This window comes from Phaseolus vulgaris, chromosome 2, assembly GCF_000499845.2.
Source record: "Phaseolus vulgaris cultivar G19833 chromosome 2, P. vulgaris v2.0, whole genome shotgun sequence".
In the NCBI taxonomy this organism is placed as follows: domain Eukaryota; kingdom Viridiplantae; phylum Streptophyta; class Magnoliopsida; order Fabales; family Fabaceae; genus Phaseolus; species Phaseolus vulgaris.
Window position 1 is genome coordinate 11,490,808 of NC_023758.2, and position 60,948 is coordinate 11,551,755.

The window sequence follows — 60,948 nt, forward strand, 5'->3', positions numbered from 1 at the left end:
ACAAGAATAATCAAATCAAATATATTGTTTGGGTTCCTTTTCAAATGTCATTCTTAATTTCTTTTACTTGTTTATTTATCAATTTTTAAGTTGAAGATAATATTTTTCTTTTACTAATCATACCTTTACTCTGTAGCTATTTTTTAGTTAATTTAACCTTAAGAAGTAAAAATATGATAGTACTTAAAAACATTAAAAAGAATGAGAGAACAAAGGGAATGCCCCGTTCTTGTATAGATTCCATTAATTTTTTAATACTTGTAATTATATTCATACATAGTAGCATGCATAAGTTACACTATTTATAAATGAAGAAAACAATTCAAACAACTTAAAAAACGTTTAACGGGCCCCTTTTTAAATTTGAAACAACAGATGGAAAAAATTAAGAAAAGCTTGGCCAGCTAGTGAGCTGGCTCTTAGTAGCAGTGACAGTAGTATTACCACTCTTATAGTTGTCGCATCCACTTTGGATGCACTTTTATTTATCTATTAAATGACGTGTCCAATAACAGAACACCTCTTCAATTGTTGTTGCATTGCATCCGATTAGGTTGATTCTACACCTCATTGGGTCATTATTAAGAACAGTTGGTTGCAATAGGATTTTTTAAATAATGCACCATTGTCAATATCCTCTGAAGCCAAGTTTAAACTAGAAAGTTTAGTTAGACAACATCTCTCTGCTTGTTTTTGTCGCCATTTTACCAACTGAAGCATTGCTGCTATTCACATCGTGTAAATTGTCTTCTAGAGACATCATTAGGACATTAAATAATTAAAGGCCATCAATAAATAAAATACGCAATCCCTGCTGCCAATTATTGCACTAGTAATAATAATTTCCAACTAAAATCAAGGTTCTAAGAAAGAGTCCAAAGTCTATCTTAAATATGCGAGATGAATCATTATGCGAATTGACTGGGCAGGGGCAAAAAATAAAGTAAAATAAAAAGCTAAAGGTATGCTGAAATAACTAAACTCAGCTCAATTCTAGAAATTAAAAATTACAAAATTAAAAATACCATTAAACAAGAAAATACCTGACCCTATCCTCCAATGATTTGCCATTACTTGTAAACAAAAATTACAACCCGCGCAGAGAGTTAATCATGCTTCATCAATAAATCAAACAATTTACAAGTACGAATTCTTAAGATGAGCTACATAGAGACAAATAAAAGGAAAGGGGAAAGGGATTATACATAAACAATGAGTTGTTGTCATCCCTGACAAGCTTTGAGTGACCGACAGAAAACCTTCCAACAACATTTGCTGTTGCTTTGTCAAGAGCTTCTTCTTAACTTGCACGAGTGCTAAACAATCAAAAGGGTGCAGATCAACTGATTATAGTTTTAGAGTGGAATTCTTAATTTTCCAATTCTCACCTTAGCAAGCCTTTCTCTTATCGACTCTTAAGTGGAGATTATACCATTTCTTCTTCTTTGGCCGATCTCTTGTACTCCTCTTCTCTCTTGTTTGGCCATCTTCTTTGTTCTCCTTGGAAGAACTTTTACTTCTGCTCTTACTTGTACTCCGTTTAAAGGGAGTAATAGTGTATGATGCATGTATTTCATTTCTATGCTTCAGTAGCTCGTCAATCTGCACAGGAATAAATAACAAAAGTTCAGTGGTTTCCATTTTGATGAATTTTTGCCCCCAAAGAGGGAGAGGGTATCGGGGGGGATGCTACACAGAAACCGTTGTAAAATAAGAACTCACTGATTGAATTTCATGTGCATATCTACTTGTCATCTCTGAGAATTGAGCCAGAACCTACAAAGACCCAGCATGAGATTTGACGAAAAGTAATGTAATTATAGCCATACAGATCAAGTGCCCACCTCTCGATATTCTGCCTCAAACTTTGATATTTCGGCCCTTTTAGACAAGATTTGAGCTTCTATACTTCTTAAATTTTCTTTTTCTTCACTAAGAGGTGCAGCACAGAGAGCTTCTATTGTATAATTTGCACTTTTGAAAAAGTTGTCACCTAGAAGAAATTTGACAGTCAATTCATGTGGCAAAAATTACAGCAACCAACATAACAAGCAGCACTGGCTTACTGGGCATAAAAGTAGGCATTTACCATAGACAGCAAATACATGGGTACCAGCCTTTAATTCATTTAATTCACAAGGCTGAAACCCATCCAACTTTCTGAAAAAAGATGTATCTGGATCCTTAGCAGCTATCTGTAGAGAAATAATTCAACAGCCAATTTTTTTAAATGAAAATGGATAGACAAAATTTAAATTAAATACTATCTTGTTACAGTAGCTACTCACAGAGTTCATTGTTTGGTCCAATCGATAAACAGGAAACCCAAGAAAATACATCCCAGCAGTGGTAATCTTCCCTGTTTTTGCACTGTCTTCCTACAACAATTAGTAATGTACTATTGTCACGGAATGCTCAAAAGTCAAAATACGAAAGAGATAAAAAAAAGTATGACTATGAAATAACTACCCGAGAGCCATTAAAATTCAACTTAACCATTACATCAGAAATAATTAATTCCTCTAGGAAAAATACAAGCATTGTGTTTCACAAACATACAGAAGAAAGTGTATAATACCTGGAGTGCAAGACTTAAACCACCATTGTCTTCCTGATCAAAATATAATAACTGTGGAAAGAAAATCAAAGTATCAAACACCATAAAAAAAGGGATCATTTATCAATTGAACACATTGATGTTTTTAAATATTAAAATTATATGAAAATCATCCAGAACATTAGTATAAACTCACATAATTGTTTTACAGTATAAGAGGAAAAGAGAATACTTTTTGAAACTGTAAAAACAGAGCACAAAAATAAGTTACACAGCCATGGGATAATTCAATGTTTTGCAATGAAGAAACTGAATAAATTTGCAAAGAGATCAAGTTCAAATTTCCCTAAGAACAAATCATTACTGTGAAATAGAATCAATCACCTAGCTAATTGAGAGCATTTAGAATCTTAAGTAAACCTAAGCTCCCAAATATGCACTAAATTAGAAACAGCTTCAACAACCAATTAGTCTTGCAGTTGCATTGGGAAAAAATTGAAATTCTTGAATAGTGTTATGATTCAACTTCCAATTTTTCTTTTATTTTCTCATGAAATTGTTGATGTATTGAGAACATCCAATCCCAAAAGCTAATCTTAAAAGAAAGAGATAGAGAATTCTGTGTAAAAATCAGTTTCCATAAGGCACAAATAAAGATCTTAATATTGTCTGGTTGAGCATTACTCTTGCTCAATCTTTCTTGAATGACAGAGATGAAATTCCAACCTTGAACTTGCTTTTGTCTGATGATAGTACTCGACAAACAAATCCAGCTCGTGCTTCCTCTTCTGTTATTGTAACTGAGTAGAAGTGTGCACATTGCTTCTCAACCTGTAAGATGAAGGCACCAAAACAAGAACAAATGTAAGAAAACTATGACTAAAAAGGGATCAATTAATTAAAAAAAGAGGCAGCTCACCCTTTTAGATACATAATGTCCTAACGGAAGTGGACGAATGGTCACTAAACCATTCAGTGCCTCTTCCAAAACAGATGCGGATACAGTTGTCTTAATTGGCACACCAAGTTTACTGTCATTCATGGAGAAAGTAAATCATGAATAGGAGAGAAAAGTTAAAAAACAAAAAATGTAGCAATGTTCTAAGCATTCATTAAAGAAAAAAACTTGAGAGTGAAGAGGAAGAAAAGCACATTCAATCTTGCTACCTAAAAAGTGCTGCAAACATTGTATTGACAGCCCCCAAACTTGAAAGATCTAACTCCAATTCTTGGTTGTCTGATTCAACGGCCTATACATGGACATGACATAGATCATATCAGACAATCAGAGGTTCAAAACTATTTTTTCAGCAATGAAGTTTGGAGACAAATTTGGGACAGAAATGGAATCTTCAAAAAGCAATGATAAAATGCAAATCAGAAGGAACAATGACCATCCTAAAGTCTTAATGATTCGAAATAGTAAGAAATCTTATATGACCTCAAAACCAGCCGAGTCATATTGACGCCGTTTGTCAGGATCTGAGAGGATATTGTAAGAAAAGGTAACCTCTTTAAACATATCAGCTGCTTTAGGATCATTTGCATTCTTGTCCGGATGATATCTGAAATGAAATTGATTTAGCTAATTAATATATTAACCCTCCCTGCTCAGAGCTTTAGATGAAAAGAAGACAGGAAGGAAGAACAGTCAATTGACAATGTACACCAGAAAGAATACTTTATTTGGACAAATTTTTCCATACTTCTAAGAGAGAAAAATAAGAAGAAAAAGTGAGGTTGAGTTTCTCCAAAAGTCAAAATTAGTTTTTTCATAAGCTAGTTTGTTGAAGTTCTCTCATATGACTTCTCTAAATTCATAATTTTTATACATAAGCGAATTTTAATGTATAGAAAATTTCATTTTTTTCTCTTATTTTTCTCTTCTAGAAGTCCAATAGCAAGAACGAAAAACAAAAACATTCAGGTTCTCTGCCTAGAATCAAATGAATATTTTCCAAAGTTCTACTCTTTCCTTTCCACAACTAATATAAACTATAAAATCTAAAATTGATTCTAACACCAAAATAATTTCCGCTACAAATAAAAGTATAAAAAGATCTTTTATGTACCTTCCATACAATTAAGCATAAACAGTATCAACAACAACAAGAAAGCTCAGAAGACTACTTTCACCAATCATCTACTCTACAATCAAGGTTATAAACTGGGTGGTCACTGTTTCATCACAATCCTTGATATGGTAGGAAATTGCAGAAAATGAAACCGATGCGGTAACGGTGATCACACATCTTTCCATAAAACCATGACAAGAATAGATTATACACACTCATACACAGATATTAAAAAAGGGAAGACCGAGATTTAGTAAGGGGTTGTCAAAGTCTAGACCAAAGTGGCTGCAGCGGCGTCTTCAATCAAGAGACTCTGAGAATTAAAATAAGAAGTATTCTTTTCGGAAGTAACCTTAGCATCAACTAGATGAACGATTTAACAAAGAAATGCTTCAAACACGGTTCAAACACTTAAATAACAATCCAAAAACCATAATCAAATATATAATAACAGCATCGACTCCACTACTATCTCCGTTCTCAGCACACTCAAAAGAAACAACACCACAAATTCAAAAAAACAACAGTACAACACCGCGAGAGGGGGATTGGAAACGCACTTGAGCGCCATTTTGCGGTACGCGGTTTTGATTTCCTGATCCATGGAGTTGCGCGAGACTCCAAGGACCTCGTAGGGGTCCCGCCGGAGCTGCTTCTCGCCGTCGTCGTGCTTCTCCGACTTCGAGCGGTGCCCCGGCATCCTGCGTCGCGTTCAAACGAAACGACGTTGTGCACGCGTGTTATCCGCTGTTCGGCAAAACCCTAAAACTCGGGACCAGAGAGAGAGAAAAGAATCTCAGGTAGAATCGAGATCGAAACGGGAAGGTTGGAGAGGGAGTGGTATATTCCCCGCGGGTGAGTCACGGGGAAGGGGAGAGGTTGAAGGAGCATTGGGAAGGTGTGGCGGTGGCGATGACGGTGAGATCCAGAAAGTGGACCATGGACCCTCCTAGCTGGAGCTGAGCTTCGGCGTAAGAGAGAGAAAAAAAATACGGAAGAGACAACAAGAGGACCAGAAATTGGAGGGGAATTAAGAAATTTGGTTATTTTATTTTTTAATTTAAAATTTTAAAATACTTCTTTATTCCATTTAAATTTGGATGCGATTTTGAAAACAAGTAACGTTACTGGTAAACTACGCTCAGTGCGTAGTGCGCATGGGGAAGTTGACGTTTGAAAACTCCGTTTCAACTGATACTTGGTAATTGTGCATTTGGAGGGAGAGAGAGATTTGTGACATTAAATTATGGTAAATGCGTTTTAATAAGATGGTGTTAAGTTAATTATTGCTGAAAACAAAAATTGATACCGTCATTAGTGCCTTTCTATTTTGGAATCACCTGTTTGTTAATCTACTTTTGTTTTTACAATTCATTGGGAAACAACATTTTGGAATTTTTTTTTTATTATACATAAATTATTTTTATTATAATATAATAGTGGAAACTCATCTACTCTCCCGTGCGACTATATGTTTAACTTTTAAATATTTTTAAAAGTTTGTTGTGTGTTTTTTTATTATAAATATTATATTATAATTTTATAATAATTTCAGTTTTATATAAAGTAATATATAATAATATAACATAAATTTATAAATATGTAAAAAAAATTCCTTTTTTGATAAAAAATTATTTTATTATAATATCTATTAAAATAAAATTATATTATTAAGTTATAAAAGTATTTTAATTAAAAGTAAATATAAAAGATAGTATTTCATTAGGAAGAATTATTTGAATTTTTAAAAAAAAAAGTACTTATTTAAAGGATAAAATTGTAAGAATTTAGATTTTTTTCTAATTCCATTTTTTCAAAATAAATTTCAAAATTTATTTTGAAATTGATAATTTTTAAATTTATTATATTTTAATATTATAAATTATAAAATTGAAAAACAATTATGTATAAAAAATATTTAAATATTGTTATAGACTTGCGGAATATTCATTTTAAATTAAGATATAAATAAATAAATTGTGAATTCTTGTGTTTTTAATGAAATTTATTACAAATTTAAAATAAAAAAGTTATTAAATGAGTATTGAGGTTTGTTTTCTTTTCAATAAACTTTTTTTTGAATTAGACAATGTAATTCATTCCCACTTTATTTACCCAGTACAACCTTTTCTTTCTGTCAATGCTATGTGAAAATAGAATTTACAATTTTTTTTTTATGGTGGTCAGAGGAGGAGGTTGGTATTAGATTGACTCAGCAGAATTCTAATATGTTTTTTTAAATTAAAATAATAATAAAATATATTAATATAACTAAAGAAAATTAATATATAGTAATAAAGTAACATTAATAATTTTAAATATTAATGAAATAATATAAATTAATAATAACAACTTCAGTTGTTTTAAAATTAATATATTGGTCAAAACAAATTAAATAAATTTTTTAATATTTTAAATTTATTACTATTATCATTTATTTATTTTTGGTAAATTTATGATAGTGTTATTATTAATAATTATTTCCTTACAAATTAATTTATATATCATGTATATTAATAGTTTAGTTAGTAAAGTTATTATTATTAATTTCAGACATATCTTTAGATTATGTATATTAATAGTTTTAATTGCCTATTATTATTAATACATTTATAAATTTATTATTGAGTTCGAATTTAATTTATGGTCCTTAATTTATTAACCTTAGTTATAAAATTGTTCTGAAGGTGAAATTTAGTTTATGGACGTTGAATTTAATCTTTGATAATAGTTTTTTAAACTTAAAGTTGAAATTTAGTTGATGTTGACTGATTTTTAATCTTTAGTAATAGTTTGTTAAACTTAGTTCAAATTCAATATTAAGTGGAAAAATAATTATTTTGAAGTTAAAGCTAAATTTTGAAATTTAATTTATAGTAATAAAGTAGTAAATATTGAATATAAGTAAATAATTCTTTTAAATAAAAAAAATATTTCACTATTAAATAAATGGATAAATTATGCATGACATAATATAAATATAAAAATGTTAACACGATTGCTGAAATGGAAAATAATTTAAAATATAATACAATATTAGTGAAATGAAATAATAATTAATGATTTAATATTTTTTTTAAATATGAAATTCATTTATATATTAATTTTTATTTTTTTTCAAACAGTCACAAAAACATGTGTAGTTGCATTTTCTAAACATTTTTCAACAAACAATTCAATTTTAGTGCATAATTTTTTAAGAAACATAACTATTGTAAAAATTATTTTGTCTTAGTTCAAGATTTGATCATTTGGATAATATATTGTGATTAATTTTACATTTAATTAATTGCGGACAATTTTGAAATAAACAACTCTTATGGGATGGTGGTCCAAAATAACGTATGTAAAGCATTCTCCAAGACTTCATTTAAGGTTCAAGTATGTTAAATAATTTTTCTTATATGAAAACAATTGAAAGTGGTATTAGAACCACAAAAAATGACAAAGATTATTGCTCTTTGAACATAGTTATCAAAGTAAATAATGTTTTTGGTTGAATTGATGAGTTTTGTAACGAGCTAGGACATGTTATTGTCAAGATTAATGTTATTTGTAGAGAGGATCATTGCTAGGAAAATGCAAATAGTTTAGTGTTTGTAAGAAAATGCTATAAGTATATGTTTATATGCATATTGAAACAATTTGAGTTGTTGAAATTGTTGATGCAACATGGTTGTTTGTTTGGCCTATTAGTTAAGTTGTGTGAATCAATACTATTGTATAGTGAATCAATGTAAGGATCTAAGGATGCAAATAAACAATATGCAATTTCTAATGTGTGAAGAATAATGTCTTGTGAATGCCTATAAGACTCCTAACAAATGCTCGTTAACGTCAATTAACTGCAACAATATTTCTCACATGTGAACAATAAACTCACTCTATAATAAACATTGTGAGCTTCACATTGCAACATTGCTAATCACCTTCCTCTTTCTCCCAAGGCCTCTATTATTCTATTATTGGAAATGAATCGTCATTGAAATAATGTAGAGGCACGACAAGGTCATCATTTATAACTGATCAAGGGAGATAAGGTGGTGATAGAAATATGATTGAGGAAAAACTTGTTGAAGATGGAGATAAAGAAAAAAAAGAACTTCAGGAATAAATACAATAAGTATGGCAAATAAAAGAATAAAAAGAAGTTTCAAAAGAGATTTTCAAGAAGGAAGAGGTTGAAGAAGAAGCAAGAGAGCTAGTAAATTGTATAGAGTTTAAAATATTCTAAAGAGTATCAAAGAATATTATATAATACTATAGAATTAAAAGAGTGAATGGTTAAAAACATGAAAAGGCTAAAGAAAAATCATTTTCAAACACATATGTTGATTGTAACTAACTTAACATGTTACTTTTAATGACATGTGATGGTTGCAACCCCTCCACATGTGCTTCCAAGTGCCTTAAACAAATTAAGGAGAGGAAAGAGCACATGAAGAGTTTCTACCTTCAATATGTCACCTCTAAGTGCAAGTGAAAGTTGTAACTACTTTACATGTTTTTTTCTTAAATTAAGAAACTTCATATGTGTCTCTCCATAATTTAAGGAAACAACCATGTGATAATCAAGATTATAAATTAACTATGTATTAAATATAGGATTTGTGAGACACAAGTGTAATTGTTAACTTGATTAGGCTATTGTTTGCTCTAGGTGTCATCATTATTTTGTATTCACACTTCAAATTTATTTTCTTGTGTTCATATTGATTGTAACCAACTCATAATCATCTTTTGTTTCTTCTTGGATGAAATTGTATGGCTATAAACAAGGCCAAACTCTTTTGTGAATCCACTTTTAAATATTGAATATACTTACACTTTGTGAAAAAACTTTAAGAGCCTTGAGAATGTCAAATCTTTTTCTTGATTCTTATCTCACAAAACATTTTCAAGTGGTGAATTCTCCTCGTTGCACTTATCCTTTGAGATTCATCAGAAAGATAACATGTTCTTTATCACTTCATTTCCTTAATCCATTTTGTATTTCCTTTTACAACTCTTTCTTATTTATATTTTTTTTTTGTGCTTGTGGAATTGAAACAACACCATGGGACATGCTTCCACAACTTTGTTTTGTTCTTCCATACAATTTGTCTTCTTTAACATCTCTTAAGTTGATTAATATTTATTCATCCTTTTAAGAAATCCATAAGGTGGCCATTCACACAATTAGTTAGAAGAGACAAAATCATTGTTTGCAAAGCTAGTCGAGGGAGATAAAATTGAACTACTTCAAGGAGATAGAGATTCAAAAGTTTCAAACTCCATTTAAATACAATACTCTTTGAGAACATGAATTTGAATGTGATTTTGAGGATGATTGGGGGAGGTGAAGTGATTTTGTTTATGTGTGACTTGATTTCGAAGGTAAAGTGAAGGAGTTGAAAAAAATAGTTGTTGAAATTCACATGAGATAAATAAAAAGAAAAAACTTATGTCAAACATGTGTAATTTGTGAAATAGAACTTGATTGTAACATAGACCCAAAAAACTCGGTTGTTAATTGTTAATTAAACCAGTATAGTAACTACTTACCTTATATTAAACTAGAATCATCATAATAAATTTTTATTAAATATATTTTTTATAGTTATATTGTTTTAATCAATGTACATAATAATCAAATCAAGTAAAATATCTTCAAATCATTTTACTTATTTAAGTATTATGTATTCCTTCTAAAAACAACTAAACAAAAATAATGACATTATCATTAAAGGTTGCAAGAAAATCTTAACATGACTATTTCCTTTTTATCTTTGACAACAAGGAGGAAATGAAAGAATTAACTCGTACCATTTAAGAAAATTGAGGATTTTACACTTAATTTACAAATAAAAGAGAGATCAAATTTTAAATGAACAAGCTAACAAAAAGATAATAAATAGATTCTAAAAGAAATGTGATATATATATATATATATATATATATTACCATCACGAGAATTTTTAAAATAAAATTTAGTGATTATTAATAAATTACTTTTATACTATATAAAAAAAAATAGTAACATTACGTATCATTTCTAAATGTCAATAATATTAATAACAACAACTAAAGTAATCAATAGTTAAAAACATACCATAAAATTGTATATGATAGTATGAATTACTGTTCAAATTTTATTTTTAAAATCATTTGACATAATGCAATATGTTGAGCTTTAAACAAATAAATTACCACTAAAAAAATCGTGAATAAAATGACAGTTTTAATATGACGGTTATTAATAACTATCACAAGTTTTCTTATAATACGATATCTTAGTAATCACCACAATTATCCTTCAGAATGTGTCATTTTGAACTGTCACAATTATCCTTCAAAATAAATAGTCCGCATTTTCCTTCCCTCCATACACCATTCCTCGTTATTTAATATGGAAAATGTCACTTTAATAATAACATGTTTAAAGACACACCAATTTATAAATAAATGTAATTTCACCATTAGAATTTTAAAATAGTTACATTTCATAATCTTTTTTAATAGAATCATAAAAAAAAAATTACGGTGGGAAAGGAAAGGAAGGAGGAAAAGAGAAAGCAAGTTTGACCCAAGCGCGAAAGTAAACCGCGGTTGAAATTTCCCCACTCTCATTAAAATTCAAATCCTAAAAGGGCAAGGCAAGAGGTTCAATAAACACTTCTAAAATTGCTTCAAATTTTAGAAAAAACCCTTTCCGTCCCAAATTAGGTTTTGGGTTTTAGTAGAATGAAACGTTTGCGTAGAGGCAATGCTGATGTCGATGCCAATGTCGTTGTCGTATCCAAGGGAGGTGCCAAGGATAAAGCGACGAGCGAGCAGAACCTCGCCACTCGCAGGGTCATACGCTCTTAGTTCCTCAAACTGAAGACTCTCATCAACAGTACATAACATTACCACTCACTCTTTAATTTATTTATAGTGTTAAGTTCAATTTGTATCCCTAATTAGCTAACCCTAAATAAACCTAGCAGAGAAAATAGATGATTTGTTGAACATGGAGTTCGACAACTTCGACACCATTTTGGACGAGTTCGACAAGTTACACGACCAAGGTAGGTAGTTGTACTTGTTCCTTTGCTTTTGTTCTCTTTCTCATTGTTATAATCTTAAGTTCTTCGTTGGACATGTGATTTAACTTTCTAGTGATTGGTCTGGTTGGATGGAATTTTGCAGTTGAGAAGCCTAGAGAGCAAGTTGTAGATGCAGAGGCGTTGTTGGATCTGACGTGCACTCTGTTTTTTTATAAATAGTATACTTCATCTTAACATATATTTGATCGCAAAACAAGTATTTGAAGCCTCCTATTTGATTGCATCTAATACAGGTCACTCGTTGCTAACTTATCAGCTGCAAATTGCTATAAGTCGGAGCATTCGATCAAACTAGAAAATCGGGCATTGGGTACCTTACTGATGTAGTGTCCTTTTCTATCTCATATACCTGAATAATCCAGATGACCGACATTTGTTATCATGTGTTTTGTTTTGTGAATAGTTGAAAAGGCCAAGTACTTTTATATTTCTGGTTTTTTCCTCACTATATCCCCTTATTCCATTTAATTAGTTGTTGAACACGCAACTGCAAATAGCAAGGTTATATATGATTCAAACTTGGCATTCTCATTTTACTAGAAGTTTTTAAGAATAAGTATTCCATTCATGTATGCAGACCTTCATGATGAACCTTTCCACTCCCTTTATCTGTGAGTTCTTCAAGGATGCACTGATGAAAGTGCTACCGTAGGGATCCTTCTCTCTTTAATTTTAATAAAGACAAATTTGAATATTGATTGGTGAAACTTGGCCTTACAGTTTCCCCAATCTTCCTCTCCGTTCATGGCTCTTCTACCATGTCAATTCCTCTCCTCTATTCCTTTCACAATTCTATAATACTTCCTTCTTGTTCTTATCATGTTTTTTTATAGGCTTGGGCCCATAGATAATGAGTTCAAAAAATGAAGAACCGGAGTGCGCAAACACTGTGATTCTCTCCCAATCGTAACTACTAGACCTGAACCTATCACTCCCCTTTTCATATTCCTAGGCCATTCCTATAAAACTATGTTTGACAATGTCGTTACTACTTGTTTTAAGTTCACAGTGCATGGATGAAAATCGTTTGCACTATGTTTGTAAGATGTGTTTCCACCTCAATCAATTGAATACTTGTTTTATTTTTCTTTTTATCTAATCTCAATATTAAATATCTTTTTTATCTTCTTAACAAGGCTAAGTGGTATGAACTATGCTTCATCTAGTTCAACTTCATCAAATGTGAAGGACAGATAATTCAAAATGGAAACTGAGCTTGCAACTGTGAAAAATCAACTGAACACTTTGCTTGCATATAATGCTTTTAGAAAAGATGTTCCAGAACATTTTGCTGCAATGACAGTGAATTTGGTTCATGCATTCATCAATGAAGTATTAATATATTTAAATATTTATTGGTGTCTTTCATTTTATAATTATAAACATTCAAAATCATTAACATAAAATTATTTATTTCAAGCATCAAGTACTAGAAGTGGTGCTCCATCACCTAATCAAGTAATATGATCAAGTGCTTAAAGCAAAACTGATTAGGGATTAACAATGTGTGTTTAATTATGTGTGTTTTAATTTTAAATGATGTATCAACTTTTTAACAATTATTTATGTTTTAATTTTCAATTATGTATCAACTTCTGAGCAATATTTTGTGTGTTTTGATTTTCAATGCAATGAATGGATGCTAATAAATTTATATATTATTTCATTTTATTAGTATTTTATTTTTTTATTATGAAAGTATATTATATTAAGTTTAATTGTGCAAACCAGATTATAAAAAAAGTGGTGGCTAAATTTTGTTTATTTAGAATTAAAATTACGTCAGTTGAAATTGACGTATTATTTTTACAATTTTATTACAATACTAACAGTTAAAAATGTCACATTATACTCTATATAATGACGCTAAAATCCTTTTCAATGAATCAGTTATGACTGACACTACTTACATATAAAAATCGTCACTTTAAACAAAGTATTAAAGTGACGGGTGTTGCAGCGAGTAGCGGAAGACCGCCACATTAAACTTTGTGGCGGTCAGTTGTATGGCGGTTTGGGAAACCACCACACGCGTATATTGTGGTGTTTATAAACACCAATTTATACGAAAATAACTGACACTTTATACACGATTTTTTGTAGAGTACTTGTGTAAGAAAATAATTATATATTAGTTGTAATCAATAATTTAACATGGTTGAATAGTAACTAATTTAAATATTTAATTTAATAAATGACTTTTATTCAAATATTCATGTAAATTTTGATTACAAAGTTACCATTGTATAACTTTTATTCAAAGGAATCATGGATAACGTAGAAATCATCATGAACTTCATCAATATGCATTTCACTGAATAACCAATTACTAAGTTAAGTATGATAAATAAATAAATAAGAAATAAACATATTACAATTACAAAGACATTTATACTTAACATGTATAATATAATTTTATGTTTTTGGTTTCAAAGATTTCTAAATACTTCTTTGTACACCATGTTTTTAGTTGTACTGATTACTTTTCCTTCTTCATCCAAAATAAGTATTTTTAATCCTTTCTTTATTTTTACTCTAGAAATAACAACATATAACTGATCATGTGTTAAAGTAAAGTCCAAACTTTCGGAAGTGATTGACCTTTGTTCTTATTGATTTTCATTCCAAAAAATAGAGATATTGGAAATTGTTTTCTTTGAAACCAAATCCATTTTTGAGATAAATATCTTCTCACCAATGTTTTTCCTATGATGATAGTAGCAGAAATAATATTTTTTCCAAAATTAGTAACTGACATCATTGTTCCATTACAAAGACAATTTGCTTGATTACTACTTCTTAAAAACATGATAGGTACACCAACTATCAACTTAAGTCGATGATTTGGTATACATGAACAATTAATCATTCAAGAATTATGATGTAAACCATTTACCTTGAATTTCTTGGTTGTCATGCTATTAACAAGGTGTGTCTGATCTTTAATAAGTTTTTCTTGGCCACTTATTAAAGATAACATGCAACAATTAATTTGGTATACAAAGTGTTGCTCCATAATAAAAAAAATCCAAGAGATATCATATTATGTAAAAATTAAGGGTACACAAACTCAAGCAATGATAGTAAAGGTGATTCATTTTTCAAGTAAAAGATCTTGTGGTATATCAATAATGCCCTTATCATTTTCATTTAACTTCATTTCTCCATCTCCAACTTTTAGAATTTAATCAGTAAATTCTTTGATATTTGTTGTACTTTCATTACATGTGACAATACTTAATCTCATTCTATGAAAGTTTTAAAACTTTGCAATTTTTCCATAAATAAGAAAAGTTTATTGTTGACTTCATAACATTATATTTGAATCCTTTTTTACAATAGAAAAAATTGTTTGAAATCTCCTACCAAAGCAACAACTTTACCACCACATGGTTTTTGACAATTGACTTCATTTTCATATTTCATAATATCTCTCAATATTCTATAAAAAGCTTCAAAGCATAATTAATTCATCATTGGTGCTTCATCCCATATAATCAATTTTGTTTCAATGAAAGCCTAGCAAAAAGACTTATTTGAGCTATGTTACAAGTTGATTCCTCATTTATTAATAATCATATGCAAAATATAGAATAGGTTGTCTTACCTCCAAGAAGTAACAAAGAAGCAATTTCATTTGAAACTACATTCAAAACAATCATTCCCGTAGATATAATAGCAGTTGACAATGTTCTCCACAAAATAATCGTTCTACTTGTGAAAGCAATGTTATCATGTTGTCTTCAAACATATGTAATTACTCATTCCTGAGCAATTGCAACAGTGATTTATGTTCTTTCACCATGCCTTGCTTATTATAGTTCAACTAATCAATAATATACCTATTTAAAAATAGTAATGAATATGAGAAATTGCAATATCTTTGTTCTTTCACCATGTTCTTTCTCTTTTGTTGATTGCAATATCTTTGTGAAGCTTTAATTTCCTCGCGCAAATCTCGCTCAGCAATAACTTTGTTTTAGTGCTAGACACTATGAAAGGAAACTTTGTGTTTGTTATCTTTTGTGTTTGATTGTTCCTAAAACACATTTACAAACCTTTCGTGAATATTAGTGATCATTATAATTAATATAATAAAGTATTGATATCACTGAAAAACAATATCTTTGAATTATCAAGTCGTTCTATTCTCATATATTAATTCACAAATTATATTATCAAGACTTTTCAGATTAACTAAAATTAAAAACATTTAAGCACAATTAGTTTTAATTTGGTTTATATTCTTTTGAATATAATTTAAAATAATATTTTTAATACATAATAAATCATATATTATGTTTTCCGAAACCTTTCAAAGATCTCACGAAATGGCTTGCTTAACATTAATATTCTTTAAGTGTTACTAAAAAATAATAAACAATGCACTAATCGAAGGTTCAAGTCTTTGAAGATGCTTATGAAACTTGTCCAATGACAATGATTTGCAGAAGATAGTAATGTGAAAGAAATAATCACCTACGTATTGAAATAAAATAAAAAAAACGTTATTCTCTTCAAGGTTATAGAAGGTTCTTAATGGAGACCAACCTTCTACGACCATTAGCTTCTTTAGGTCCATGTTGTAGGCAACAAAAAAAAGTGTTACCTTTATGACCAACCCAATACTATTAGGGTCCAATTTCTAAACAAGAAGCAGTGGCAAACCAAAAATAGACATAGCCAAAAGTATTAAAAATATTTTAGAAAAGTAAAATGTCAAATCTTATTAACCAAAAAACAACATTCACAACACAATACATAAAAAGGAAAATAGTATATAACTTTAAAAAAATAAGACGTGACATATCATAAAAAAAAACTTTCTATATTGACATTTTCAGAAAACAAAATACTTTATTTTCAGAAATAGGACAAGTAAAAAAAAAAGAAAAAAAAATTGTAAAGTGAAATTAAAAAAAATATAAATATATGCAACAAAATAAGACATTAGAGATATATAGAAGAAATTAAAAGGTTTTGATACATAAGACACAAGTACTTCTATGTACAAATAAAAAGTATAAAAAATTCCTCAAGATATTTTTAAAGAATACAACCATGGTAGAAAGAAAGAAAACATTATAAAAAAAAAAATTAGGAGTTCCTATGAAGTGGTTTAGTTTTTGCAATATAGACACATTGAAGTCACAAATGTGGCACAACAATTGAATATAAGAATGAGATAAGTCAAGACACGAAGACATATAAATAGTAAAATATTAAATAAATTTAAAAATTAAATAAATAGAAAAATAAATAATTTTTTCAAAAAGATAAAGTTGAAATCGTAAATCTTAATATGGTAAAAGTTTAGACATTTAAAAAAAAACATAATAAGAAGAACCTGAACAAAGTTAAAGTCGTAAAAAGGTAAAACAATAGAGTAATATGTTGAAAGTTTAACAATTGAGTAATGTATTTTGTAGAGATCAATTGTAAACCCCAATATGGTAAAAGTTCATACTTTTGCCAAAAAAACCATAATAAAAAGAACAAAATAGCCATAAACCACTTCAGATTGTGACAAAATATCATTTCACAATTTAAATTTCAAATTTTAAATTGGCATGAATGTGAGGTTCAAATCTTATATATTTGCTTCCTAAACGGTTTAGACCTTATCGTAAGTACATGTTCTAACCTTGGAAGAAAATTTGGTATAATTACCTTATTCATCCCTACATTTTGGACCAATAGTCAATTTAGTGTATTGGTTTTTAAAAAAAATCAATTTGGTCCCTATGTTTTTTAAAATGTATCCAAATTGGTCCTTTCCGTTAAGTCTCAGCTTACGGCGTCAAGTGATGTTTATATGGCAGAGAGAGTGGTGCTTATGTGGCAGAGAGAGATGAAGAAATGAGATTGAGAGAGGTGTTTTTGGTCAGAAGCTTCAGTAGCGGGTCCACTCCGCCCTCCTCGATTATCAACTTCCCGTACCACTGACTGTCGCTCGCTGCAAAGGGCCTTACACCGACGTGTTCCGATTGACGGTGGTGCTGGCTCAACTTTTCCTTCATTTCCTCACACATGGCTGGATGGTCTTCCACTTTCCTTCTAATTGCTTCTTCAACTCTCTTGGCAGTCTCTTCTTCTATTAATTTCAACTCTTCTTCAAGTTGACGCCTATGAAAACATAAAAAATGTTAAGCGGGAAAATGACCTCTGGAACAGGCGGAAATGCCACATAAGTGGACTCAAATCTTATTCATAATAGGAACTAACATAGATACTATTGGACAATAAACATGTCTACTTCATTTTTTCTCCCCTTTTTCTTTTTACCCTTTCCTAAAAATACTTAATAGAAAACCACAATCAACGACAAACTACCCTCCATAATGACAACGACACTAATAAATGGTTATGCTTCAATATAACACAGGGATAAAGAAATGCATAATCAGATGACATAGCTATGGTTCAATATAACACAACGATGAAGAAACTTGCTCAACAATTAGGATATAGAATTTCAGTTTCATATGACTACAAGAAAATGTGACTAATAAGAAGAAAGTAAAAATTATTAAAGTTTAGTTTCTTTATCTTTTTTAACTTTTTAAGGAGGCCATAATAGATTCAAGGGAACTCCCCCACCCAACAACAAATTTTTGGTAAAGACCAAGGCAAATAACAATAATTGAAGTAATTAAGTAGACAAAGATGAGTTTTGCCTTAAAGGAAATGAAATGGAAGAAAAAGATGTAATGTTCTAGTAAAGAAAATATTGGCCAAACCCATCCAGCTGGCAGACCAAGTCACCAAAGCCGCCGACAAGGACACTTCCTTCAAACAAGAATGTGGTGAGCTCAAGTCCAAGACGAAGAAGCTGGTGGTGTTGCTGCGTCAGGCGGCGCGTTACAGTTTCGAACTTTACGAGCGTCCCACTCGCTGCATCATCCAGGAGACCGAACAGGTCCTCGAGAAGGCTCTGGCCATGGTTCTCAAGTGTCGCGACAACGTTGTAATGAAGCGCATGTTCACCTTCAACCCGAGCGCCTCCTTTCGCAAGGTCTCCTCCCACCTTGAAAACTCCGTCGGCGACATCTCCTGGCTCCTCCGCGTCTCGACTGGTGAAGCCAACGGCGAGTACCTCGACGAACTCCCTCCTTTGGCCGCAAACGAGTTGATCCCCTGCTTCATCTGGGAGCAGATCGTCGTTCTCCACACTGAGTCCCCGGAGGTGCGGTCAGACGTGGCGGTGTCGTTGGTCTCCTTGGCGAGCGGCAGCCACCGGTACGAGAAGCTGGGCGAAGAGGGCCCACTGCTGAAGCTTCTGACCAAAAACACCTCTTTCTGCCACATAAGCATCTCTCTCTGCCACATAAGCATCACTTGACGTCGTAAGCTGAAACTTAACGAAAATGACCAATTTGGATACATTTTAAAAAACATAGGGACAAAATTGATTTTTTTTAAAAATCACTACAATAAATTGACTATTGACCCAAAATGTAGGGACAAATAAGGTAATTAAATCAAGAAATTTTTTTCTTATTTGTGAAGTCAAACCACAAGCTTAGGGTTTGGGGGATTTTGGAAAGTGAGAAAAGCAACATATATAGGGTTTGGAGGAGTGAGAGAGATAGAGTGAGTGGGAAATGAGAGAGAATGCTTTTTCATTTTTTGTTGAGTTTCCTTAGAAATGGTATTTTAAAAATAACACACTAAAAGTACTATTTTAAAAACAAATTGAAAGACTACATGTAAATTTTTTTAATATTTTCAAAACTAAAAATATGTACAATTAAGTTACAAGACAAATTCGTTCTCATATTACGAGAACATACACATTGTGAAAGTAACTTGACGTTCTGACAACAAAAGCACCTTTCATAATTGGTGGGTGTATTATAGGTTTCTTGCTCCATAAAAGAAGGTGTGTAGTGCGCACCCGGTGCATGGAAAGATTGCTTCTGTGCTGTTAAAACTATTTTGCTCTAGCATGGAACTTTCAATTTTAAGCCCGTGGTGGAAGATGAGGCATAATTAATGTTATAGCTGAGAAAATGATTATCAAAAGCCATAATTAATGTTACAAAGCTAAGCAATTGAGATAACAATCAATGTAGTTGCCTCAATGATATTATTTTCACTACGATTCTTATTTAATTAATTGATTCATTTACTTGGCCATTCAAGGTAGAAATGAATGAGAAACTTTTAGCATCTGATAGATTTGAAAGACCTTAAATTCTGAGAACATTTATCTTGGTGGACACCATAAGTTACATATTATTGGAAAGTCACTTTGGTAAGGTAAAATGAGAAAATATGATTGGGATGATGCTAAAGAAGACAACATAGTTTTGAAAAGGTGAAACTTTAAAGTTAACTTTTTTGGGTTCAATAAATGACAACTTAAAAGCTATGTTTGAAAGTTTATGCATTGTTGTTGGTGTTGCCAAGTAAGTCTAGGCATTTTGATCTACCATTGTGCAAATTATTATATCTAATTACTCTGTTAGATAAATTCTTAAATGATTCTTACGTAGTGTTCTAAATTTTGAAAGGGTATCATAATCCCCTTTCATTTGACCCAATGAACTATGGCTTTTTTTACATTAAGATTACATTGTGAATTAAGTTATAATTTGTTTCTAATAATATTTCAACTTTATATAATTACAAAAATTGTCATCAAGGTTTATTTTATTTTTTAAAATTTAACGTTGGAGATGAAAAATATGCAAATGTAAATGGAATGTGCAGCAAAATTAACCATACATATAATTTAACTAGTGAAAGAGTAGTAAGATTTTAAATAATGATCTCAGTGTTTTTTTAGTTTCAATAGGCTCAATTTATTGTTAATCTGATCTCTCGTTATTTTCTGCATTTTATTAATAATGTAGAACAGCTTTTCAAATCTGATTCGCAATCAAGTTTGTAATTTAATATATACAATAATCATATGTACTGATTAAATGATAATTAAGTTACTTAATTATATTACATTTCAGTTTTACTATTCTATTGTATATTATTAATTGCATTAAAACATATAAAATATAATTAATTAAAAATATTAAAAATTGAATAATTAACCTAATTATTTTATAAAAAAAACTATCTATATCTATGTACTACAAAAATCACATGTAGTAATGCTTAAAAATGATTATTTTCTTAAATCAATATTATTTTTAAAAAATCATCCGACTGACTATTTATTTATCCATGCATTCATTTGATATCTAATATTTAATAAAAATATTTGATCATTTTAGTTCATTTTTATTGACACTATACATTATTTAGAGAAGAAAATGGATATTCCAAGTTATTTTGTCGGGCTCCACTGTAATCCACAAAATATATACTGGGGTGAGTTTGAAAATTACGTCCAACCTGAAAAAAAAAGAGAAAAATATATATTTCTATTATATAAAGTAATCTAAATTAACAAGTACAGTTAAAGGATTTAAAATATATTAATTAACAATTTGTCTTAAATTTAATTTGAATATAAAATTTACAATTTAGTATTAAAGAATTTTAGCTTATAAAGATCACCAACCATAATAATGTGTGTTATGCATCATGTGCGTGAATATGAGAAAATTTATGATCATGTAAGTTGGGAGCTTTTATACTACAGGTTAGGAATACTAGATTTTTGTTTAAAATGGGTGAAATAGATAAAGGAATGCTTGGAATCATCAACATTTTATGTTATCGTGAACGATAGTCCAACGAATAAATTTAAATATTTAAATCATTGAGAGGTACAAGATACTACAACCCTTATGCACTCTATTTGTATTGATAGCATTATAAAAAATTGTGTATGAAGTGACAATTTTAATATGGTGGTTATTAATAATGTCACAAGATACTAGGATCCTTATGCACTTTATTTATATTGATAGTATTATAAAAAATTATGTATGAAGTGACAGTTTTAATATGGCGGTTAATAATATTGATAGTATTATAAAAAATTATGTATGAAGTGACAGTTTTAATATGGCGGTTAATAATAATCGTCACAATTGTCTGTATAATATGACATCTTAATAATCGTCACAATTATCGTTCAGAATGTGTCATTTTGAACGGTTCCAATTCTCCTTCGAAATATACATTCTCCTGCATTTTCCTTCTTTCCATACCATTTCTCATTCCCATTTTTTTTAAAACCTCATCTTTGACTCTTAGGAAACCGAAATTGGAAACTTTTTTCACTCACAAAACCTCACACTCTTCAAAAATCCTCAAACCCTTCACTTTTCACTCACGACACCCTTAAAACCATCACTCTTCCCTCTTCTCTGCAAACTCTTCTCACGAAACACTCTCGCCCTTCACTCTTTTCGCGAAACCCTCACCCTCACGCCTTCTCACTCTCATGCAAACACCCAGTCTCTGCAAACCCTCTTACCGCAAAACCTAACCCTCACTCTCGTACCTTTCACTCTTCACTCACGAAACCATTGCCACCGTTTCTTTTGTCTGCCATCGCCGCCTCCTCGCAAGGATTTCAAACGTTTGTCGTCACAACAGCTGCCGACTTGCACGATATCAATTCAGGTTTATGCTTTATAACCTTATATTTGAAATCTATTGTTGGATTGCCTTTGCCCTGTTCTGGTTTTTAATTTGTGAAATCTATTGTGAACATATATGGTGTATGGCTATGTTGCAGAGAAGACTTGTGTCCTTTAAACTTAATTTGTGGTTGTGTTAACGACTGATTGCCTTTTCCCTGTACTGGTTCTTAATTTGGCTTACTGGAATTTGAATGATTGTTAAATAATCTTTTATCCTTCACTTGCTAAAAGAATACTCAGCTTTTTTTATCTAATGCTAAATTTTGATCTATCACTTGAGTGTTGCTACTATTTTCTGAACCATGTGAACTGTGAGTTTGTGTCTTCTAGTATAAACAATATTTGTTAGGATTTGGATAATAGAAGAACTAATTAGGATTTGTAAAATGTATTGCAAAACAGTTTTATGTTTGGAAGCAATTAAAATGGTGAATTAGAGTAGTGTAAAATTGAGTTGACTAGGTCTAAGCAATATCCAATTTATGCTCTTTGTTTGATTACCTCTGTAATGTGTATGAATATGTATATGTAGCTTATGTTTTGTTGATTATTTGGTTGAATAATTTATTTGGAAGAATTTAACTACCATGTAGAATTCAACATTGTCTAGATAGGGTTGTATGGACAGTTCATTGTTTTTTTATTTATCTGGTTTGGTACTTCCTGCCATGTAACAAATAAGTGTCGTGCTAGCCTTAACTCTGTTTGGACAATTCAGTAAATCAGTCCAATTACAAGTGTAACTCCTTCTTTTTTTCTTCTTGATTGGTGAAGTAATATAATGATAACTTCTAACTTTTGGTGTGTCTAATGGACATTTTCCAGCTTGACAATCATCTAACAACTGATTCAATTTTGACAATCATCATTCCAAGTAAGTTTGATTTTTAGTTAACTATTTTTTACTTATCTGTTTGAATAAACTATTTTTAACAGCTCAATTAACTATTTTTTTAGTTAAGTATTTCTTTTAATTAACAATTTGATATGTGCAAAATTTTTCATGCAACTTCTATGACCTTTTCTTTCCAGTGTGTTGCTTCCACTTCTAACCTTTTCCTTCTAGTGTGCTGCTTCCACTTCTATGAACTTTTCCTTCCACTTGTGTGCTTCTTATTATCTTGTCATTTGTTGTGAAGCTACTCACTACATGTGTTGTGTGCATAATAAAAAAAAAAATTCAATTCTTCTTTGGGTAGGTAGGTGTCTGGCTATGAGTTTCATTCAATCTTTATGTCTTTGGCCTTAGTTTTAATTCATAGAGGGTTGACATTGGTATTTTTGAGGTTTCTTACTATTATATTGATATTGAATCGAATATTCACATTATGAAGAGTTATTTTTGAATTCAATACTGATAATTAAAAAAGTCACATTATATTGTATATAATGGCGTTTACATGCGTCGTATTTTGTGTTGAAATCCTTTTCAATGGAATAAATTATGCCAATTATGACTGACACTAATTACATATAAAAATTGGCACTTTAAAAAAAATGTTAAAATGGCGGATGTTACAGCGGGTAGCGTAAGACCGCCATATTAAACTTTGTGACGACCAATTCTACGGCGGTTTGGGGAACCGCCACACACATATATTGTGGCGTTTATAAACGCTAGTGTATACAAAAATAACTGCCACCACATACACCATATTTTTAAGTGTAGTGGCACTATTTGTACTTAATAGTGATAAAGGAATTAGCAGGAGTAGTAAGGCATAAAAAAAACACATAATAGAAAGGGTAAGGTAGGGAATAAAGAGGCGAGAGTAGACATGTTACAATATACAAACAAAGTCCTATTTTTCTACAAAGCTAATATCTCAAAAGCAAAATATGAGGGGTGGAAGTCGAGACAAACACAATACAACAATTTGCAATGCTGCTTGATGACTTTTTACGACAAGTGCACCGCGTTGTCAGAAGTAATATGTGTTCCTAAGGACGGATATCGAACCCACAAGGAACAATTGAATATTCAAGTAAAAGATTCGCTAAATTTAAAACAAAATAATAAAAGTTTGTTGGAATTTGTTGTGATGACAATGATTAACAAGAAAATAAGGCAAAAAGTTGTTGCTTCAATTGGAAAAATAGGGATTGAATTTCATCTTTCTCACTATTTTGTATTTTGATTAATCATGATAATTTGGTGTCTTGTGATTGATATTGATCCCGTATAAAAGTCATTTATATCGATTCTTCGCATATAAAGTTATTAAAATGCTTCCTAAATATCGATTTCTCGCATATTTATAAAAACAACTTAGAATCAAGATCAGACGTTGATAGCAATTAACATTTCAAGTCTATTCCTATCACTCAAATATGTTAAGTATTATTGCTTAGGTCAAAACCATAAAAATATTTTCCAGTCAAATTTAAGATTCTAGATCAAGAATTAGAAGCAAAACAATAATACCAATAATCAATCAAGAACAAAATATTATGCTTAGATATCACCTTAATACATAAGAGTTTGAACAAATTACTCCCAATCCAAAAGGATAAAATTAGCCACACCTTCTATTCTCCCAAATGAGTTACAAGTCACTCAAGGGTGTTTTATCTCAATCTTGCACCTAAGGTTGTGCCTCAAGCCCCCTATTTAACCTATTTTTCATGGGTTTAAGTGGATTTTCGCTCAAGCGAGAATGGGTTTGCTTGAGCGAGCAAAACGACGTCCAGCCCAACTTCACTGGTGTTATCTCGCTCAAGTGAGATATACTCCCCTGGTGGTAGTTGATGATTTTTGGGCATTTGGGCCACTTTGCTGAGTGTTGATGCAGTCCAACTTTCACTTTTTAGCTTTGTATATTTTCTTTTTCCCAATTATCTCCATTCTCCCCTAGAATCATGAAATTAACACAAAATTTGGGAATAAATCGTTCCTATTCAATTACAAATCATAAAATATGTAAAAAGGTATAAATTCATAAATTAGGGTTCTTTTATACTTATTTTAGCAATTAATACTCATAAGTGCCTATATTTTAATATGAAATATTACTAAAATTTGACACTTATCACTGCTTAATTACATTGTTATGAACATACCATTTACTTACTTGGGAATGATAGTAGGGAAAAACTATAGGAAAAACATTTTCCCGCAAGAAATTGTTAATAAAGTCAAGAGTAGATTAGCAAAGTGGAAAGAAAAACACTTATCATTTGCAGGAAGAGTGAGCCTGTTAAAATCTACAATTAGTTCACTACCTTGTTTTTTATGTCATTTTATAAATTTCTTGAAAATGTAGATAAACTTCTTGTGGAGATATGGGAGTGAAGGTAGGAAGTCATCATGGATTAAGTGGGAGAATATATGCAAATCAAAATAAGAAGGTGGCTTACTTATTAAAGACATAAAGTCACTTAATATGGCATTGCCAGGAAAAGCGAAATGGAGGTTGAGAACAAATATGAAAGGTTTTTGGAAAGATATATTGGATTCTAAATATGGGGGATAGAGGAAGTTGAATAATAACAATAATGATAGGCATGATTCATTATGGTGGCGAGATATTAGGAAGGTATGTAGGAAGGAAAATTGGGTGATTGGTTTGATGGAAATATAGAATGGAAGATAGAATCTAGAAAAAAGATAGAGTATTGGGAGGAACGCAAGCAAAAATTAAAGAACTCAATAAAAGCTAGAATTAGAGAATGACGAAAACATAAGAGATGGATTTAGAGAAGAAGAAAGAAGGACATAGATGGTTGAAGACTTCCATGGAGGGGGAGGAGTTTACGCCACTTGAAGGGGGAAAAATCCAAGATAAGTGAGGAAGGGAGTCGCCACTCGAATCATCACTCAAGATAAGACTCTGAGAATTTTATAGCACTTATAAATTCACTCACGCAGAGTTTCTTTACTCAAAATAATATGTGAAATATAAGATGGGTGACCACCTATTTATAGTGATAGGTGCCATGCAGAGGGAGAGAAATTTGAAATTCAAATTAAGCCTAATTAACTCCCTAAAAAGGCGCCACTAATCATTGATCTAGAAGGGGTCACACTTTACACATTTAAGGTTGTGCTTAATGTGGGAAGTGTGACTTGATGTGCTCTCTAGCTAGGGTTTCTAGAAGCCTATGCTAGGTTATTCTTCTTGGGTCAATGTAAGGCAAATTTATTACATTTAAATCCCATCTTACAGAAAGACTAAAAAGAAAGAACATTTGGTATCTTAGCCCATGCTTTGGTGCTCTGTTCTTGATGATCCTTTGAGGAACGGTGGAGCCTAAGTTATTAGTTTTCTGACATGCTTGACCTGGCTTTGAATCCTATTTCCTGCACCTAGTCATCCTTCTGTTAGGTTGGGCTAGCTCAGATGGTGGTGAGCCATTCATGGTTTCATCATTACCTTTAGCCTAACATATAACACAAAGAGTATTACAAAATAAAGTTGTTACGAATGATAACTTGCACAAAAAGGCAATTGATATAAAGTTTAAGTTATGTGTGATATATGGAGAAAAGAAAAAGATTTACAGTCATTTGTTTTTTAATTGCAAGTTAGTGGGTTGTGTTTGGAACACCTGTAATAAATGGATTGGTATGTTAGTAGGGAAGGAAAAGGAGTTTGGTGTCGTTGTATTTCCTTAAAGTTTTTTTTGTTCTTTATTTTCGTTTTTAAATTAGATTTGTATTTTCTCCAAAATAATAGAGTTTTTTTATAAAAGCATAATAAAAATTAGCATTTTACATCTTTTATTTTGCTTGAATAGTGTAACACATGCTTTAATCATTTTAAAGGACAATTTTTGAACTGACTTTGACCTTGGAAAACTTAAATGTAGATATTGAAGTAATGAAGACTAGAAACCAACACTCAAAGAGAATAACTTATGCAGAAACATGCAATAAACGATCAACAATTCATGGTCAACCTGCACTAGACGATCAACACTGCACTTGGAAGAAGTTGAAGCTAATTAGTTTTAGAACAATTTTGGGCTTGTTTGAAAAGTTGATTCATTTGTAAAGATTAAACTCTATAAATAGAGTAGAAGTACGATACTTAGTTAGTAGAGAGAGAGAGAGAGATTCTCTAACAAATATTCTTACACCTTTTCATGTAACAAGTATTTTCAACCTCTTTAGGTTTACACGGTATTCTCAACCTCTACAAGTTCTCCTAATATTACAGGTTCTCCTAGTATTCTTACATCTCTGCAGGTCACCAAGTATTATAACCTCTTCAAGTACAATGTTCTAATATGCTCTCGAGTCTTGTTTAGAGAGAACAATGAAATCCCTTTGAATATTTCTTATATAATTTCTATGCACTTTGTCATTGTGTTCTTCACCCTTGAGGTCTTTATATAGACTTCTAAAATGTATACACGGTAGCTTTAGGGTTTCTTCTCTTCATAATGGTCATTAGACGCTTGATACATAAACTATTAATCTGGTTGATCTTTGTGTGTAAGGGTTTTCATAAACTTTCTTTATCTTCCTTAAATATGAAAGTTGGCTCTTTAATCTTCACTACTTCGAGTATCATCTCAATCTGCCACGTTGTTCTTTCTCTTCATTGCGCTAGACGTTGGTTATGGAAACTTTTGTTCTGATGCAATCTACACATTCTTGACCTTTGATAATCTTTGGACTTGGATATTTTTACATTTGCACTATTCATCTTCTCTTTTGTATTAGACGTTGAAATAGGAATATTTTTTTATGCGTCTTTAATGCAATTTCTTCTCTTGAGACTTCTTCAGAGTACTTCACATATTGTATTACCTTGTCTAAGTCCTCTTAATCTTAGGGATGACAATGTGGACTGATCCGCCCAGCATAGAATATGCAGGCTTATTTTATTAGCATAAGGGTTGGTCCGTAGGCCTGCAGGGCAGCCCACATAAGAAATATTTTTTAAAATTAATAAAAATGATTTTTTAAATAGAAATTTTGAATAAATTTAATTATTATTTTTTATTTATATGCATTAGGTAAATGGTCTCACAATATTATTCTCACGACACATGCGTAATAAGATGTGAGTAAAAATTTTCGAATGTGAAATATGAGGCTGCATAAAGAAAATTTGGGGGTGCAGAAAGAAATTTCTAGGTTTTTATGTTATGCGGGCCCGCACGTGTTGTGGGTTATGCAGGCCTAAGCGGACCAATTGGTTGGAGTAGGTAGTCCGCTCCACTTTGTCATCCCTACTTGATGTTATTTGACTCTTGATTGGTGCAAATCTCGCTTGTTAGCTTCATCATTTTTCTATCAGACGTTGAGAAAGGAAATGTTTGCTTTCGACTTTATATCGTCTTTAAGTCCCTTTGATAGTCTTTGGGAACAAAAGAAGTATCAATGAACAATATATTTTGCGAATTAAATCATAGGTATCACTAAAACAATATCTTAGAATATAAGTGAATTATCATTGCTTTCTATTTTCAAATATTTCATATTTAAAAAAAATAAAAAATTTCAAAGTAAATATTACTTTAGAACAGTTAATCATAATTACTTTTAACCTAGGTATTATCCCATTAATCATATTTCGAAAAACCTTTAATATAAAAATAATTCAAATTCTATTTATCGAAGACTTCTATAGTGGAATCGTGTTTGGTCAAATTCTTTCCAAAATATTTTATCCAATCATCTTATTTGAAAATAATGATTTTTATAATTTAAAAATTCCTAATAATATTAGGAAAACATAAACATAGTCTCAAAAATCATTCCCATAATGTAAAGATTAAGCATGGACATTTTCTTGAAGTAGTGGTTCGTCTGTCGCTTTGACAATGCTTGTATCGTTTAATATGTGTAAATTCCATCATGTGTTTGATGTTTGTGAAATTTTGCATTTGCCTTGTGGTGCCCAAGAGATTTCGTATGATGTGATTTTTAATGAGTTCTTTCTACGAGTTTCGTCTGTTACGTCCTTTGTTTGACGAGAGATTCGTCTAATGTGAGGTTTTCTCATTTGATGGTCTTGTTTGTGCATCGTTCTTTCTATTGAATGTTCTCTTTGAATATGTTATCCATTTAGAGAATGAATAGGAAGACCGGATCGTTTGACATTATGAGTGTGTATCATTATTTTGTCTAATAACCTTTTCTCTTGTTGTGTCGTCTAGTTAATCTTGTCCGTCTGCTCTATTTTTTTTGTCTCATCTTTATTGCACACGAGTGAGTTTCTTCATATCACAATACACATTATAGTGTTTGTTATCATCAAAACATATAGAAACTCATATCATAAGATCGTCTGATGAGTATTGATTCATCTACTAACTCAACAAATGTGACAATTTTAGTTTACACTTTTTAGTTTTTTTTGTTATATAACGTTTTGAACTTAAAAGTAATTTATTCAAGTTCTTCTTATTTGTTCATTTTCTTTTTCTCTTTTGTTCTCGCATTTCTTTGTTCTTCTTTCGAAACGAATTTTAATTCTGAAAATGGGTTTCACTGATTTGAACACCATGTGAGATGATGCTCTATTTTAGCATTTTTCTCTTAAAAATCTATATAAAATTATGTTTTCAATTGAAAATGGGTTTTTTAAGAACATACGAACCAATTGGTTTTATTTTTCTTCATTATCAAGGAATCCAAATTAGGGTCCCTTGCATTTGATGTAGAAGAACATTAAACCATGGTTTTGGTCCCGGTTTTTCATGACTGAATTGAGTTTTGTTTTGCTTTACTTTTTTTTGTTTAGTTCATGTTTGTTTACATTTTTGTCATTTACTTTTGAAGTTTACATTTCCTTTTCGATTTTAATACATTATATATCATTCTTAGTTTACAATTCATCATGCCCTGTTTTACGTTTACAGTTTTTATATTTATGCAATTTACAATTTATCTTTCTTGTCCTTTCCTTTACATTTCCAGCCCTTTACATTTCTTGCAATTTACTTTTCAGTAATTTACCATTCTCCCAATTTAAGTTTTAGTCATTTATATTTTATTGTAATTTTCATCATGTTCTCGTTTAAGTTATTTTTCGATCTTCCTAAGTAGAATTATCAGACAATCCAGTTAGCGATTGTTAACTAGAGAGTTTAATAGTTGTGCTTATTCTGTTTTCAATTCATTTTACTTTTTGCAAGTTAGTTTGTTTTACATCAAATCAAATGTTCTATTTGTCCTATATCTTTATTGTATAACTATTAGATGGTCTAAGAGATGGTCGTCTAGACTATTAATAGTTGTACTTAGTTGTTTTCTTTACAAAATTTGTTTTTATATTACATTTTTCATTTTATAGTAGATTTAATTTCGATTTCATTCATGGTTTTATATCTCTTTAGTGTTTTTTACGTTTTAACGTCTATTTTATATTGTAATACAATTTTCTTTACTGCAATTTCAATTTTTTTCGTTACGTTTATGTCTCCAATTTAAAATTTGGATTTTCTTTTTAGTATTTTACGTTATTTACCATTTACTTTTAAATAATTTACACTCTTAGTGTCATTAGATGGTCTATCAAATTATTGTTTTTTAATGGTCTAGTGTATACTTTATCTTACATTTTACTTTTCTTTACATTGTACAATCTAAATTAAATTTCCCTTCCTAATTTACAAAGAAAAAAAATATTAAATAATGAATTCAATTAACATTCTTTTATTCTTTTAATAAATGTGTTTGCAAAACCAATTCAGGGAAGAATTTGTTGAAAGTCTGTACATGAAGATAATGAGTCATTTACTTTCCACTATTATTCATGAGTCATTTACTTTCCACTATTATTTTTTGTCGTTGCAAGAGTTAACTTATTTGTCCAACTTGTTTTTGTTATCTTTATGTACACTTATATTGTCACTCCAACAATTTTATTAAATATTAAGTGTCATTAAACTAAAACTAATAAGAGATTATTAAATTAACAAAATAAATAAATAGACCAGAAACAACAATTATATGAGAATAAAATTGAAATGAAACGAGTAGAATAACTATTCACTTAATCAACATAGTTCTTTTTATTATAGGTTATAGTCCTTGTACAAGAAATTTATGCTCCGTTCGACATGCATAAAAAGGTAAGTTTATGGTTTGTGTCATTAAACTTGAGAAAACTTTTTAGCATTATAAAATCTTTAATTACAAAAAATATAAAATTAATTTCTGTATAATTTTTCAATGATTTGAACTAATTTTTCTTTTTTTATAAAAGTATTTATAAAAAATTATCTAAGCATAAGAACAAACTTTTTAAGGACTAGAACTTGTCATTTTCCTTATTACTAACGAGATCCGTTTCAGCTAACTTTCTTTATTGAATAAAAATCAACTTCTTTTTGAAAAAAAATAAATTAAAGAGTGTCAATTTATACGTATTTACAAAAAATTCATTATCTTTATAATTTTTCTGTGTATTACGAATCCACGAATTAGTATAAATAAAGTACTTTGAATAGTTCAGCCTAGAGTATTGAAATGAATTCACTTGAAATCAAATTTCAATACGCAATTCAATATTTAAAGAAGTATTAATTTGTCCATTCAAGCAACTTGAGTGTTTAGAAATAATAATAATAATAATAATAATAATAATAATTAATAGTGGTGAATTTGTCTTTATTATCATGTCTCTTTGTCTCTGTCCTTCCTTAATTATTATTCTAATATATTTTCAACCACACCACTGGTTAATCAGTTAACCTAACTAATGAATGTTATAAAATTGTCTAAAGTGAGAATGAAAAACTATGAAAATGATATTTCAACAAATATATATAAAAGATCACAATTACTGAAGAGATTTGGTGGATTTGAATAAATATTATGCTTAAAATGAATAATATTTTTGGATGCTAATTGCCCCCATAATGTAGAGGTAGGCTCCATTTGAGTCAGTTCTAAACGAAACATGGAATCTTCAAACAGAAACTAAACATCTATCACAGTCAACACTATCTTTCTTCGTTTGATGTTCATGCACGGTTCTCTAATTAGTCATCAAAATGGACATCACAACCTTAATTTCTTAAAACACATCTGAAACTAAAAATGAAACAATAAATTACTTAACAAAAGTTGCTGCAGTGCATCAGAAAAAGAATAAACTCAACAAAAGTGGAGCATTGTATGAAAATGGTGGATTCACTATCTCTATTACACTCATCGGTCATGCTGGTTAACGTATTCATTACTCAACAAAAACTAAACTGAAGAAATTAATGAATTTGTTTGTTTGTTACAATCAATTATAACTAATCCTAAATCCTAAACCTAAAAGTATGGAGTCAAACTCTTACAATTGTTTGTTACATATCTGAATTAAAGTTTCTTAAAAAGGTTTCAATCTTTATGAAGTTTTTCAACAAAAAAATCAGTGGCCAAAAAGCTTGTCTTTGTGCTGCTGATATTGATTGATTCTATTATCCAAAAGGGTTATGTGTGGCAGCCCAAAAAGGATACATACTTTTTCTTCTTATTAATCTAAATCATGTATTGTAGAATAAAACAAACTTGTTTGCCTTGGTCAAGTTATCCTTAGATCTCACTTTGAGAAAGAAAGAACATGTGCAAAAATCTTGTCGTTACACTGTCAAATTGAAGGCATAGTAAGGACTTTGTTTTTCTTTTCATTTCTTCAGAATTTAGGTTTCTAACTTCTAACAATCTCTCCATATTTCCCAGAAAAGTTTTCTACATTATTAAAAAAATATTATTTTTAACTAAGATTGTATTTAGTATTTTTAATGATTTTAACTCCCTTAACGAATTTATTGGCAATTTTTACTAACCACTAAAATGATAATTATTTTTTGATAATTTTCAATTTTTTTAAATCTTCCACTCTCAAAACACTTTCAAGAATTTTCCCAAACCTCCCTTACTTTTTAAGAATTTTCTAAACTCCAGTCACTTTGAGGAATTTTCCTACGTGTTAGATAAATAGTAATTCCTTTTGTTTGTGTGACAATGATCTTCTTTCCTTAATTAAATATGGTTCCAATCACTGTGTTTTCCACTCTGTGTCAACTTGAAACTCCTAAAAGCAACTTAAGAAAGATCTTCTAATATAATATAAGCTAGAACTTGAGTACACATCCACGCCTTTTCATATTTTATATATAAATAAATAATTTACGTGTCACGTAAAGAAGATAATATAGATAAATTGTAATTCAGATTAAATAATAACTTCTTCCTCTATGTGAGAGATTAATTCTATCAATTGACAAACAGAAGACACATTATAACTAGTTGTTGGAGATTCCACATCGACTAGAGATAATAATTATTTATTGTATATAAGTGGGGAGCTGGTTTTATGGGATTGAGTTAAACTTAAAGTCCACTTTGTAATATAGTATCACAACAAATTTGAGTCTATCCTAATGAGTATTTGTTGGCCTTATTGAACCACCCATCATATGTTATCCTAGATGGGTAGTTTTAGGTCATTATTGTTAAGATATTTTATGAAGTAAAACCATATTTTTCAACTAATGTTAATTAACATTTTTTTTTGTCAACATCAAAAAGTGTTTTCTTATTGATCTCAAACATGATATTTGTTAGATGATGTTACTTAAAATTATTTTCAATTAATGTTAGTAAGAATTGTTTTTAGACTAACATTGATTAAAACATAGGTTAAGATTGTGTATAAACCCATATTAATAAAATTTTCTTCGACCAATATTAGTATAACTATTTTTTGGTCGGTCAGAATTTTTATTAAAGCCTATAAGATTATTTTTCAATGTGAGTTAGATTTTTTAGTGATGTTTTTTTAGTTAATGACATGAGTTATTTTACAATTAATGTTTGTCATGGTTTTTTGACCATGGTGTTGTTTTTTCGGTCATAACTTCGAGTTAAGTATACAGGTTTATGTACGTGCCAACGGTTATTGTACCTCCTTCACTTTTCACTTATGATAGAGTGAGAGAGAGACTTCATTCTCAGAGTTTTGTTGTAGATGGCAAACATTACGTTTTTCTTTATTAATTTCCCTAATGAGTTTCAAACAAAGGATTTATGGCGAGTTTCCAGCGTTGGGGAAGAGTCGTAGATGTGTTCATCTCTAGAAAGCTAAATGTCACAAAACAACGTTTTGATTTTGTCAGATTCCTTGGAGTGTGGAACGTGTTTGTCTTGGAAAGACAACTTGATTCCATATGAATTGATAAGTGGAAGCCGCAGGCAAATAGACCCAAATACAGAAGGCAAGAAAAGCCAAATCACACATTGCGACGACATGTTAATACTCGAAAAGTTTGGAACCAGAGAGTTCAATAACGTTCTTTTGCTCAAGCTGTCAAGGACGGAAACACGAGCAATATTCAGAAGACTGTAGAAGACAACTCGCCAAATTTCAGGGTCAATGCAGAGATGTCCTTTTGGCTGGAAAGATGCTTTGTCAGAAAGTTGTTGAAGGTAGAGGACGTGCAATCCATCAAGGAGAGCTTCCTTTTGGGAGGCTTTAATTTTGTGAGGGTAAGATATCTATAGATGTACGTGCTTTTGTGTTGTGATGAGGAGGACTTAATGGAGAAGATAATTTTTTAGAACAAATAGTAGTTCGATGGTCTCTTTGGATCAATTGTTCCCTGTAATGACTCTTTTGTGGTATCACAAAAGCTTGTCTGGTTCTGCTATAGAGGTATCCCGCTGGCTCTTTGGAGCAATCAATGTTTCGAACATCAAGGCTCTCATATGTACACTTGTAGAGGTTGTCAAAGGAACTATTTCAAGAAAGGTGTTAGAGTACACGAGGTTGCGTACCAAAATCCCATTGGGGGAGGAGCCAAGGTCGGTAAAATCAGTGAGAATAAACTATAGGAATTGTCAGGTGTCCTCCGAGGAAGACATTTTCCCTACTTCTTCGTTTGGGTCTTTCTTTCACAAGTAGTGGCAACCTTGGAGGAGGATTATAAGGCCCACTTAGACGCTAGTGTTAGCGAAGTTTTCTCTGAATTTGAGTGATCTGATCACGGCAACAGGTCTGGAGAAGGAGAGGTGAGGAGATAATTGTTCAGTTCCCGGTGGAAGGGGAAGAGATCACAATAGGCAGCGCTTGCATTGGTGGAGGAATTAATTCTAGTGCGAAGAGTTAGAACGGTGCTTTAGAACTAAGGAAAGAGGGTATAGTCATAACGGGAAACGGGGCATGTAAGTTTAACAGTCTCCTGACAGTAATTAATCGTGACACGACTTTCGAAAGGGCATGACCATATGACCTAATTTGTAGTGGGTCGGTTTAGGACCAATTGAGAACAAAAAAGTTTGGTAGGGGAAACCCTAGGTTTTGGCCCAAATGATGACATGATGTTGCACGCTAGGAATGTTACTTCCAAAGGCACGACATGCACAATGGGTCTCGGTTGCGGCACAACCAGAGGGGAAGGCGACGAGTACGTGGAAGGCGGTTTGGGAGTCGATTCATCTACGGGCCTCTCTGCGACGCTGACAGAGGGATGCGACGACGATAACAAGGCTGTTGCGGGCCCCGATGGTTGCGCAGCTACAAAGAAGATGAAGAGCAGCAGGGTGGTGGGTAGTGCTTGGACGCGTGACGCAACGATAGGCGATGGCCTAGGCGCGGGATTGTGCGGCTTCGTTGACGACAATGGTCATGGTGTGGCAAGGCGCGACTTCGTCGATGGCGTGCTCGTAGTGGAGGTGTTGGACGACGTAGAAGAGGGCGGAGCGGTGAGTTGGGCTATCGATGCAAGTACTGGCCATGGTATGTGCGGGGTTGAAGGCGAGACAACAACCGCTGCGGAGAATAAAAGCATATGAAGGTCCATGCAGAAAGGCGAAAAGGCAGTTTTCTGCAGGTTTACTGCAGCTTTTTCTCCCCCGGGGTCAAGGTCAGTGGGTCGAAATCCCTCTTTACCAGTTGCCTAATGGGGAGAATATTGGCCAACATTGGTGGAAGGGAGGGAATTACCTACCCTTTGAGAGATGGAAGCGTACCAATGGTTGAGAGGGTATCTAAGTCTACTTCGTTAAGAGAGTTAAGGTCAGAAATCTTCATCTCGGACAATGCCGATAGAAACGGTAATAAATTGGTATGGATGAAAAAAGAATTACGGAGAAGCCAGGAAAATGTGGAATATTGGTAAGGAGATGGGTTTCACTCTGTTAGGGGAAGAAGAAGTCGTTTTAAACAAGCTTCGTTATTTGAAAAACCAGGACAATAAGAGTAGACAGGTGGAGAATTGTGTTTCTGTTGACGAGTCTAATTAATATGAATATAACGAGGTTAGAAGGAAGTATTAAAAGAAAATATTTAAGTGATTTGATCCAAAGCGAGGAGGTTGGAATGGTTTGCTTACAAGAGACAAAGTGATATGAGTTTGGTAAGGAGAGTTGCTACCATTTGTGGGGTTCTAACGAAATTGATTGGCTCGAAATCAGGGTCGTTAATACTGCAGGAGGAATTATCACTATGTGGAGAAGAAATTGTTTCAATTTGACAAGTTCATTTAAGGGTTTTTTTTTTCTGTTATCGAAGGTGTTTGGAAGGTAGGAGTAGGGGTACAAGTTACGAAAATGAGCATGTATAGTTCTGGTTCATTGAAAGAAAGAATGGATGTTAGGGATAAGAGATGTGAAATCAGAAAGAGTCGACATAACAAGGTGTGGTGTGTCGTCGGTGATTTTAACTCTATCAGACGGAAAGAGGAGAAAAAAAGCGCGATCTTGGTATCTGGTTATAGTAGAGAAATTGCTTGATTTAATGAATTCATCGAAAAGTCTGAGTTGATAGATATTTCGATTGTTGGAAGAAAGTTTACTTGGTACAAGCTGAATGGGTCAATTAAAAGCATAATGGACATAATCTTGGTTTCCAGGGAATGGTTGGATGTTTGGCCGAACAGTAAACAATTTGTTCTCAGTAGATTGATCTGTGATCATTGTGCCTTAGTGCTTAGAATTTCGTCGGTGGATTGGGGGCCAAACCTTTATGGAGTCTGGATGTGTGGCAAAGAGATAGAAGGTTTTTAGCTTTCGTTCATAGTAAATGACAGAGTTATGAGGTGTATGGTAGAGGGTTTTTCATATTAAAAGAAAAAATGAAAAAGTTAAAACTATATCTGAAAATCTGGAATAAAGAGGTCTTCGAGAATGTTAATCAAGCAAGGGAAATTTTACAGGAGAAAATACAAGAGCTAGATGCAAGAGATGATGAAAACGATTTAGATGAGCCTAAGAGGGAGGAGAGGAGACTTCTGTTAGCCAAACAAAGTCGAAATTTCTTCAAATAGGAAGCGACTATCAGTAAAAAATCACGTACAAAGTGGTTGAAACAAGGAGTTTTAAATACGAAAGTCTTCCATTTGTTTGTGAAATGGAAAAGAATGAGGAATTGGATCAACAGGGTAGTACCAAACGGTCAGTGGTGCGATGATAAGGAAATGGTTAAGGCTAAGGTCAGAGAGTTATTTAAAGCCAAATTTGATAAGATGTCTGAGCCTAAGGTTAGTTTAGAAAATGTTTGTTTCAACTCCATTTCTGATGAAGATAATGCGTTGCTGATCAGAGTTGTTTCTGATGAAGAAGTTAAGAATGCAGTTTGGAGTTGTGATAGTTCGAATAGCCCTTGTCCAGACGGTTTCAACTTTAGCTTCGTTAAATTTTGCTGGGAGTGCCTTAAGAATGAATGTGTTTCAGTAGTAAAAGATTTTTTGGTCAACAAAAAGTGGCCTAGGGGGTCAAATGCTTCGTTTATTTGCCTAATCCCTAAGTCAGATAATTTGCAACAACTTAGTGATTTCAGACTCATCTCGCTGGTAGGGTGCGCGTATAAAATCGTCTCGAAGATTTTTTTTGTCAAGCTGAAAAAGGTGTTTAACAAAGTCATCGATGCTAGGCAATCTGCTTTTCTTGAAGGAAGGGGGCTTATGAATGGTGTTTTAGTGGCCAATGAAGTCTTAGATGAGATAAAGAGGAAGAAAAAAGTTATGTTTTCTTCAGGGTGGACTTCGGAAAGGCTTATGACTCCGTGAGGTGGGATTTCATTAATTATATGTTAGACAGACTTGGTTTCTGCGAAAAGTGGAGTTCCTAGATTAAAGCTTGCTTGGAATCAACGTCCATGTCAGTTCTTGTAAATGGGAGTCCTACTAAGGAGTTTATTCTGAAAAAGGGCTTGAGGCAAGGTGACCCTTTTGCACTGTTCTTGTTTCTTATAGCAGCTGAAGGTTTAGCTGTGATGTTTAGGACTGCGATTGAGAAACTCTTGATGGAGAGCTTGGAGATTGGCAAAAGGATGATTAAGGTAAACATGCTTCAGTACCTAGACGATACCTTGTTTTTCGATAAAGCAAGTATTAAAAGCATGTATCACATATAGGTCATTCTGAACTGCTTTGACTTGGCTTCTGATCTTAAGGTGAATTTTCTGAAGAGTAGAAAGGCGGGATAGGGGTAGATCAGATTGCAGTTCTCCGTTTCGCGAATATTTTAAATTGTAAGGTGATGAAAACTCCCTTCAAATACTTGGGGATGCCTACAAGGGGTGTCACAAGAGGAAAGTGTTTTGGGACAAAGTGGTTAGTAGAATAAAGAGCAGATTAGCCAAGTAGAAAGGTAGATTCATCTCGATGGCTGGGAGGATCTATATGATTAAATAGGTCTTGCCGTTTATCCCACATTTTTATCTCTCTTTGTTCAGATTGCCATCTACCATGCTGAAGAAGATAGTGAGCTGCAAAGGAATTTTTTGTGGGGATGGGGGTCTGAAGGAAGGAAGATTGCATGGGTTACTTGGGATAAGGTTTTCTCGTCCCAGAATGTAGACGGTCTTGGCATTATAAATGTTAGGCAGTTCAATATGGCTTTGTTGGGAAAATGGATTTGGCGTCTTCATTCGGATAATGATGGGTTGTGGATGGAGGTTATTGAGTCTAAGTATAGGGGTTAGAGAAGTCTGAAAGATCAAAGGGACAGGAACATGAAAGCCTCTCTGTTGTGGAGAGATTTGGAGGACATTTGGAAGTCAGAGGAGTGAAAAGGGAAGTTTGAAGACTATTTTAATTGGGAGGTTGGAAAAAGGGAGAGATATTTTGTTTTGGGAAGATGATTGGGTAGGTTATGGAGTCTTGAAAAATAGATTCTCGAGGTTGTTTTCTCTGTTTGACAATAAGGAGGCGAAGTTAAGTGATTGTAGATTTTGGGTCAATGACGTTTGGTAGTGGAATTTAACTTGGAGAAGGGAGTTTTTTGCTTGAGAGGAGTCTCAGGTATGCCAGCTGTTTGAGGTGGTATCCAGTAAGAGCCTCGCCTTAGAGACTAAGGACAAATGGGTTTGGAAGGGTTGCGAGTCCGTCGAGTTTTCTATCAAGTCTGCTTATGGTTTATTAAGGGAAGAGGAAGCAGAGAAATATTCGAGGATGTACAACTTTTTTTGGAGGATTAAGGTTCTTCCTTCAGCTCATGTCACTGCTTGGAGGGTGATTGAAAACAAGATTGCTACTAAGGTCAACCTAGAGAGCAATCTTTGTTGTTTGTGCAGGGTGTCAGAGGATTCAACAAGTCATTTGTTCTTCAGATGCAGATCTCTTGGCTAGCTTGAAATCTATGTCACGCTTGGTTAGGAGTGATCTCGGTAAATCTTCTCTATCCTAGATCACATTTCGAGTAGTTTAAAATTCTTGATGCGATCACTTCTATTAATCTTATTTTGGGTAATGTTTGAATTGTGTTGGTAAGCGAGATTTGGAGACATGGGAATAAATGTTTATTCAACGAAGGAGTGGTAGACTATTCTAAAGCCTTTTCCTTAACACATGTTAAGGTTTGGTCTTGGATCTCGTCAAATGTACCATCAGCGAGTTTCTCATTCTCTGATTGGCGCCTTGAACCCCTAATATGTATGTACTCAATTAATAGTTGTTGATAGGACGACAGGGTTGGTCTTTGAAATTTAAGTCGATTTTAGCTAGTTTTGGCAGGGTAGGAAGCTAGGTTTTCTTGAATTATATGTCTCTTTTGTTCTATATGAGGATTGGACCACCCATAAAGTGGACCACACTTATTCTATCTTTTCTTTAATTCATAATATGAATGTGAATATATTACTCCTAAAAATCAAGATAAAACTTAAAAAAATACAAAATGTTTCAAAATTCTATCAAATATCATATATTTCAAAAGTGATTATACAATAGAGATGTTGACTAATTATAAGCATCTTCTACCAGCTATACAGTGAATATCCACAATGAAAAGGAATAAGAAATTCTAATTTTTAAAATTAAAATTTCTTAGATCTAGATGTGTGTGGTCCAGACTTGTTAGCAATTTTCATCTTTCATGATTTTCTTGTTCTTTTACTATTTTCTCCTTTTCTTAGGCCCAAACTTGTAGATAACATTTGGTCTAGATAGAATTTCAATTAAAGTTGAGTCACAACCTAAACTATAATAACTAATTATACCTAAATTGTAAAAAAATAATTAAAGAAAATAAATTTTACAATTTACAAGTTCAAGTTTAAGAACATAAAAAAATTATTATTATGAACAAGAATATTTTTTCATGCTTCTTGAAATGTTTCTTTAAGTATTATTGTTTTTTTTCTCTCTTTTTCATTCATGTGCTCATCAATGTTTATAGGATTTTTTTTTTCAATCTTTACTAAGTGTTATTTGGTGATAACTTTAATAGTGTTATTTGGTGATAATTTATGTATTTGATCATAATTGAAATACTGCATCTAAATAAAAAAAATTAAAATTTAATAATTTTGAATTATATTATAAAAATATTTTAAAAAATTAACAATTTCAAATGAAAGCATTCAAATTTAATATATTTAAATTTTCTAAAATTTGTAAAAAATTATCTAAACACAAGATAATACGTGTTTGGAATTTGGATTTTTAAAGATAATTTATTTTTCTAGAAAATTTGAAAGGTTTTACAATAAAATAAGTTGTTTAGGTATAAAATTTATAAAAAAAATTGAAAATATGAAACATTATCAAAGTTGTGATGATATTGATATGTTTTAAGTTGAGATGTATGTGTGTGCATGTTTACGAGTGTATGCTTGTTTATGTATGTTTTGATATGTATTGTATGATGTATATGACATTATATGACATTGTATGTTTTGATATGTATTGTGTGATAGGTATAACATTGTATGTATGGTAAGATGTATATCAAATATTTCAAAATGTACACCATAAAGGTATATGATGTTAAAGAAAGTTCTTGCATTAAAACTTTTTATAGTAAATGTAAGGAATCACGTTGACATAAGAAACTTATAAGATTGATTTGTATCGATAGTCTTTTTTATGAGTCTTGTATTATTGGATAAGAGTTATTCAAGTATAAATTGTTGTGTTTGTTTTTTGGAGTGAGAATGTGTGAGATTTTTCTTCTATATGTAAATATTGGTTGATTGAGTATTTATATATATATATATAATATTTATAATGTGTAAGATGTATGAATTTGTATTATAATTTATTATTATTATCATACAAACTTAGCATTGTGTATGTGTGGTGGAAACGTGAATTAGTAGATTAAAGATTAAGAAATTTAAATTTTATTTATCTTTTTAAAATTTTGAACACAAAAATGTGAACTCAAATGTGTTCAACACTGAACACGAATTTAATCCATAATAGTATATGAGTATGAAAAATTGCATTTAAGAGTGAAAAAAGAACACAAGAAGAGGAATGAGAACAAAACAACATAAGAAAAAAGATAAAATAAGAACTCTAAAGAAATTTGTCATTCAACATCAATTTAATCCAAAGGATTTTACAAGTGTTATAACTTACTTTTAAGAGTTGGAGAAGAAGATACACATAGAACTAGAATTATTAACAAAATAATAAATAGAATAACAAGATCAATTTGGTACAAATGAGGAAAAATAGAGAAAATGGAAGAAAGAAATTTATATATTCATAGAAGTTGTCACGTCACTTGAAAGAACTTCAAAATAAGTATTGAATAAAATTTTCACTTGATCCCATTATTCAAGATAAGACTCATTCAAGTAGAGAAATATCTTTCTTCAAAGAATTCTATAAATGCTCTAGAAAATATATTTCACATTCAATATATTCAAAAATTAGTTTACATAAGAAAAGTAGGTTATTTATAGCCTTTTTATCCTAAATTCAAATGAAATGAAATACTAATTTTAATTACATTTATCCTTGGTTGAATTTATTAAATAAATTGGAGGGGATGTTTGAATTTCAAAATTAAAAAGGCAATGATGAAAATTTGAAAACTTTGATTGAGAATTGAAAGATGAATATTTTTGGTTCATGCTTTTTATGTTTCCTTTGTTTCATGTTTCTCATACCTTCTTTGTTTCATGTTTCTCATACCTTCTTTGGTTCATGTTTCTTTGGTCGAGACTTTGGAATACTTTATTGAACTTTAATTTTCTTCTTATTTTTTGTCTTCTAATGTTTATTTCCTTATTTTGTTAGACCTAACATATCCAAATAAAAAAATATTATCTCCACATAAAAATTTAAAAAATAAAAATAATCTCTTCTTTCCAAACATCTATCCTTTAAGACAATTAGAGAGACCTTTTTTATTTTTCCTAATATCTTTTATATATATATATAACCAAATCTAATGAATACAAAATAAATTGATAAATTGAAATTATATTTGTTATAAATTATTAACTTAATTCATCATAAATATTTTACCAACTAACTACTAACAAAAATATGTGTAATCCATTTTTAATTTAAATATATAATACATATACAAATAAAAATTTATTTGTTGATAAATTATTAATTTAATTTTTCATATATTTACTTGACATCGATTTTATGTTCAAACGTTTGTAATATTGTAATTTAAAAGTTAAAAACAAAAATATTATTTGTTTTTAATTTTTAAAAGATTTATTCAATTTCATATTCATTTGTGTAGCATCCCTTAAAACCGAATTACAAACATGCATAAGGTATTTCAGTATAAAAAATATATAAATAACTTATAATCCTAGATAATCTATAAAATGTAAGTTTTGTGATAAGAAATATCTACGTCATTGTATACATGAGCATATAAAAATAAAAAATCTTATTATTGTTTTCAACATAAAAAATAAAAATATCTTAGTAGTTTTTTAAATAATACAATCACAATAAAAAGTCATATAAAGAACACAAAACAAAGTAAGATAATAAGAATAAGATCATTATACATGTGAATCATGTAGAAATTAATTGAAGGAAATAACAGAAGGCGACAAAAGGTTGTAGAAACTAATTGAATGTAATTGTACAAAATTCTAAAATTGTTGAACTAATTTATATTTATTTACTTCAAGACTAACAATCACCTTCTTTGTCATTGGATCGTACAGTTTGTATCCCCCATGCTTATATTCAATGAAAATGGTATTCACTGCCTTATCATCCAACTTCGATCTTGCTGCATTGGGGACATGAGTATAAGTAATTGACTCAAATACCTTCAAGTGTTGCACATTGGGTCCGCTCCATGCCTCAATCGGAGTTGTGTTAGGATCACTCCGAGTTGGTGATCTATTTATCAAATATACCGCACATGTTACGGCCTCAGCCCAAAAATAATTTGGCATACCTTTCGCTTTAAGCATGTTACTCGCCATGTCCATGATTGTTCTATTCTTTCTCACGACAACTCCGTTGTGTTGAGGTCTGTATGGACAAGTTAAGTTATGTTGCAACCCAAGTTCTTCACAGTGCCTCTTGAACTCATTAGACTTGTACTCACCCCCTCCATCACTATGCACCATCTTAATTAGTCTGTCACTCTGTCTTTCAACAAATGCTTTAAATATTTTAAAGCAGTGGAATACCTCATCCTTGCTTTTCAATAGATAAATCCAGGTTTTCCTTAAAAAATCATCAATAAAGGTTAAAATATACTTATTACCTCCAATGGATAATATGTTCATCGGGCCACAAACATCTGTATGAACAAACTATAAAGGAAATTTCGCACGCCAAGGGTCCTTAACAAATGGTATCATGTGATTCTTTCATAAAATGCAAGCCTTACACAATTTATCAGGGTGATGAATATGGGGTAAACCATTCACTAAATTTCGTTTGAAGAGATTTTCCAAACTCTGAAAATTTAAGTGCCCAAAGCGTAAATGCCACAATCACGATTCATTATTCACTATTCAAGAACTTGAAATCACCCTTATGAAAATCTACTGGAAACATGTGGTTTTTTGATGAAAAGGTTTTAAGAATCAAACTACCTTTTTTTTATCAAAAAATGAGAATTTATTTTCAACTATGTGCATCACGTAACCCTTTTCGGGCAGTTGTCCCATACTCAACATATTACTTTTCATATCAGGCACATAGAAAACATCATAGATGTACTTGTGATCACCATTCTTCAATGTGATAAGAATTCGCCATTTTCCAGTCACCAGAAAGAACCTGCCATCACCGAATTTCACTTTTGTGTGAAATGAGTCATCCAAATATGCAAATAGCTCCTTCTGACCACACATATGATTTGTGCAACCTGTATCCAAATACCAAGTCTGATTGTTTGGAATTTCATTTGATGTGGGTGTCATTAGTACTGCATGATCCTCTTCATCTTGTTCGTGATTACTATCTTCTTGAGCACAATTGGCAGCATGATTATCACCTTTTGATTTGCACTCATTTGCATAATGGTCGCGTTTATGGCAGTTATAACACTCCACAATTGATTTATTATAAATGCCTTCTTGTCCTCCGTGACCACGTTCTCCGTGCCAAGAGTTATTTGAACTTGGAATGTGATTGGAACCAGTGTTGTTTTGCTCAGCGCCTCCATGATTCTGGCCACCACGACCTTTGTTGGAATAACTACCACCACGTCCTCATCCTTTGCCTCGTGAACTACCGTGTTTATGATAGGAGCTACCAATTGAGGCTTGTGCTAGTAAAACTTGTAAAATTGGTTTTTCAATATTATTGTCATTCATTCGCTGCTCATGCGCTCGTAGGGAACCAGACAATAACCTTGCTGTCATTTTTGAAATGTCATTGGCCTCTTCAATTGCGGCAACAACATGTTCAAATCTGGGAGTTAAAGACCTTAAAATCTTCTCCACCTTTGCCTTCTCCGAATGTGTTTCACCATTGGTCTTCATCTGATTTGTCAAGGCAATAACTTTATTTATATAAACATCAATAGTCTTTGTGGTTTCCATTTACAACAGTTCATATTGGTGTCTTAGGGTTTGAAGACGCACCCTCTTGACCTTGTCATCACCTTTATAATTGGTTGCTTTTTCTATCTGTTCAAACGTCTCGTCATTCATCCCTTGATATATGTGATACAGAGTCTTCTTGTCCTTCTTCTTCTTGTCACGATGTGTTACTCCTTGCGCCTCAGTTGCATTATCAGCTAATCTAGACACTCCACTCTCAATGACATCCCATAACTCATGATAATCAAACAAAACCCTCATCTGCACACACCATCGATTGTAATTTTTTCCGTCAAAGATAGGGACTGATAATTGGGTAGAGTTCAGATAACAGACTGGCTCTTGATACTAGTTGTAGGAACTAATTGAAGGAAATAATAGAAAGCAAAAGGTTGTAGAAACTAATTGAACGTAATTGCACAAAATTGAAAAATTGTTGAACTGATTCATATTGATTTACTTCAATAATATATATAATAAAATTACAAATACTGGAAGCTATAAAATAGGAATATTAACAGACCTGTAAATTGACCATTAATGCAATAATAACGGTAAAATAGTTTAAGAGTAATAAAATCAAAATTAATAATAATAAAATCAGAATTAATAACCAACAAATCATAATACAAATATATCACTAAAATTAACATACTTTATCTAATTCATTTAAAACACATTTAGGATCAACATGTATACCCAAGTTCATTTGGATCCAAGATGCAAAATATTGAACATAAAGTCTTGTTCCAAGTGGCTGATAAACTTGGGATCTCTATCGGATACTATACTCCTAGGGAGACCATGAAGTCTCACCACTTCTCTAAAGAAGAGTATAGAAATATTTTGAGCATCATCTACCTTGTGGCATGGAATAAAATGGGACATTTTGCTAAAACGGTCCACTACCACAAAGATAGAGTCATGGCCTCTTGCAGTCCTAGGAAGTCCTAAAATAAAATCCATGATAATGTCTTCCCAAGGAGCATTTGCAATCGGCAAAGGGGTGTAGAGTCCATGAGGCATTGTTCTAGACTTTGCTTTTAAACATGAGATGCATCTAGAACAATATCTTTGGACATCTTTCCTCATGTGTGGCCAACAAAATTTTGCTTTTAAAAGGTCTAGAGTCTTATCAACTCCAAAATGGCCCATGAGTCCCCCCTCATGTGATTCTTTGACAAGGAGTTTCCTATGTGTTCCTTGGGGAATGCAAAGTTTTCCCTCTTTAAAAAGATATCCCTCGAACACATAGTAACCTCCTTGCGCTCTATGTAGACATTGGGCATAGATGGATGAGAGTTCTTGATCTTCTTGGTAAAGCTCTCTTATGTGGTCAAATCCAAGAATTTGGGCACCCAATTTTGAAAAGAGTGTATGCCGTCTTGAAAGAGCATCGACCACTATATTGGTGCTTCCTTTCTTGTATTTGATTACATAAGGAAATTGTTCAAGAAACTCCATCCATTTAGCATGTCTCTTGTTGAGCTTGTGTTGGCCCTTTAAATATTTTAAAGACTCGTGATCACTATGGATGACAAATTCTTTGGACACAAGGTAGTGTTCCCAAGTCTTTAGGGCTCGCACAAGAGCATAGAGCTCTTTGTCATAGGTGGGGTAGTTGAGGGTGGCACCATGGAGTTTTTCACTAAAATAAGCAATGGGGTGTCCACCTTGCAACAAAACCGCACCTATGCCTACCCCCGATGCATCACACTCTATCTCAAAAGTTTTGGAAAAATTTGGGAGAGATAGAATTGGTGCATTGGTGAGTTGAGCTTTTAGCCTTTGGAAGGCTTGCTCATGCTTTTCATTCCAACAAAATGCAACATCTTTTTTAACAAGTTCATTCAAAGGAGAAGCTAGACTAGAAAAATTAGGCACAAACCTTCTATAGAAGCTAGCTAACCCATGAAAACTTCTTACATTACTTACATTTTGTGGAGTGGGCCACTCGCGGATGGCTTTGATTTTCTCGGGATCTACATGCACCCCCTTTTTGTTTACTATGAAGCCTAAGAAAACTACACTATCTACACAAAAGGTACACTTATCCCTATTTGCAAAAAGACTATTTTTCCTAAGCACTAGAAGAACTTCCCTAAGGTGACTTAGATGGTCTTCTAGGGTTTTACTATATACTAAGATATCATCAAAATAAACTACTACATATTTACCTATACAATCCCTCAAGGTGTGATTTATAAGCCTCATGAATGTACTTGGGGCATTAGTAAGCCCAAAGGGCATCACCAACCACTCATATAATCCAAATTTGGTCTTAAAAGCGGTTTTCCACTCATCACCCTCCTTGATTCAAATTTGGTGATATCCACTTTTAAGGTCAATTTTGGAGAATAGAGTTGACCCATGCAATTCATCAAGCATATCGTCAAGCCTTGGGATTTGATGCCTATACTTGATGGTGATGTTGTTGATTGCTCGATAATCACAACACATGCGCCATTTTCCATCCTTTTTGGGCACCAACAAGACAGGTACAACACAAGGGCTTAGGCTCTTTTGAACCCAACCCTTCTCCAACAAGTCTTGAACTTGTGATTCTATCTCCTTTGTTTCCTCGGGGTTGGTTCTATAAGCAGGCCCATTTGGTAGGCTTGTCCCCGGAATGAAGTCAATTTGATGTTCTATACCTTTAAGGGGAGGAAGCCCAATGGGACCCTCATTAGAGAATAGATCTTCAAATTCACTTAAAAGGTTTTTTATTTGAGGAGGTAAATTCATAAGTTCACTACTAGTGGCAGTGCATGTAAGTGCTCCTTTACAAAAGATAAGGCTTGGTTGTTCAACAAGAAGCAAATTTTCAAAAACGTTTTCAAGAGGCTTTTCTTGTTGACCAACCTTGTGGGAAGGAACACTCTTCTCCCACGCCTTCCTATCCCTAAGGATTTTCTCTTTTTCTAGCGCTCTTTTTTTTTTTTTCCTCATCCCTCTTTTGCTTCATTTGTATTTGGTCTTTTACCACTTGAGAATGTGGTAAAGGACTAAGTACAAACTTTTTATACTTGTGGATAAAGAAAATCTCGTTAGTGAGACCATCATGCAAGGTTTTCTTATCAAATTGCCATGGTCTCCCTAATAAGATATGACAAGCTTCCATAGGTACTACATCACATAAAACCTTATCTTTGTAGTTCCCTATGGAAAACTTGATTTCCACTTGCTTGTCTACATGTAGTTCCCCATTTTCATTAAGCCATTGAAGTTTATAAGGTTTTGGGTGAGGAACTACTTGTAGCTTAAGCTTCTCCACCATCCTAACACTACAACAATTGCAACTAGATCCACTCACTATCCACAATGAGAGAGCATATGTTTTCTAAAACATTGCATCTTGTATGAAATATGTTCTCTCTTTGTGTTTCAATGGATGTGCTAGGGTGATTGTTGAGGGTTCTCCTAATCATAAGCAATTCTCCCTCTAGTGGAGCTACCCTCTCATCTTTTCCCCCTCCTCTCTCTCACTAGGCTCATCCTCGCCACTAGTGTATTCATCTACACCCTTAAGAAACAAAGTCCTTTGGTTTGGACATTGTGCTTGCACATGCCCTCTACCATAGCACTTGAAACACTTAACATCTCTAGCTCGGATGGGTGGGGTGGAGGTTTCTTTGGTAAAAGGTTTGGTAGGTTCTTTTGGTTTTTCTTTGGATGTACTACCCTCCCTTCTAAACTCTTTCTTGGGATAAAAGTTAGAGTAAGGGCTCACCTTTTGACTTGACGTTTTGCGTAAGATTTGTTGTTCAACTTTAATGCAAAGTTGAACCAAGTCATTCAAGTCTTGGTAAGGTAAGAGCTCCACTCTATCTCTTATCTCAAGAGATAGGCCACTAAGGAACCTAGCTATTGTGGTATCCTCCTCTTCTCTAATGGATGCTCTCATCATGTACAGCTCCATTTTTTGTCTATACTCTTCCACACTCATGTTTTTTTGTTGGAGTCTTTGGAGCTTGTCCATCAACTCCCTATGGTAGTAGGAAGGTATATGTCGGCGTCTTAGGGCTCCCCTAAGGTCATTCCAATATGTAATGGGAGGTTCCCTATGAAGACGCCTTTCTCTTTCGAGAGAGGTCCACCAATACATGGCGTTCCCTTGGAAGCTAAGGGCGGCTAAGGGTACTTTACGTTCCTCACTTACCCTATGGCAAGCAAAGAGTTGTTCTACCTTCATCTCCCAATCTAGATAGATTTCTACATTTTCCTTACCATGAAAATGAGGTAGATCTACTCTAGTTTCCCTTGGCACCTCTTGCTCCCTTTGCCTATTCCTTCTAGGGGGTGGTTGGTAGTAGTCATTAATTCTAAGGCTTCCCTCCCCTAGAGACTCATTACTCCTAGATGCATGAGTATGAGTTTTCTTTGATTTTTGTGATTTTTGGGATTTCTCCTCTTGGGCTTTAGCCAATTCATTGATTTTATTCTCATTCTCCAATTGTCTAAAGGAAATCATTTCTACAGCTTGTGAAACTTCTTTTAAAAGAGATTTTATAGATTTGACTTCACTTTCAATAGACTTTAGACTTTGGAGAGTGAGGAGGAGAAGACATGGCTAAAGTTTTTGTGTATATAAGTGTTTTACCTTGAGGAAATTTAGGAAAGTCAAAGAAGGTAGTTTTCCAGGTAAGGGAGGTGAGTCACAAAGGACTACTTAAGTACCAAGCCTTTGCCTTAGCCAAAAACTATCCCTCAATGTTTTCACACAAAACTTCCTCTTAGTAAACTACTTAGAACATAATTAAGTTGAGAAATCAAAACTTTTTTTTTTAATGCAAGAAAACAATGTAGGCTAACTAATCAACAAAGCTAGACGGTTTATCACAAACTTAACAAAATAAGCATGCAAAGCGTTACTACTAAGCAAAAGAAAAGGCAATTACAAACAATTAACAATTGCTAATTAAGAATTCTATACTAGTCGGCCCTAGATGAGGCTTCTTGGACACTTTGAGCCCTTGAAGACACACTCACCGTCTAAATCGTAATTAAGAGGTAATTAACACAAATTAAGTTGCAAGGAAATTAAGAAAACTCCCTTTGTTGATCCTCTTTTTGCTAATTGCACTTCCTTGTTGTCTTTGCTTGTTGGCCCTCCAAGTGTTTGTAGTGTTTTTCAAGAAAGCTTGTTTCGGCCTTGGCTTTGTTTCCCCTTAGATTGAAGGTTTTAATTCTCCAATTCTAGCACCTATCAAAAGACTAGACCTTACCCAAGTCAAGTTTCCATTCAATTAAGCACCAAAGGAGAAATAAATTTCAGCACCAAATTAGAGGTCAAAGAACAAAAGCAAGAAACAATTTAATTTGAATAAAACAGTACCACCAAAAGGAGTTAGATTATGACAACTAGAAAGAGGTCCAAGAAATATTAAGCAAGCAAATAAAAGGTACCAAAATAAAGGTAGGCACACAAAAGAATCCTAAGAATGACACTAGAATTAGATGACCAAATAAAAAAAACAGCACCACTGGAAAATGTTGTGGGCCAGAAACGTGTTTTTCCCCAATTTATGCTGAGCTGTGTTTTTAAGATATGATTCTGAAATTTGATATGCAAGATATTCAAGATCTTGGCTAAAATTTGGCTTTGGAATCACTCAAAAAGCATGCACCAATTTTTTTTAATAAATTTTGCAATTTTGTTGTTCAGTTACGCCAGCTGTAGCGCCTCAGATTTGCACACTGATTTTAAAAGATTTATCATTTTTTTTCTGTTGATTCTTTTGGACTAATTCTTTTTTTGTCCTTTCTATAACACTTCAAACTTGCATATTTCAGAGAATCAAAATTTTCCTATGAGTGAAAATATTTTTTTGGAACAAAACAGCCAGCACAGAAAATGTGAAACAGGGGATTCTGGAAACTAGAAACAAAAACAACAAGATACCAAAATTTAAACAAATAGAATTTGTGTAGGATCTAAACACAAATAGGAACTCAAACTAAAATTAAAAAGGCACCAAAAGATCAAAGAACAACAGATTCAAAGCAATTAAAGATACCCAAAATCAAGAAACAATCAAGCCAAATAAAGGACTACTAAGAATTGTTGACATTGTGGATGAACATGACTTGACAAAACATATATGGATTCAGAAATTAAAGACAAGAAAGCATAATATGAACCAAATTAAAAGCAATAAAGACTCAAAAGCCTAAAAGAAAAAAGCAACTCAAAGGTGTATGGAATCTTATCACAAATTGCACAAGAAATTGTTTAAGATCAATTGAACAAAAGTGCTTCGGTTGGATCTTCCAAAAAGCACACCGAAACAAATTAAAATACAAAAAACAGCAAGACAATTATGGAAATAAGATGAACAACATGAAATAAAGAAGAACTAGAAATAAAAAGACCAAAAGCAACTCATCTTGAAGAACCCAAGCTCATGATACCAAATGATGGCAAATTTCATGAAGGTCTTCTTGAATCATGTAAGAAAATGGTGCGGAAGCTATGGAGGTGTGTGTGCAAGATCCTCCTAAGAGTGATGTTGATCTTGAAGGTGCATGATAGGTATGAACATAGGGAGGTTCGGCCAGCCCAAGGAAAGGTGAGGGATGTGAAGTTTAGAGCCTAGAGTTCTAAGGAGAAGAAGCAAAGCTTGGCACAAAATGACAGCATAACTTTACTCACAATAAACTTGAAAATACAAGGTGTAGGTGATGGAGATCAAGCTCAAGAGGACATGGAGGCCAATCATCAAGCTCAAGAAGAGGTGGAGGCACAAATGGAGGTCACCCATGGAGGTCAAAGTCCACCTCAAAGGATTACAAGAAGCATGTTCAAAGCTTTGGGAGCTAGAGGACATTTATTTTCTCTTTTTGTAATTTCTTTAGTTGAAGGTGCTTAGAGGAAAACATTAGAAACCTCTTTTGTTTTAGCATCTTGTAGGTTTTAATTAGGAGCTTTAGGGGGGTGTATTAGTATAGAGGTGTAGGAGTAGAATAGGAGGTGCCATAGGATGTTTGTTTTAGGCGCCGGTTTCTAGAATAGTTTAGGAGGGAATTTTAAAATGTTTTAGCTTAGTTTTTCAGCACCTTAGGCTATATATAGAGGTGCTCTCTTTGTAAATGTTGAGTTTGCATATAACCGAGTAGTAAATTCTACCACCTCCCATTCTCCTTTTGAGGTGGTCTATGGGTTTAATCCCCTAACACCTCTTGATCTTCTTCTTATTCCCCTTCTTGAAGATGTCTTGTGCAAAGATGGAGATGAAAAGGCTTCTTTTGTGAAAACTTTGCATAAAGACATCAAGAAGAGAATTGAGAAGAAGGTTGGCAAGTATGCTGAACTTGCCAATAAAAGGAGAAAAGCATTGTTGTTTGATGAGGGCGATTGGGTTTGGCTTCACTTGAGAAAGGATCGTTTTCCTACTCAAAGGAAGTCCAAACTAATGCCTCGAGGGCATGGACCTTTCCAAGTCCTCAAGAGGATTAATGACAATGCTTATGAGTTAGATATGCCTGATACTTTCTTAGGTAGTCATACTTTTAATGTCAGCGATCTAACTCCCTTTTCTGTAGGTCTCCAGAATTCGTGGTCGAATTCTCTCCAACTCGGGGAGTATGATGGAGATCAAGCTCAAGAGGACATGGAGGCCAATCATCAAGCTCAAGAAGAGGTGGAGGCACAAATGGAGGACGCCCATGGAGGTCAAAGTCCACCTCAAAGGATTACAAGAAACATGTTCAAAGCTTTGGGAGCTAAAGGACATTTATTTTCTCTTTTTGTAATTTCTTTAGTTGAAGGTGCTTAGAGGAAAACATTAGAAACCTCTTTTGTTTTAGCATCTTGTAGGTTTTAATTAGGAGCTTTAGGGGGGTGTATTAGTAGAGAGGTGTAGGAGTAGAATAGGAGGTGCCATAGGATGTTTGTTTTAGGCGCCGGTTTCTAGAATAGTTTAGGAGGGAATTTTAAAATGTTTTAGCTTAGTTTTTCAGCACCTTAGGCTATATATAGAGGTGCTCTCTTTGTAAATTTGAGATTGGAATTAATCTAAGAAAACTCTACTCAAATTTTGAGTGACCTTTGGAGAGCTTTTGGAGCCTTCTTCTCTAGTCTTATCTTGATGGATCAATGGAGTCCTCAAGTGGCGGCATCACTCTCATCTAGGAGCATTCCACACTTCTAGTGGCGAGATCATCCATCCTCCTTCCATCTTCATGAGCATTCTCTTCTCCTTCCTTTCTTCTTCTTCAATTGTTCATGTTGTTTTGTGTTCTTGAGTTTTTCAGTTTCGGTTTTTCTATTTTCCAGCACTATGTTCTGTTTTTGTTTTTAATTCTGTTCGGTTCATATGTTTAGTTGTTTAATTCTGTTCGGTCATTCCAGCTTTCATTCTCTTTGTTGATTCAATTTGACAATATTTGGTTCATCCAAATGAGTTTGGGATTTGGTACTAGTTATTGGTGAGTTCTTGTCCTAGAACAATGATCCAACTCTAAGAAAAGTGCCTCTATATTTTCCAGCTCAAGGTGATTCCTAAGAATGTCAAGAATCTTGTTCTATGTGGCTATTGGAATCACATCAGTAGGCCTTCCTATTTATAAGCTAAATGGTCGTATAAACTAAGCTACTATCTAATGAAATGAAAGCCAAATGAAATGCAAATCACCAAGCACATGTGCCATGTGCTCATGACCGGCCAAAGCAAAAGAGATTCTAGAATGTTCACTCAATTATGCTTTCTACACTACTCTAATTACTAAGCACCCCTAATGGGCCTCCATGTAACATGTACAAGGCTTTCTCTCTTCCATCCGTGGCTTCATTCAATTGGGCGTGAATGTGCTTAGTCATTGATCTTGTAATTGGGCCTAGACGGTCTAGGCCTCCCCCTAGACGCTCCATGTGTAGCCTCCCCTCTTCACGTCCTAGACGCTCCTTCCTTGAGTCTAGACGCTCATCATGGTCTAGCTTTGGGTCTTGGCTTTCATGGTGGGATGTGCTTGGCCCTCCTCCATCAATACTAGTATTAAGTATGTTCCACTAAAGACTAACATTGGACTTACTTTAAGATAATTATTTTTAATTGAATCTCAACTTTATAGGTCAAGACAACATCAATTTTTTTATTAGCAAGAAAGAATAAGTAAATACGAACAATTTTAGGGGTGATCTAACCCTTATACAAAACAAAACAAATGTCACATCTCCCCTAATAGTTTGCCAAAAACTTCCTACTAAATCAACGGAAAACAAGTCACCAAAACAACCTAAAGACCCCTAAAAAAAGAAACTAACATCTCAATCCCATCCTACTCAAACAAAAGGTCTTGAGGTTCAAAATCTCTTGATAAAAAAATATACAAGTCAGAGGATGAAGACACCAATCAAAATAAGAAAAACAAGCAAATACAATTTTAGATGTAACCCAAGACTATACCTTTAGTCGAAACAAGGTGAAAATTTCAGAATAATTAATCACTCAGCCTTTAAATATGTGTTTGTTCCTATGTTTCCAAATTTCACCAACAACTGCAATCCAAACACATCCCCTAACAACGTTGAGAACAAGAATATTAAAAATTTTACAATGCAAGAGGTGTGAAACAAAATCATGATGGTCCACTGACGCCAACCCTAACCAAGCGTAGCACTGATTCCAAACTAGCCAAACAATTCTACATTAAAAAAACAAATGTCTTCTCTCCACTTTCACCTTGCAAAAACAACATAAGTTACTAACAACTACGATCCCTCGTCTTTCCAAGTTGCCCTTAGTAGTAATTGAGTTAACCAGCACCCTCCAGGGAGTGAATTGAGCTGAGGGAAATGCTTTAGTCTTCCACAAGAAATCAAAATAAGATGAACTGTCCTCCTCAAAAGAACCTCTTAAAATATTATAGGTTGATTTTACCTAGTATCCACTATTCTTACCGTCCTTCTAAACCTATCTATCTTCATTATTCAAGATTGGGTTTGTTCCTTGTACCACCTGTAAAAACTAAAATTCCAAATTCTTCACCCATTCGAACAGATCCCTTCTCCAAACTAACTTCCACTCGCAACTTCCATAACCACTCCCCACAAGACTCTAATTTAGCGTCTTTATTTCAGCTCAAGGAAAAGAGTCTAAAAAACGTACTCTTCAAGTTTTCATTACCCACCAATTTATCTTCCCAAAAACTAACTTCATTCCCGTTTTCAACTCCCCACTCAACATCAAAACTTATACATAACCAATATGTTCCAACTACACAAGAATTTTTCCTTAATTTCTCACTACGTGATATTCTAATCTATATGATTTAGATAATTAATGAAAACAAGGATATCTTCTTTTAGTTGTAAATTCCTCTACTTAATATTATAAATTTCAAGTTGGTCAACTTATCATCCCATTACATAATGTCAGCATATAATATAATCACATACATTGTTGGAGATCCCACGTCGACTAGAGATTAGAGCCTTTCATTGTATATAAGTGGGTGCAAACCTCAACCTCATGAGCCGGTTTTATGGATTTGAGTTAGGCTTAAAGTTCACTTCGTAATATGGTATCAGAATCATTTTCTTGAGTGATAGTATATTGCACCCAAGTTTGCCGACATTTGCCCATTGCTCGAGATATACATAAACAACAATTTCTATATAATTAAAAAACAAATTTCCATATCCAAATTCTCCTATTCCAACAAATTCAAAAAGTCATTTGTGATCATTCAATATACAATTTTTCTTTCATAACCACCTCAATTTCACTTTTCTAACCAAATATCAAGTTCAAAAACCAATGAAGTACCGAAATCAATTGATTAAGCTACACATTATCAAACACAAATCAACAAGGGAATTATAATTTAACGTATTTTTCTCTTACATAGCAGTTAATTGTATTGTAAACAATAGCTATAAAATTATATAATTATACCAAAATTCTTAGAGACCTAGAGAAATATTATTAAAAAAAATAAAAACCATCACTATCAGAAAAATCATTTTTAGAAATAAAAAATAATCAGTTGTTATATTGACTAAATTAGATACTATTTTAGAGATTAAAAATTATTGATATCTAAATTAGTTTTTATTATTGATAAATAATTTATAAATTGATATCTAATTAACTACCAATGTTTAACCACCAATTATTTATATTTTAAAGTTGGTAGCTAAAATTTTGGTAGCTAATTAGATATCAATTTAGAAACTATTTATCAATAATAAAAATTAACTTAGATATCCATAATCTTTTAGTCTCTAAAATATTATCTAATTTAGTCAATATAACAATTAATTATTTTTTATCTCTAAAATTGATTTCTATTTAATGATTTTTCTGTAATTGGAAAAATACTTTTTTAAGTGATAGAAATAGTTAAATTTGCAAATATTACAAAATAAGTTTAAAAAAAAAGAAAATATTAATGTAAGGATCTAGAAAATTACTTTAGAGTAGAAGTGGTATATTTTAAATGACTCCTAAATATTTTTTTTATCTAAAATGAAAAGGGCATATAAATAGGAATTATTCAAGTTTCATTTTAAAAAGAATCACCATCTCTCTAGAAAGTTCTTTTCCTTTTCTCTCCCTTCTTTCTAAGATTCTGACTTCCTCGCTCATCAGTTTGACGATCAGAATCCACCATCAGACTCTTGGCAGTGAGTACTACAAGACTGTCTGATCAGAATATCTGATAGAGTAAATTCATTTTTGCTTTTCTCTTTGAGTCAAATTTTGAACTTGTCAGGTTGTTTTTGTCCTTACTTTGCATGTGACCCTTTTAGCTTTAGGGTTAATCTCTGTTAGCTCAGGGTCTTAGTGATATAGTTAGATTTTTTATCAGGACTTTGTGATACAGGTTAAGTTACCTTTGAGTTCTTGGTGATTTTGGAGCTCTTGGTGAATATCTACTAATTTTCAGGTAAGGGAAGCTAGCCTTAATTTCCAATAGAACACTAGGCTAGAAGATTTGAAGGTGAAATTTGATATATGGTTGATGTTATACAATTATAATGTCGTTTGATATTGATTTAGAGAAATTTTAGCTATAGTAGGGACTTTGTTATTTCTAGTGCTCTCTGGTTTCATTTCGATCAACCTAAAAATATTTTCGATCAATCTAAAAATTTTGGTGCTCTCTGGTGTCATTTCGATCAACCTAAAAATATTTTCGATCAATCTAAAATTTCTGGTGCTCTTTGGTGTCATTTCAATCAACCTAAAATATTTTCGATCAACCCAAAATTTCTGGTGCTCTCTGGTGTCATTTCGATCAACCTAAAATATTTTCGATCAACCCAAAATTTATGGTGCTCTCTGGTGTCATTTCGATCAACCTAAAATATTTTCGATCAACCCAAAATTTCTAGTGCTCTTTGGTGTCATTTCGATCAACCTAAAATATTTTCGATCAACCCAAAACTCCTGGTGCTCTCTGATGTCATTTAGATCAATCTAAAATATTTTCGATCGACCCAAAATTTTTGGTGCTCTCTGGTGTCATTTCGATCAACCTAAAATATTTTCGATCAACCCAAAATTCCTAGTGCTCTCTGGTGTCATTTAGATCAACCTAAAATATTTTCGATCGACCCAAAATTTTTGGTGCTCTCTGTTATGGATATTACTATCATTATTATTTTAGCATAGTTTATTTTGGATTACTATTGTTAAATAACTTCTTGGATATATTTGGATTGTTAGAAAGTTTAAATTATATGTTGTGATTGTATGGTGTATTGATGTGTTACATGAGATATTGAATGTTGTGAAAGTGAGATCAAACATAGTATTTTCAGGAAAGAAAATATCGCATTGAGATTGTTGTTAGGGTATATTGATATGTTATGCCCGTAATGAGACATCCTGACTCTACTGATATAATGGAATCAAATAGATGAAATTATTTAGTTGGTGAGAGTCGATGGAGGTTCATATGGCTTTGTTTATGGTTTGAAATATAATTTGGTCTTTCAAGTCATATGAATTTACCCTGTCATACTAGATGATGAGATATTGAGATGTTTATGCGCATGGTTGTGTGGATTCACAGCGAGTAGTATGACAGGTGCAGGTCTCAGGATCCTAATTTCAATATACAAGTCTTCCAGAAGTAGAGTCAAGTGTTTGAGTATGTGAGTCAATAAAGATCTGACATGAATAATGTGGATGATAGTTGTGATAGACATTTGATGAATTTGTGTAAATTATGAGAATTTGATGGATTATGTTTGTTCTTTAAAGTTAAATTTATATTAGAATTCTTAAAAATAGCTAGCTTACCCCATGCTTTGTTTTGTGTTTGTTTTCTTAAATCTGTGATGATCGTGTTAAATTACACGGGAGCAGAAGTTGTAGGTAATAGAACTCCTCAGTGAGCAACATGAGGATTAGATAGATTTAAATTGAATGCTTTGTTTTGTTTTGTTTTTAAACTTTTGATGTATATATTAAATATCTATGAAGAGGGATATATTTTTGAGATACAAATATGAGAAAACAATATATATTTATATGTTAATTAGATATTGCATGTATAAAATATATATATATATATATATATAATAGTAAAATTAGGATGTTACCATTAAGAAATATTAAAATAAAATGTACTTATTTCAAATTAAACTGATTCGTTAAAATTTTCATATAGCTTGTTAGTTTTTATATGATAAAATATATTTTAAAAGGCATGAGAAATAGAATCCAAAATAAGAAAGAACTTAAGAAAGGAGAGAAGACTAGAAAGAAGTGTGACAAGAAGTATATGTGAGAAAAAAAAAAGGGAGAAAAAAAAATTACGTATCTTGGATCACAAAATTTGATAATCAAACTGTTATGAAATATTTAACACTATAAAAGAAATATACATTGCATCGGTGTGAAATATTTTTTTAATTATTACTTATATGTGTATATCTATATGGTCCTGTTTACTTAAAAGAGAAATACTGTTTACGTCCACGGAAGTGTACTAATATTTCTCTTTTTGGAATCACTAATGTGTACGGAAAAAAGGAAGGATCAGTGTGTAAAGTGTTTTCAAAAACCCTCTTAAATGAATGTGGCACAATACTTTATTTTTCACTGTATAGTCCATATAGATAGTATAATATAATACAAATAAAACAATATTAAAATTATTTAAATATAAATATTAATTATTATATAAATTTAATTGACACGAGTATTTAATGATATTATTAATAAAAAATAATACAAATTAATAATAAATAAAATTTAAATATAACACAAAATATATAGTTATTTATAATAAATAAATTATATAATTATAATTAATATTATTATTATAAATATAATATTATTATTTATATTAATACAAAATTATTTTCTAATTATATTTTTTTAAATTTATGAATATTTAAATTATTTATTTTTAAATAACAATTTACTATTTTTACATATATTGAAAATTTTACATTTGAATATTTTCAGTCAAATAATTCATATTTTATCTGAAAATAATTATTCAAGGATACCAAAAATAATTTTTAAAATTTTAATTACTTCAAATTAACATAAAATAATTCATATTTTATTATTTAAATATTTTTAAAGACAAAAATAAATTTATAATCTTATACTTACACTTTTAAAAAAAATTCACGTTATTTGCAAATTTTTTTTAAAAATCTTATATATTTACTCTAACATCACATCCACTAAATCAAATCTTCATACGTCCATTTACCAATCAAACACAACTTATAAGATATCTCAGAGAAATGAGGCACTAAACGTGTGTATCTCGTGATTTATAATTTGACACATCCTATAAGCAAATAAGTAATTATGGATTAAAATAAAAAACAGTAAATGATAAATATCATGTGTTAAAACCCCCACATGTCCTTAAATGAGTGGACCAGAATATGACATGTGGCTTTATCTCCACAAACAAACGAGATATGAAGTAGGACCAAATTGTCGTGCCCAAAACGACAAAGGAAACAACAATTGTAATGCTCAACTTTTTCGGACTTCGAATGTGAACTCAAATGTCAATCTTCCTAGTGTCGGCATTACCCTCAAAATGGAAAAACTTTTATCAATTAATTTAAATTAAATTTAACATAACGTATTTCATAATTAAAATTATTCTTAATCAAATCTTATTTGTTTTTCAATCAAGTCATCAGTTTTAGATTTGATTTTTTACTCATTTTTTTTTAAATGTTTTCTAAACAATGTCTTAATACTCAGCAATCAATTTATCAGGCTAAATCAATTAGGTTTTACAAATTGTTTTCGAAACAATCGTTTTATAATAAAAAAAAAAAGCAAAAGGAACTAAGAGATATCGAGTGAGTTTCCTTAAAATTATCGTTTTTGAAATAAGTAATTTTTAAAATAATATTTATTTAAAAAGTATATATGATTTGCTTATTAAAATTAATTAAAAACTGCTCATTTTTAGTATAAAATATTAGAGAAATATATATATATATAAGTTTATTAAAAAAGGTATACATTTATTGAAAAATTAACACAAACAAACAGATACATTATTTTATCT

The 60,948-nt window shown here is 32.0% G+C and overlaps 2 protein-coding genes across 2 annotated transcripts; one reads left to right on the top strand and one right to left on the bottom strand.

Moving 5' to 3' along the window:
- Positions 1-1,027: 1,027 nt before the first annotated feature.
- LOC137810672 (chaperone protein dnaJ 16) lies at positions 1,028-5,845 on the bottom strand. The gene is made up of 11 exons (XM_068612059.1): positions 5,193-5,845; positions 3,999-4,122; positions 3,725-3,807; positions 3,477-3,588; positions 3,284-3,388; positions 2,579-2,629; positions 2,289-2,378; positions 2,090-2,195; positions 1,845-1,993; positions 1,723-1,776; positions 1,028-1,602 (listed from the first exon to the last, which is right to left on the bottom strand). The coding sequence occupies exons 1-11, from the start codon at positions 5,330-5,332 to the stop codon at positions 1,390-1,392; spliced, it is 1,227 nt and encodes a 408-aa protein (XP_068468160.1). The 5' UTR covers positions 5,333-5,845; the 3' UTR covers positions 1,028-1,389.
- Positions 5,846-38,325: 32,480 nt separating this feature from the next.
- LOC137809043 (uncharacterized) lies at positions 38,326-39,153 on the top strand. Its single transcript, XM_068610185.1, has 2 exons — positions 38,326-38,508; positions 38,905-39,153. The coding sequence occupies exons 1-2, from the start codon at positions 38,326-38,328 to the stop codon at positions 39,151-39,153; spliced, it is 432 nt and encodes a 143-aa protein (XP_068466286.1).
- The last annotated feature ends 21,795 nt before the right edge of the window (positions 39,154-60,948 follow it).

Excerpts from the sequence above, each read along its gene's own strand:
- LOC137809043 (XM_068610185.1), top strand. The coding sequence starts at position 38,326 with ATGTCAGTTCTTGTAAATGGGAGTCCTACTAAGGAGTTTATTCTGAAA. Across the intron at positions 38,509-38,904 it reads TTGGCAAAAGGATGATTAAG|ATTGCCATCTACCATGCTGA; the intron begins GTAAACATGCTT and ends CTCTTTGTTCAG.
- LOC137810672 (XM_068612059.1), bottom strand. The coding sequence starts at position 5,332 with ATGCCGGGGCACCGCTCGAAGTCGGAGAAGCACGACGACGGCGAGAAG. Across the intron at positions 3,389-3,476 it reads GACATTATGTATCTAAAAGG|GTTGAGAAGCAATGTGCACA; the intron begins GTGAGCTGCCTC and ends TTCATCTTACAG. Across the intron at positions 1,994-2,089 it reads CCATGTATTTGCTGTCTATG|GTGACAACTTTTTCAAAAGT; the intron begins GTAAATGCCTAC and ends AATTTCTTCTAG.